This window comes from Jaculus jaculus, chromosome 10 (genome assembly GCF_020740685.1).
Source record: "Jaculus jaculus isolate mJacJac1 chromosome 10, mJacJac1.mat.Y.cur, whole genome shotgun sequence".
Classification (NCBI taxonomy): Eukaryota; Metazoa; Chordata; class Mammalia; order Rodentia; family Dipodidae; genus Jaculus; species Jaculus jaculus.
The window spans coordinates 84,438,178-84,498,118 of NC_059111.1; the positions used below are offsets into that span (position 1 = coordinate 84,438,178).

The window sequence follows — 59,941 nt, forward strand, 5'->3', positions numbered from 1 at the left end:
ATTCACTGATGAAGTTAGAACTCTCATGATCCAATTAAAGCTTCAGTACTTGAGCCTCTGAGGGTAATTCAGATCCCATAGCACATAACAGAGCCACTCCAGATTAAGAAGGAGGAGGACATGAAAACTGTCCAAGGAGGAAGAGAAATGAAGCCCAGCCTTTTGTACATAGTGGTCTTTGCTATTATATGGAATCAATCATTAAAATAAAAGAATCCTCTAACTTTTTTAAAAAAAAAAAGAAGCCAAACCCAACCAAAAAACATGGAGAAGAGCCTGCTCAATCCTCTGAAGGGGCATTGTAAAAGATTTTACGGAGTGGGTGCTAGGTGGGTAGAGCTCAGAAGAACATATGCAGACAGGGACATGGATCTTTACAAGCAGAGAACTATTTATACAGAGCAAAAACACCAGATACCACTCCACACAAGCTGTGCTCCATGCTGCTGGGGACAGTTAGTGAGAGACGGGAGCAAGTCAAAGTTTAGATCTATTTAGGAATCAATATAAAGACTTCTTGTTTTATTTTGAGATAGGGTCTTACTTTAGCCCAGGCTGACCTGAAAATCACTCTATAGCCTGGGACTGGCCTCAAACTAATAGTAATCCTCTGATTTCTTCAGTCAGCTGAGTATGAGTGCTGAAATTAAAAGTGTGTACCGCCACATTGGTCTATGACTCTGTTTTTTTTTTTTTTTTGTTCTTAAAACCCACCATTTTATAGCTGGGTGTTGTAGCATATGCCTTTAATTCCAGCACTTGGGAGGCAGAGGTAGGAGGATTGTCATGAGTTTGAGGCCACCCTGAGAATACATAGCGAATTCCAGGTCAGCCTGGGCTAGAATGAGACCTTACCTTGAACCTCCCCCACAAAAGTGTTATTGAAAATTGTATACATGTATTTAATGTACTTTGATCATGGTTTCCTCCCACCATTATCTCTGGCTCCACTCCCTGTACCCATTCCACTGAACCTCTTCCTCCCTGTAACTGGTTCCTCTACTATTTTGATGTCCTTGTTTTATTTTTACCTTCCTTCATCAGCCATGATGACATGTTGATGGGCTCACGAATGTTCCAGCAATGACAGCCATCTAGGTACAGGATACAATTTCCCAAAGTACTCTTCCCCATCCTCCTGCTCTTTTTTTTCTTTCTGCCACTTTTTCTAAATGTTCCCTGAGCCTTGGTAGATGTGAAGGAGACATGTCATTTAGTGTCACGGGTTTCACTCCTTCTCAGCACTTTGATAAGTTTGAGTCTCCCAAGATGTCACTGCCATCAGCAAAAAATAAGAAAAATAAAAAAAAAAATAATCTTACCGAAAGTGTTCTAACAGCACTGATGCACAGACATAAACACAAGTAGTTAGAGGGTAGTTTGGTGGGAATAGTATGTCCATTTACTTTAGTCAGAGAACAGCAGTAGTTTCCTACCCGGTGCTTAGGACCTTCCCAGCCATAGGCTTTTGATTCGATTTTCAGTATCAAGCATGATTTCCCTTCTGTGGAGTGTACCTCAAATCCTGTCTAAGAGCAGTTGTTCACCCCATAACAGTCTTGCCACAGTTGCACTACTGGGCTCATCTTGCTTGGCTGGTCACTTGTGTAGTTTGCAGGACTCACTGTGGGTGACTTTTCTCCCCCAGCTGCCTGCATAGGTCTTCTGGCACTATGGCATCTGGCCAGCAGGGGGTGGGGGGCTTCTCGTTCAGTGCCGGCTTGATTGCTGGGTCCAGCCACACAGCAGGGTCTTCCATTCTCGTTCTGGTAAGTAACCAAGAGCAATGGCGGAGAGCATGTATTGATTTGGAGCCTTAAGGACCTTCCTGACCAGCACGTAACTTCTGGGAGGTTTTCCACCTCTGGAACTGGGATTTTCTTATAACAATTTATGGTTTAAATTATGTTTTTGATTCTCTAACAAAGAAGTAGGTTTCCCTATGGTTCAGCTATGTTGTCTTTATTTTTGGATAAGCCTTCTCCAACCCTTCTTCTCTTCCACCCCCCTCACTGGATCCCCCTAGCACTTTCCACCCTCAGTTTACTCTCCCTCTATTTATATATTTGCTGTGCTTCCCCTTAAGGCTTCCCTTCTCCTCTCCCATTATAGCCTTTTTCTAGTTTTTTTTTTTTTTTTTTTAAATTTGGCTTCTAGTAGTGATTCTTTAAATATCAAAGAGATTGAAATATGACATGATTTTAACTACTATACATTATGACATGGGCCAGTAAATTTGAGACACTAAATCCTCTAAGAGTCTGAAAATTATCTTCCTTAGATGTGTTAAATAAGTACCAGAGAACTCAAATATACTGACTCACCACCATGAACAACAGCTCTCGGGCACTCCCTTTCAATAAAATGACTGTCATAAACTCTTAGCAGAAACTTCTGCCAGTAAATACTTGGATCATCTCTCTTTCTCTCTCTTCTTCCTCTCTTTGTCTGTATGTCTCTCTATGGTGGTGTTTGTGTGCATAAGATGTCAGAGGCATGAGTCCAAACTACCTCTAACCTACATACTAATTAGAATTTCAGCACAGACTTTTGGTGTTCAGCTCAATAACAATATCATAATTGTTAAAAACAAAAAACAAAACAAAAAATACCCACTCGGGCTGGAGAGATGGCTTAGCAGTTAAGGGCTTGCCTGTGAAGCCTAAGGACCCCAGTTCAAGGCTTGATTACCCAGGACCCACATTAGCCAGATGCACAAGGGGGCGCACGTGTCTGGAGTTCGTTTGCAGTGGCTGGAGGCCCTGGAGCAACCATTCTCTCTCTCTCTACCTCTTTCTCTCTGTTTATTGCTCTCAAATAAATAAAAAAAAATAAACAGAAACTCTTGACAGGAACTAATAGTTTTGTATTTTTAAATGTTTATCATAATCATCAATAAGATGTTTTGTATGGATACATCATGTGTTGGTACCCTTTTTTCCCTCGTCCCTGCCCCCACTCCACTGGGGACACTCCGCAGTAGGGTTGCAGGTACTCTCCATGGGTTTTCAGTTTATGTATTGTGGGAGCAGCAGTCAGTTATTTTTTGGGGGGAAGGGAATGCCTCTGGGCATGATGTCTCAACCCGTGGCTCTTACAATCTTTCAGCCCCTTCTTTTTTTTTTTTTTTAAATTAATTATTTATTTATTTGAGAGCGACAGACACAGAGAGAAAGACAGATAGAGGGAGAGAGAGAGAATGGGCGCGCCAGGGCTTCCAGCCTCTGCAAAGTAACTCCAGACGCGTGCGCCCCCTTGTGCATCTGGCTAACGTGGGACCTGGGGAACCGAGCCTCGAATTGGGGTTCTTAGGCTTCACAGGCAAGCGCTTAACCGCTAAGCCATCTCTCCAGCCCTCAGCCCCTTCTTGATAGGAACTAGTCTTGAACCTTACATTTTTTCAACACCTGGGAAGTTGCTCAATTCAAATACAAGGAGTGTCATGAGCTCTACACTGACTTCACTGAAAACTTGGCCCAATGCAAACAGAAGTTCAGAGGTTTCACAGCTGCTGATGGAGCCTCAGAAAGGATTATTTTGGAATATTCTGACTGTTGCTAAAGAAGGGAATTAGAAAGGTCGGAAATAGGAAACCGGGAAGAAAACAAACTCATCAGCACTCACAACTCATTACTAGGGAATTACTTTGTGGATAAAAATCTGCAGGGTTTTAGCAACATTTTGTTATGTTTATCCCAAAGGTCTTTCCTTGAGTTTTGTTTTTTACAAATAAATTTGCTTACCTTAACTCTGTGTAAAGCTTTTATGAGCCACATAAACTTTGGTCTGCATTTGCCAGTGTTCATGAAGGCCACCAACCCCAAGGAAAACATGGAATCTTCCAGGATGTGGGAAACTCTGGCAGTACCAGGCTTGGGTTATGTGGCCATTACTCTGAGTATTGTACATATTTAGAATAAGCCACATGGAGCTGTCACCTCCCTCATCGTCAGCTATAAGCCCGATGATTGTATCAGAATCTCTTTGTGAATATGACAAAAGAAAAGTGGTGTTTTCCTGTTATAAATCATTTGGATAATTACTTCTTTCATTTGCTTAAATACTTTTACCATAAACAATTGTTAAAAATTAAATATGTTGATTTCTTTGAACAAATAAGAAAAAACACTCACTGGGATTTGATAGCTTGCTACATAGAGTAGTAGGCAGGTTTTAGCTGTAACTGAGAGGGTGGTCACTCAGTCTTCTCCTGATTTAGTATTTGGTGAACCTTGTTTTACGACAGGTTAACCTCCTCAGCCTCAGTGTCTTGAAACTGGGGGAGATGATAACCTACGTCCCAAGGAAGTAAGGATCAAGAGAGACGGTGTATGCCAAAGGGCTTCACTGAAACAGTAATGCATCCTACTTTATTTCTCGTTCTTTCCACAGCTATATCTCTACTTTTCCTCTGCTTCTTGAAGGTCCTTGAACTCAGAGATAGATACAAGTATGGGTCCCATCCAGCCTTGGCTGGCTGCCAACTTATAAAGTGTTGCAAAGCCTGGAATACATTGATAATATGTTGCCAGAACATAGAGGCTTTGATCCACTATCATTGGCAAAATGTAAACTTTTCGTCTCATTCCTGTCAAAAGAATAAAGCTGTAAGTAGAAATAAAGACAAAACAATGTTCTCCTTGTTAGAATTACCTAGCTTTTCTGAATTTTTATTTTTTTTATTTTTTGTACACAGGCAGTTACAAACAGACAAAACCCCAAGACCAGAAATGCAGAGCATAAGAACTGCTTAATAGTGGTGTGATTCATCCTTGTATTCAGAATTTAGGTTTTACAGCAGCCTTCCCTTTAAGTGGTCCCCCTACCATTTGCACAAAGCTGACCATGCTTTGATCAATCAAAGTTAATCAGTAAAAGAATTTGCTTCTAAGCAAAGATTTTTTTTTTAAATCTCTCTCTCCCCCCCCCCCCCCCGCACACACACAGTAGGGTCTCACTGTAGTCCAGGCTGACCTGGAATTCACTGTGTAGTTAGTCTCAGGCTGGCCTCAAACTCACAGTGATCCTCCTACCTCTACCTCCTCAGTGCTGGGATTAAAGGCAGGTACCACCACACGCAGCAAAGTTTTTATTAATATAATTTTCATACTTGCGAAATAAATGCTTAGCAGCTAGTTTGGGCTCAAGGACATACTGACTGTTGCTTGCCAGTGATATTCAGGATTACTTGTACTCAGTCTGAATTTTTTCATGAATTTCCACTTCTTCACATGTCTTCACTGTTTGATTACTCCTCATCTTTTGTGTCAGTTAAGAAAAGATCAACTCTGATGATATGTTCCTTTTGTACTACTTCAGTACAAGGCATTATAATATTGTCTGATTTCAAAGCAAAACAAAATAAATAGAATATGAAAATTATGCATTGGTTTTAAGGCATGTTTCAATGAAGAAACACTAAAATGGTTGAATATGTCTTAATATGTCGGACATTTGTTTGTGGCTTTTCCTTTAAGAAACTCTAGCATGTAGTACTGTTTTCTATTTTCATATTTATCACAAGTATACATTTATGGATCAACATCCAGTTTTAGAATGTGAAGGTGGCATATGCGATGTGAATGAAACAAAAGTTTTGTCACTTTGTCTTGAAAAATCAAAACATGCCTTGCTCTGAATCTTCTTGTCAAGCAGCTTAATAAAACAGTGTTTAGCATTGTTTCCAAAGGCATTGTATAGTTCCTCCTGTACTGTCAAGGAAGAGAGGGCTCTTGAGGAATTTGTTCAAGCTGTTTAATTGTCATCCCAATTACTCAAGCCTATGTAACCTATTTTAAAGCAGGTTGCCTTATGGCTTATGTAGTACCCTTCCTGAATGCTTAGTTTAGTCCTGGGGGTTTTCTCCCAGGCTCAGATCAGAATAATAGGGATTGAGTCACTAGCCCCTTATTCCATGTCTTTTCATATGTTCTGCTATTGATTAGGATCTGGTGGGAATAAGACAGCCTTCTACCACCTCAGAAAACCATCTCTAGGAGCCAGTACCCCTCTCCAACTCTGAACTTCTTTCCATTTGGAGATATGAAAGCATAATCTCCAATTGGCCTGAACCCCAGCTTCTCTTTCTGAAGAATTTTGTGTTTGTTGATTGGGCATTAAGGAGAAATTGCCATACAATGAGAGAATAAACTCTATCTTTTTGGGTATGAGGCAGGAAAAGAGATCATATGTTGTACCACAGTGCGTCAACAATAAGCAAAATCAAAATCGCAACTGAATGACAACAAGGACTTACCAGTTGGTTCTCTGTGTATATCTACTTCCTTCAAACAGCTCTAATCATGAATATATATATATATATATATATATATATATATATAATTTATGTATATATAATTTGGTTTTTCAAGGTAGGGTCTCACTCTAGCTCAGGCTGACCTGGAATTCACTCCGTATTCTTAGGGTGGCCTCGAACTCATGGCGATCCTCCTACCTCTGCCTCCCCAAGTGCTGGGGTTAAAGGCATGCGCCACCATGCCCGGCTATAGGAGCTATGTTTTTTTCATGAATGAGTCCTCAACACGCAACACAACATACATCATTTCCAGTAAATATTGACTCAACAAACTGAATGCCCCGTAAAATCTTATCCTTTTCTTCTATAGTAAATTTAGTCACAGGAACTTTTAGATTAAATAAAATGTGTAACCAGTTGAACTGAGCGTCATACCATATCAGTTTCCAAACCATAGCATATTGGTGATATTTTCCCCAGACAAAGGAATCAGCTGTTAAGCATGCTAAATTGGAATTTTAAAATTCTTGGTTCCTGAAACAGATCTAGCTTTTGCTTTTTACCCCTCAGAAATTGTTCTTTCTTTTTGTGTCACATATTGTGAACTTAATGAAGTGTTCTGAGTTTAGATTAAAAGTACACACTGTTCATTCAGGGTACAGAAATATTAAAGTGAAATATTAGATGAGTACACAGATCCTTGTATTTTGCTTTAGTTACATATTTAGCAGTTAGTTTTTATCACAGACAAATATCAAGAACATTTCATGTTAGAACCAGGAAGTTCCCTAGTTACAGCAAAGTCGCCAAAATACATTTCAAAGCTTTTTTTTTTATTTAAAAAAAAACTACCTCTTTTCATAAATTTCCCTCATTTAAAATATCAATGTTGGGCTGGAGAGATGGCTTAGCAGTTAAATGCTTGCCTGTGAAACCTGAGGACCCCGGTTCGAGGCTCGATTCTCCAGGACTCACGGTAGCCAGATGCACAAGGGGGCGCACGGGGCTGGAGGCCCTGGCACGCCCATTCTCTCTCTTTCTATCTGCCTCTTTCTCTCTCTCTCTCTGTTGCTCTCAAATAAGTAAAAATAAACAAAAAAATTAAAAAACTATCAATGTTGAAGCTTATTCTTCAGACAGTTATTAATTTTCATCCCTGTAGTACCTCATAAGTATTCCCTACCAGGCCACTGTCATATAGAAAAGCTTACAGTCACTTGATACAACTTGTTTGTAGAAACTGTTATGGCACCAACTGAAGAGAAGAGCTATAACTACAGAGATGGAAATAATCCATAAATGTACTCTTATTCAGGACTTACTTATCTAGACATCTTCAATAAACAACAATATAGTGAAAATGATGATCTATCCGTAAATGCTACTCTCATGGGAATTGTTATTTCTAGGGGTGGAAAAAACACAAACACACAAACAACTATAATTCTAATTTAGGACAGGAAACGATTCACAGTATCAGAGAAACAGAACTCAGAAGAGGTAGGAAGCACATTCACCTAGGGAGACTTGGAATTTTAGCCTGGAAGGATCACTGAACTGTGCCTTAGAGAATGGGTTGCAGGCTGTTTAGACAAGAGGGTGACTAGGAAGGAAAGTATTATGATACAAGGAACACCTTGAGTAAACAGAAGAAAACAGGAAAATCAACCACCCACCAAAAGAGCAAAGAGCTTTGTGTCACTGTAGTTCCCACTTAGAGTACATTTGCATATTTCATTGTGCTAATGTAAGGTTTAGAAGATTTTTATTGAGAATTTTAATACATGAACATACTTGGGAAGTTTTTTTTTTGTTGTTTGCTTGTTTGGTTTTGGTTTTTTGAGATAGGGTCTCACTCTAGCTCTGGCTGACCTAGAATTTACTATGTAGTCTCAGGCTGGCCTTGAACTCACAGCAATCCTCCTACCTCTGCCTCCCGAGTGCTGAGAGTGCCCAGCTCTTTGGCAGGTTTTGTTATGACACATTTGCTTTATCATTTGCTGCTTTGTAAGTGTTCAAAATGGATTAAAAATATATTGACAATAAAATAGTTCATCTGGAAATCTCTTTGTTTTCCTCACTTTTGTATTCATATAACTTCTTCCTTTACATTAATCCTAAAACTGTTGCATTGGGATTTTCCAGAGAAACAGAACCACATATATGAATATACATACATATACATATACATACACACACACACACACACACACACATATATATACATATATATATATATAGGAATGATACTATTTATGTATATATACATATCATGAATTGTGAAGACATGATACCCATGAAGGGTGTGGGGCAAAAGATTTCATTTATTTGGATGGGTCATTATATTTCAGAAGCGTTTTGCACCTAATATTGAAGAGGGAACAGAATATTGGCAACAGTTTTAAAGGACTAAATCTGCAGACAGAGAAACTAGGAATCTTGAAATATGCTCAACGGGCACAACTTGTATCTGAATTAGAGCTGGTGTTTTCTTGTAATATTTTGTTGCATCACCCATTAGTTTCAACCCAAATTCTTGGAGCATTTATTGTCTGCCCCCTTTCTTTTTTCTGGACTCATTTTAAAGCCTTTTTTATGGATAATTTTCATACATGTACATTATGTAATTTGATCATGATCCTCTCCCATTAGTTTCTTTTGTTCCCCTTCTGTATATATCCCCCTTTTATTGAACCCCTTCTTTCCAACTAGTCCATCTTCTACTTTGATTTCTTTTTCATGCCTCCTCCATCATACATTATAGAACGTTGATGGCCTAATGTTGCCCAGGCCGTGTGCAGGCAATGACAGTTGCTGTGAGGGCAGGAATGCAATAGCCATTTCATGCCCATGTCTGGAAGACATCACTCCAAAGCACTCTTTCCCACTCTCTGCCTCTTACATTATTTCTGCCCTTCGACTCCAATGTTCTCTGAACCTTTCAGGGATAACACAGATATCTTATGCAATTCTGAACACTCAACAGTCTCTTATTCTCAAAACTTTGATGAGTTTTGAGTCTCCCCAGTAGCCATGCCAATTGCAAAAAGAAGCTTTTCTGACCAAAGAGAGTAGGACTAAGTTATGGGAATGAACAGAGCATATCTACTCGGTAGGAACATCTCCACTAGGGCCCATGACTTACCAGCCACATAGGCTTTTGTCTAGGTTTTCAGCACCAGACATGAATTCCCTTCTGTGGAGCAGGCCTCAAATCCAATCAGAGAGCAGTCATGTCACTATTGCACCAGTGGGCACATCTTGCCTGGCTTTGTTAGTTATGTCACTTACAGTGTCCACTGTTGGGTAAGACTGTTGATGACCTTTGTCTCCCAGCAGCCTGCATAGCACTTTGCAGCACTACAATAATGAACAGGCAAGAGGTTTTCCAGCTCAGTTCCAGATTGATTTTTTTCAGTGTTCTGCAACTGAAGCAGGTAGCATCATTAGCAATAGGGTCTTACATTGTAGTTCTGTTAAGCAACCAAAAGCATTAGCAATATCCTGTATTCTTTGTTGGACTCATGGGCCTCTCTGAGAAGAATCCTACCCTTCTGCCCACCTTTCTTGAAGGCACAGTTATTTGTGAACAACTCTATCAGGCTAATAAGTTTCCTTTAAAGAATGAACTATTTGGGAGGCAGAGGTAGGATGGTCACCATGAGTTTGAGGTCACCCTGAGATTACATAGTGAGTTCCAGGACAGCCTGAGCTAGAGAGACACACTACCTTGAAAAACCAAAACAAACAAACAAACAAAAAACAAAAAGCTGTGATATACATTCTAGTTATTCTGGTCAATAATTTATTCCTACAACTTGTGTTGACAGACTTTTTGAATTAATTTTCAAAGCATATTAATTTTCATGATGTTGACAAGTCTGAATGACCTACATTCTTCATATTTGGAAGTCATAAATTGTGTGAATGTAGGCAAATTGTTGTGTTGTAAATCGATTTTTTTTTTCTGTAAAGAGGAAGATAACAAAGCCTGGGTGATGTATGATGTGAGTTAGGATGTGTTACCATCTATATTAAGGTAGATAAAGGCTGTCAAGATGCAGGAGAGCTCCTGTGTCTGTTTTCTATTTTTTTTCTTTTTTTAAAAGTTTTTTTATTTATTTGAGAGTGACAGACACAGAGAGAAAGACAGATAGAGGGAGAGAGAGAGAGAGAATGGGCGCACCAGGGCTTCCAGCCTCTGCAAACGAACTCCAGACGCGTGCACCCCCTTGTGCATCTGGCTAAAGTGGGACCTGGGGAGCCAAGCCTCGAACCGGGGTCCTTAGGCTTCACAGGCAAGTGCTTAACCGCTAAGCCATCTCTCCAGCCCCTGTGTCTGTTTTCTAAAGGAAGCCATCTATAAAGCACAATGCACCAAGTTCAGTGGTTAAGTAGAAGCTATCAACTGGTGTTATTGTCTCTGGAATTTAAGGAGTCTCTGGGCTTACATTGCCCTGGGAAGAAGGGAGACATAGCCTTGTTCTTTGTTTATGGGAATGGACAATTCCTTTGGCTCCATTTGCTTGCTACTTGGTATGTGGCCTTTGCAAATAGAATGGTGGTTTACCCTTCTACGTGCCATTACTACTGGAACACTAGCTGCCTTTCTGCAATACACTGGAGATGGCCTCCTTGAACAGATGACACACTATCACTCCAGATGCTTTCTTTACTGACTGCTAAGTCACAAGCGGCTTATATAAGGTGCTCAAGACATAGATAGATGGCCAACTCTAATGTCTATTCAGGCATTCCTTTCAATACAAGGACCTTTCCTCTCCAGAACTCTGACTTTGAGTACCTGAGGAACCCACTCTCTCTCTATATTCTCATCAGTGAAATCAGTGCCATGGTTGGGCCACTTTATCCAAATCCCCATTTTCATTCCCTTTTCAAATATAATCTAGTCAATTCATTCATTGGCTGGTGGCTTTGAAATGAGTCTTTAAACACTTTTTGGGAAGTATCAGAGCAATTTAGATCTCTAGGGTGGAAACCCTCCCATTATTCTTTCTGATAAAAACACAATGGGAAAAATTATCAAAATGGGCAGGAGAGATGGCTTAGTGGTTAAGGCACTTTTCTGAAAAGCCGAAGGAACCAGTTTGGATTCTCTAGTATCCACTTAAGCCAGATGTACGTGCTTCTGGAATTTGTTTGCAGTAGCTATAGGCCCTGATATTCCCATTGTCCCCTCCCCATCTCTAGCTGCCTCTTTCTGTCTCTCAAATAAATAAATTATTAAAAAATATCAGCTTGTTGATAAATTCCTGAGTCAACCATACAATACATAGCAATTACTCAATGCATGTGCCTTCATCAACATTATTTGGAACAGAATGAAGTTACTGCTCATGTCCCCTTAAGTCTCCCATGTCTTGAGAAATCTTTGGGTGTGGAAGAAAGTTCCGGCCTTTTGGATTCTGACAACTCAAGTTTCCCTTCCTTTTTTTTTTTTTTTAATGTGTGTGTGTGTGTGTGTGTGTGTGTGTGTGTGTGTGTGTGTCAGTGAGAGAGAGAGAAAGAGAGAGAGAGGGAGAGAGAGAGAGAGAGAGGGAGAGAGGGAGAGAACTTGTGTGCCAGGGCCTCCAGCTACTGTAATAGAATTCCAGAACTTTGTGCCACCTTGTGTGCCTGTGCAACCTTGTGCACTTGTGTCTCCTTGTTCATCTGGCTTATGTGGGACCTGAAGAGTCAACCATGGGTCCTTAGGCTTCACAGGCAAACACCTTAACCACTAAGCAATCTCTCTAGCCCCTCAAATTTCCCTTCTTGACAATGCCTCTTGTTATCACTATGCATTTAAATTACCTAGCAGCTCTTCTGTAAAATTAATTGTGAAGTTTAATTGTAAGCTATTCATATTGCCTTGGGTTTACCTGTCACAACATGTAAATAGTTCACAGATACCATAATATCTTAAAGCCAGCACTAGCTTGACTAGGTTAAACTCAGTTCTGAGAGGTTGGCATGGAGGGTTATCAGTCTATGATCCAAGCATTTATGAAGCAGGAGGAATCATAAGTTTGAGATGAGCCTGGGCTATGAAGTGAGACCTCATCTAACAAACTGTTATTCAGACAGAAAGGAATGAGCATTGCATGGATGAATCTTATAATCATTGTGTTGAATGAAAACCACCAGTCATAAAAAGGAAATTATGCATGATTTTATTAATAGAAATTTCAAAAAAAGGGGGCAAATATATAGAAATAGCAAGCAGAGTTGTGGTTGGTTAGAATGGCAGGTATGGCATGGGGGAGGGGCATAATAGCTAAGTAACAGGAACTCATAATAACAATAAAAAAGACTGGAGAGATGGTTCAGTGGGGGCAAGGCACTAGCCATGGGTGATGACCTGAGTTATAATTCCCAGAACCCATGTAAAGCCAGGCACAGTGTTGTACCTGTAATTCCAGTGCCCTTTAGGTGAGATGGGATGTGGAGACAGGAGAATCCCCAGAGATTCACAGGCCAGCTATTCCCAGAAATGACCAATGAGAGACCCTACTTCAAACAAAGTGAAAGAAGAACTGACACCTGAAATTTTCCACTGACCTCCACATGCTGGAGAGCATGCATGCTCACCCAAACACACATATATATTCACACAGGAAATTAAAAATGAAGGTAACAGAACAGACACTAAATTAGAACCATACCATCTGGTTCAAGATTCTGGACTTTCAACCTCTGGGCTGTGCTTTTTTCTTGAGTACTGAAATCTGCTGACTAAGTCTATTTGCTAGCTATACTTCGATAATATTAAATACTATAGTTTTGATAATTGAATGGGGCATTAAGTATGGATGGCTGCCTTGAACTATTAGTATCTGTAACTACTCAGAGGAGACCCTCACAAGATTGGACCCATTAACTCCCCACCATGGAGGGGCTAAAGAGGCCACACCCTTCCCCACAGATCTGTAGAGTTAATAATTACTCAGAGAGTGAGGCCCCAATGGCCACAGCCCTCCTCAAGGATGGATAGATAGTTAACAGTTTTCTGAGGAGATGAGCTCATGAAACCATGTCTTCCCCCAAGGATGGGTCCATGGACAGTTAATGGTTACTAATAGATATCTCGCCATGGTTTATGTGCAACTAATGTTCAGAGGAGGAGGATCTCACAAGGGCCTTCCCTCCTCAAGGAAATATAGACAGTTAATAGATGCTGGAAGATAGATGTTTTCTTCAGTGGGTAGCCACCTCGTAAGTGGCCCATGCTTCTGTAAGCAACCTCCCACCCATGTTCCAGTCAGTAACTCCAGTTAAACCCACCGGTTCACCAAACTGCTCTTGCCTGGAGCTGTTTCCTTGTTTTTTTCCATTGTTGTTCTATCTGAGTAAGTAGATACCTGTTCCATATCCTCAGAGAAAACTTCACACAAAATACTTTGAAACTAAAATAGTTTGGCTTAATGAGGATCAATTACAAATGACTGGGAATCATGTGATAGGAGGTTTCAGTATTTCTTGCTCTGGTTATCCCATCATCTTCTCATCCTGTAGAAGAGGGCTTTGCTTTTCTGCTCACTGTGGAACACCACAGAGAAACCTGGGAGAAAGTGAAAGATTTCACAACCAGCCCATTGTGTTTCTTCTTCGAGCTTTCAAACGGCCACATTTCTATGCTTAATTTCTTAAGAAAGCAATGTTAAAGTACCGAAGAAAATATAAGTTAAATGAATGGAGGCACAGATAACTTTATTTTTATATTTATTTATTTATTCATTCATTGACAGCTTCCATGATTATAAACAACATCCCATGGTAATTCCCTCCCTGCCCCTACATTCTCCTTCGAAACTCTTCATATCCCCTTCCCCTCTCAATCAGTCTCTCTTTTATTTTATTTTATTTTATTTTATTTTATTTTATTTTATTTTTTTATTTTTTTTTAATTTTTCGAGGTAGGGTCTCATTTTAATCCAGGCTGACCTGGAACTCACTATGCAGTCTCACGGTGGCCTTGAACTCACAGAGATCCACCTACCTCTGCCTCCCGAGTGCTGGGATTAAAGGCGTGCGCCACCACGCCCGGCTTCTCTCTTTTATTTTGATGTCATGATCTTTTCCTCCTATTATGATGGTCTTGTGTAGGTAGTGTCAGGCACTGTGAGGTCATGGATATCCAGGCCACTTTATGTCTGGGGGGAGCACGTTGTAAGGAGTCCTACCCTTCCTTTGGCTCTTACATTCTTTGTGTCACCTCTTCAGCAATGGACCCTGAGCCTTGGAAGGTGTGATAGAGATATTTCAGTGCTGAGCACTCCTCTGTCACTTCTTCTCAGCCCCATGGTGACTTCTGAGTCATCCCAAGGTCACTACCATCTGGAGAGAGAAGCTTCTCTAACTAAAAGTGAGAGTAGCATTAATATATGGGTATGAACATTAAGAGAAGTGTTTACTGGGCAGGTTTGTGAGCATAGTATATACATTTAGCCTGGCAGCAGCAGATGTTACAGCCCTAGGACTCATGACTACCCCTTTTGTAGATTTCCAGTGTCAGGGATGTATTCCCTCCCATGGAGTGGGCCTCCAGTCAAATTAGAGGGCAGTTGTTTTCCCCATAGCAGACATGCCACTGTTACACTCACTGGCTCATTTAGCCTGGCTGGCCAAATACAAGGCTTGCAGTGTCCACTGATAAGTATCTTCACTGGTGATTTCTCTCTCTCCCATGGAACTCCATGCAGTATGGCTTTTTTCCAGCTTTCTGCCAGCTGGTCTACTTGGAAGAGGTTTTCAGCTCACTTCCAGCAGGATCTCTCAGTGACCTTTCAGCCCAAGTATATGGACTCTTCAGCAATAGGGTGTTACCATCTATTCCTGGTGGGAAACCAAGGGCCTTGGCAATGGCCTGTAATGTTGTGGGTCATCAGGGACCCCCTGGCCAACAACTCACTGGAAGGTATCCCATTTCTGGCACTGAAAGTTTTCTAGTAACAATATATGGCTCCTGAGTGTTCCACTGTCCAAAAAGGTAGGTTTCCATATGACTTATTTATATCCTCTTAGATTTTGATTAGCCCTCGCTCTACCTTTCCTTTACTCAGTCTCTTCCCCTGACCTCACTTAGGCCTTTTCATCCCCATTAATCTGTTCTTCTACTTACACATATACAATACCATCTTATTAAGCACCCCCACCCCTCCCTTTCTATTCCTTTTGTATTTCCTTTCATACATCTGTTCATAATTCACCGTTAATTTCTGACCTTAGCCAACAAGCTGGTGTGACGGGTCCCTACTTGCCACTTCCTTGCATGAAGTAGTGAATCTAAGAATAAATTCCCCAAGGAAGTTGGCAGTGCAAATGTAAACTTTCTAAAATGATTAAGGCAAGTGACTCTTCTTTGAGAAACATCAAAGGTTTCACATAAACATCTCATTAGCAGAGCCTGTTGTATTATCTGAGTTTCATTTGAGGAACAACCAGTTACATGTGATAATTCAAAAAGTCATCTACCTTCTTGCTCCCTTCCTGGAAAGAGGACTGTGTCTCTTATGTCTCAAAAGCTCTTAAACAGCTTATATTTGGAAAGTTAATTTTATCAATGACAATACTACCAATTTTAACAAGTTACAGGTTTCTCAGTGATTCCCCTCAGTCTTTCATTCTCACCACCAGATGGTGCTACATCCTCACCTTTCTTTAAGACAGCGCCGGTTTTGAAGAGACCTTTGACAGGAAGTTTTAATTACCTGGTGTTAAGAATATTCAGTTTTGTAACTGCACCTGTCAGTTGGAGTTGGCAAGCCATTTGGAACACATTGAGAACTTTCATCTGTATTTAACCCCGAAGGCCTGGCGATTTGCAGGCAGGCCAAAAAAATTGGAGAAACTGCAATTACCAGTGCTTTCACCTTGCTAGTTGCTTGGTCTTTATTCTTTTTTGTTGATCTTTAACATGTTTTGATAATTTCATACAGGGTATATAATGCATTTTAAATGGATATTTAAAATGAATGAGGGCACAGATAACTTCATTTTTCTTACTTCTGTCCATAATTCACCATTCATTTCTGACCCTATAAACTATAACCTTGATTGCCCTCTTGTATATTATTCCCAATCCTGCTATACCAGAACCACTCTTTTTCCCACTTTCATGTCGTGTGTGTGTGTGTGTGTGTGTGTACGAATTGAATCATGGAGTTTTCATGAACATGAGGGGGGTGGGTAATCTACCGGAGCACGTGCAACTCAACTATGGCTACACCACCAGATAGTCCCTCCCCCTCCCTCAGCAATCGTCAATCGTCAATAGCTCCTCAGCGAAGGGTGGGCTTCCGTGAGCCCCTCTCCTATTCCTAAGGGATACTGACAGGACCAATCTTGCTCCTGAAACCGCATATGCCCCGAGTTCGTGAGTGCGGTGGCGTGCCATGTCTAGGAAGTCAGCATTGCACAGCATTCCTCCCCATCCTCCAGCTCTTCACAGGTTTTCCATTCCTTCTTCCTCCATGTTCCCAAGCCTTAGATGGAGTGATATAGCTGTCCCACTTAGGGCTAAGCCCCAAATAGTCACTTATTCTCAGCCCACAGACCAGTTACAGGTTTCTTTATTAACCACCCCTCACTATGGGGAAAAAAAAATACAAAACAACACTCTGAGCAAGGCTGAGAGCAGCACTAATCAATAGGTATAAATACAAATATTTAGGAAGTAGTTTGGCAATGTGACTATTTAGCAAAATCACAGTAGTAGGTTACCACAGCCATGGACTTTTAACAAGGTTTACAGCACCAGCCATAAATTCCTTCCTGTGGAACTGGCCTTATCCAATCAGAAGGTGGTTGGTTACCTCTCCTAACAGTCATACCTTATTGTTCCACTAGACACATCTTGCTTGGTAGGTCAGTTGTGTAGCATGTAAGGTCTACTTCAGGACAAGATGGTTGATGACTTTTATCCTCCAGGAGTCTACATAGCAACTTTTAGCACCATGACAGCGAGCCAGTGGGAGAAAGCTTCTGTCTGAGTTCCAGCTTGATTTCTCTGTCCTGTAACCAGTATGTGGTATGCTCAGCAATAGGAATCTACTACCTAGGTGTGGGAAACCAGGAGGTATGGCAATAGTCTATATTGTTTTGGGGATCCTTTGGAATCTTGACCAGCATCTCCTGGGGAGGCATCCTGTACCTGGCACTAGGAATTCGTGTCATAACACTTGTCTTCTGAGAGTAGCATTATCCACCTATATAAGGTAGCTTTGTTTTGATTGGGATTGTATTGAATCTGTATATTGCTTTTGGTTATCAATTCTTCTGATTCCCGAACATCAAAGGTCTTTCCCTCAATTGTCCTCAATTCCTTTCTTTAGTGCTTTGAAATTTTCATTACATAGGTCTTTTACTTCTTTGTTTAGGTTTATTTTGTGAATTGTTTTTGATGCTATTGTGAATGGGATGTTTCCTAGGTTTCTTTCAGTGTGTTCATCATTGGCACTCAAGAAGTTACTTATCAGCTCTTAGGGTTTTCTGGTGGAGTCTCTAGTGAATAGAATCATATCATCTGTTAACAAAGATGCTTTGACTTCTTTCTTATTTTTGTCCCTTTTATTTCCATCTCTTGTCCTATTGCTGTTGCTAAGATGCCAAGCACTATATTGGAAAGGGGTAGAATGGACATCCCTGTCTTATTTCTGATTTTGGTGGGAATGTTCCAAAATTTTTTCCATTTAGCATAATGTTTGGCTAAAGGCTTGCTCTCTATTACCTTGATTACATTATGATATGTGCCTCCCATCCTAGACTCTCCAGGTCTTTTATTATGAAGGTATGCCAAAGATCTTTATAGCATCTATTGAGATCATGTGTTTTTTGTCCTGGATGAAATACACATTGATATTTTTCTGTGTATGTGTTCAACACATCCTTGTATCTCTGGAATGAAGCCAATTTGATCATGGTACATGATTTTTTTTGATAGATTCTTGAATTTGGTTTGCAAATATTTTATTGAGAATTTTCGCATCTGTAATTTTTTTGTTGTGTCTTTCTCTGTTTTTTTTTTCTATCAGTGTAATGTTGACTTCGTAAAAAAAGTTTGGAAGCATCCTTTCCTTTTCTATGTGATGGAATCTGAGAAGCACTGGTTTTAGTTCTTTTCTGAAGGTCTGTTGAATCTGTCTGGATCAGGGCTTTTTGTTTTGTTGTGGTTAGAAAAATTTTGATGACTAGTCCAATGTTACTGCTTATTATAGATCTGTTTAAATGATTTATTTTTATCTTTGTTTAACTTTGGTAGGTTATCTGCATCCAGAAATGTGTCCATCTCTTTTTGGTTTTCACATTTGGTGGGATATACATTTTTAAGGTATGTTCTTATGATTTTTTTTGATTTCATTGATATTTCATGTAATGTCCTTTTGTTTCTAATCTTATTATAAATTGAGTCTTCTTTCTCTTTCTTTTGGGTAAAGTCATGCCAATCTTACTTATTTTTTCAAGAACCAACTCTGTACCTTAGTTTTTTGTTTGTATTTCATTAGTTTCTGCCTTGATATTAATTTTTTTTATTTTTGGCATTGTTTGCTCTTGTTTTTCTAAGGCCTTAAGGTACATCATTAAGATATTTATATGTGATCTCTCTGATTTTGTAGCATAGGCACTTAGAACTGTCTACATTGTATCCCATAGGTTCTGATGTGTGATATTTTTATTTTCATTTGGTTCTATAAACCTTTTTATTTCCTTCTTGATTTATTCAATGTGACTCTATCCTCTCTTACAGCTTCCAGCATGTTTTTTTTTTTTTTGTATTTAGTATGTTAACTACAATATGATGTGGAGGGATCATTTCTTATCCTCTTATTTAGCATTCTATATGCTTCTTGTACCAGGCCCTATCTTTCCCTAGATTTAGAAAAGTTTCTTCTATGATTTTTTAAGGAAGGTATTTTCTATGCCTTTGGCATGGACTTTCTATCCTTCTATGTCTATAATTCATAAGTTTGGTCCTTTTGTGGTGTCCTGAAATTCTCATATATTCCATTTATACACTTTAACAATATTGTAATTGTCCTTGACTGAATGATCCATTTTCTCTACTTTGACTTCAAGTCCTGATATTCTGTTCTCCAAAATATCCAATCTACTGGTAAGGTTTTCCACTGAGCTTTCTATGTGGCTTATTGACATTTTTGTTTCCAGAGTCCTCACAACAAGCTGGTCTTGGTTTAGTTAGGTGTTCCCTGATGTTCAGTCATGAAGACATTTGGTACTGAATTGTAGGTAGGATAGCTGATGTAAATTTGGCTTGGCTGATGGGAACAGCTTCTGAAATCTGTCGTTGGTGGTGGTGGGGGATCAATGAAACAAGGGAGCACTGGGGTGTGGGTTTCTAGAGGCAAATTTTGTATTGGCTGTGACATCAAGGCCCAGGGTCTGTCAGATGCATATCTGTGCTAGGGTACTAGGTACTGGGCTGGATGTTTTGTGTGAGTGTCTGACCTCATGACTCAGGTTTCATGTAATTTGCACAGGCACCAGGGGGCCCATTGCCAGGGCATCTCTCTTCACTTGAGTATATGATATCAGAGTCCAGGATCGTCCTACTACACAGTGGGGTGTTGGTGTACAGGAGTTTTTACATTGCCTGACTTCAAACCTTGGGGTCCATGTACTTCAGGTGAACTCTGGGTTTCTGAGTGGTGACAGGTAGGGAAATGAAGGTGAGGTAAGGGGTTTTTATGGCATCTGATCTTAGGGGTTGGGGTTCACATGCTGCATATGGGTGTTGGGATGCTCCATGTTTTGGGGCAGGGTTTTGCATAGGTATCTGACATCAACACCAGGGGTCTGTGTTGCACCCATAGGCACAAGGATGCTAGGGTTGTGTGGTTGGGTTTTGCATGGTTATTTGATCTCAGGGTTATCAGGTGAGGGTACTTACTGGGCTTTGCATAGCATCTCACTTCAAGATCCAGGGTCCATATGGTATGCAGAGACTCCAGGAGGCTGGGAGCATTGTTCCTCTCAGTCATCAGACCTCAGGGCCAAAGGTCCATGTGGTGTGTGTGGATACCAAGGTTCTGAGCACTGGTGTTTATTCTTTTATTTATTTATTTATTTGAAAGTGACAGACAAAGAGAGAAAGAGGCAGATAAAGAGAGAGAGACAGAGAGAGAATGGGTGCACCAAGGCCTCCAGCCACTGCAAATGAACTCCAGACGCCTGTGCCCCCTTGTGCATCTGGCTAACGTGGGTCCTGGGGAATCGAGCCTCGAACCGGGGTCCTTAGGCTTCACAGGCAAGCGCTTAACTGCTAAGCCATCTCTCCAGCCCTGGTGTTTATTCTTAACTGGTGTAAGGGTATGTGTGCTTCATCATATCATCCCATATACATTCCTCATTAAAAAAAATAGCCACAAAATTGTGAAAAAAAATAGCCACAGTGATTGCAATTTAGTCTTTAATAGAAATTTATAATGAAGCAGTGTAGTCAAAGGTCAGCGTTGAGTGTCAGTCCTCTTATCCCCCCTTGTTTTGAGACAGTCTCTTGTACACTGCTCTGAGTGCCAGGCTCGCTGGCCTGTGAGCTTCCAGGGTTTCTGCTTCCTCCACCTCCTTTTTGGTTATAGGCTTGATACGATTACAGATGTTAGTGCTACTGTGTCCATATTTATATGTATTCTGGACATTTGAATTTAGGTCGTCATTCTTATCCAGTGCGTGCTTTTTACCCACTTTTACCATCTCCCCGGCTCTGTCAATAGTCCTTTGAAGCCACGAAAGTAAAGCTGTCTTCACACAAGGATAATATTTATCTTGAACTTAAAAGTAACCTTGCAAAAGAAAGCTGAAATTAGGAAGGGGCAGGTGGCTGGGTGTGTGAATCATGTTCTTGGTTCTGTGACAGACATAGATCAAACATTCCATTTACGTTCTTGCTTTGTTTGCCCCCTTGTAATTAGATGGGTTTGAAGGATAAGTTCTTACCAGTGAATATAAAGGTGACTTTTTCAGGCTGAGATAATGAGAACCTTATGCAAATTTCTCCTTTGTCTTCCCGACAGAATACCTGGGGGGCTGGATGAAGCAACATTGTTGTGCCAGCTTCATTGGCTTGGGTTTCTGAGTGAATTCATATGAACAAAAAGCATATTTACCATCTATTAAGCTACTTGGATCTTAGGGTTGGTGGGTAAAGCCAATTTTCTAGTTATATTGATTGCCCACACCAATGCTAAGGAGAGGATTACTTAATTTTGTTTCAGATTATTGTCCTTGGAGCTTTTGGCAGTTTATAGATTCTAACTCACTTCATATCCACTTGTACTATGTATTGTTTTAAAATCCTGAATCTTATTTTCCCACTCTTTATAAGGTTCAGCCACAAAATTTGATATTTTCTCTATGGTTTGAAGGGAATTTTTATTTTATTGTATTATTTTACTTTAGTTTGAGGCAGGGTCTCACTCTAGCACATTTTGACCTGGAATTTACTCTATAGGCCAGGCTAGATTAAAAGGTGGATGCTGGGATTGTAGGTGTGAGCCACCATGTCAGTAGTAAGCTTTTCATCTAAGTATGATGAATTTAAAATATGGTAATTTGAGGAATTCAAGTAGAATAAATTCAAGCTTTTTTTAAAAAAACATATAAATTTGGATTTTATGTGAAGAAAATAGCCTAATGAGCTTGTAGAACTCAGGTAGAGAACATAGCTCTCCAAGGACAGAAGGATGTCACCTTTTTTGTCTGTGGTCATTGTGCTCTGTCTAGAATAAAATCCACTTCTTTTTATGTTAAGGGGAATTATGGGACAAAATGAAGAGTAAGAAAGTGAGCCAGTGAGAGTGGAGGAAGGAGATCTGTGACTCTTAGGAGGTTTTTGTTCCACTTAGAACAAGACTGTGTGTGTGTTCACGGTGTGCACATATTCTGCAGTGGTGACTATGTGCTTACATTGGAGGCTAGAGGTTGACATCAATGGTCTTTCTTTATCACTTTCTGTCTTAATTTTTGAGACAGGGTTTCTCAATGACTCTGGAGTTCACCCATTTGACCCTCCTGTCTCCACTTCCCTAGTGCTGTAATTATAGATGTGAGCTGTTATGCCTGGCTTTTTACATGGGTGCTAGGGATTTAAACTTAGGTCTCATGCTTATACAGAACAAGCACTTTATAAACTGAACCATCTCCACAGCTCTGAGCTAGATGTTCTTGAAACAAGGGGACATGGAAAGCAGTCACATTTTCACTCAATATTTGAAACCTGGCAAGGAAGCAAGCATGATTTTATAATATTCTTGGGGCATAGTCAACAAAATCACAGTCAACAAAAATCAACTACAGTCTGGGCGAGGAAAGTTTGGAAATCTCACTTTCCTTGGCAGCCTTTACTACCACGTTGTATAGCCTGATCACAGGTTATTAAATATCAAGCTGGAGAGCTTGGCAGAGGGAGTCATCACAGCAGAGCAAGGAGCCTAGGTATATTTTAGAAGAGATTTTCACCACCTGGGAAGCCCAGACTCATGTCAACAAGTTAGCTATGGTCTGTAGTTCACTAAGAAATCAATCTGGAGCTGAGCTGGAACCTTTGTTATTGTTGAGTAGTTGCAAGGATTCTGGAAAGAGACTGGTGGGGGAGAAAAGTCATCAATGGTCTTAACCAACAGTGGACCCTGCAAGTTCTATGGCTGAACAGCCAGGCCAAATGTGCCAACTGGTACAATGGTGGCACGTCTATTATGGAGGAAACCAATTGCTCTCTGATTGGACTTGTGGATCACTCCAGGAAAGGGAATTCCTGCCTGGTACTGAAAACCTAATCAAAAGCCTATGGCTAGGAAGGTCATAATCCCTAGGGGAGAAACTAAAACTACTGTTTTTTGGATAAATGGATATATTATGTCTACCACACTGCCTTTAAAATACTTACATTTATACCCATATATTAATGTTACTCACACTATTGGTTAGAGAAGCTGCTTTTTTTTTTTTTTTCCACATTCTGGTGACCACTGGGGAGATTTGGAACTCACCAGCATGCTGAGAAGAAATGATAGTATTGTGTTCAGCACTCAGTGAGGCATCTCTTTCACACCCTCCAAGGCTCAGGGAGCATTGTGGAAGAGGTGACAGAAAGAATGGAAGAGACAAAGGAAGGGGAGCAATGCTTTACAAAACTGTCTTCCAGACACAAAGTGACCATCGTATTGATGACTTCACAGTGGCCGATGCGACCTACACAAGACCTGCATAGCAGGAAGGGGAAAATGACATCAACATAGAAGAGAGACTAGTTGGAAAGAAGGAATTCAGTGAAGGGGAGACTCAGGAGGGGGGACGGGAAGGGTGATGGGAGGGGATTATGATCATGTTATATTGTCTATATGTATGAAAATTGTCAATAAAAAGTTAAAAAAGACAAGTTAGGTAGACCAGCATGGGGTCTACATAGCAAGATAGCATGACCAGGCCATGGCTGAAGCAAGAAAAATGAATCAAAGTTACATCAGGCTTAAACTTTTTCTGACATATGACTGAGGTAAGTAAAACATGGGGTGGATAAAGAGAATTACATTATGAACAGGAAGAGGTTAAGGATATTGCACTCAACTCCTGCCTCTGCTGCCAGGAGGTCAAGTAAGCTCCTTCCACTGACTCTACATGAAAGGACACCATTCGTGGGAATGGTAGAGGATAATGGGGTCATATGAGATTGAACATTTTTATGACATAAAAAGGTGCATTACATTCTTCCAAATGTTTTGTTAGGGTAACTTTAAATGGCATTGGATATTCAATTCATTTTTTCCTACTCGGATATAGGATATTCAAACCAAAAAACAGAATCTATGAAGATAAAACAGAGCCACATGAGTAAACAGAGGATCCTACAGGCTACAAAATGCACCAGCCAGACAAGAAGTACACACTTGTGCAACTGTGGCATGCATCATCTGCATGTTCTCAGATTGGACATGAGGTATACTCAGTGGGAGATAACTCATATCTGGTATTGGAAGTCAGGCAGAATCCAATGGTCAGTAAACTCAGACCTCAAAAAGAAGCCCCCGCCCCCCACTGCTCTCTGGAGAAGAAGAGTGGGCTTGTGCACCACAAAATTTCTAAAATAACTTTGCATACCTCCTGTAATCCAAGCTGTTTTCACACTTATTTGGAGAATCTGATTTATTTTACAGATGCCAGAGGAAACAGAGAAGAAACAAGATCCATCAATAAGACAAGAAGATACTTGACTGTCAACCATGAGACATGCCGCCTCTCCCAGGGCCTGGGAGAAATTGTAAAGGAAGTGGGGACATGAATACTGCTCTTATTGCTCACCTGACAACCAGCTCAAGGAGAAATGTTGACAGACATAGTGATCAATCAAAATCCATCAGAGCCAAAATCCAGAGGCTGCAGAGCCCTCAACACTAAATCAGACTGCCAACAGGCCTGCCATGACTCAGAGAACATTGAGGAAGAGGGGGTGGAAAGATTGTAAGAGCCACAGAGAGGGTAGGGATAGCATGAGGCATGGTTCTCTCCCCCTGCTGCAATCCCACAGGAAATGACTGAAGCCTTCATGACCCCACATAACTCCACTGAGGATGGCCCCCAGGATAATGGGAACAGGGGTGAGGTGATAAAAAGAGTATGACTCATGCTGGGCGTGGTGGTGCACACCTTTAATCCCAGTACTTGGGGAGGCAGATATAGGAAGATCACTGTGAGTTAGAGGCCACCCTGAGACTATATGGTGAACTCCAGGTCAGCCTGAGCTAGAGTGAGACCCTACCTCAAAAAACAAAACAAAACAAAAAAAAGAGTATGACCCATTATAAGATAATGAAATAAAATATTTTTAAAAGTTAAAAAAACTTAAACAACCTCCCCCAAAGAAACAAAAAATACCCCTAAAACAAAGTGACTATATTTTATGCATATATGTGAATTATAATCGTAGTTAATTTTATGATCCTGGTACATGTATGTAAGTGCTTAATAAATGTTAAAAATTACCAGAATACATAACATTTCATCTTAGATATTTAGGAAGCATATCAGATATATTATATTAAGTAAAGAACTCTCAATTACCTACAATTCTAATGCATTGTTTCACTCTCTTCATTTCAATAAATGGCCTCACTATTTAGTCATTGCCTACTGTCTTTGAGTTCGCTATTTCCTTTTATTTCTGATTTTTTCTTTTTTTTTTTTTCCTTTTTTTTTTTCTTTTCTTTTTTTTTTCAAGGTAGGGTTTTACTCTAGTCACTGACCTGTAATTCACTATGTAGTCTCAGACTGGCCTCGAACTGACAGTGACTCTTCTACCTCTGCTTCCCAAGTGCTGGGATTAAAGTTTTGTGCCACCACACCTGATTTATCTCTATTTCTAAGTCAGCAGGAAATCTTGTTGGCTTTCTTAACATATAGGCCTGTGCCTTTCTCTCTATCTGAATCTTAAAAATTTTATTTTATTTATTTATTTGAGAGAGAAAGAAAGAAGCAGATAGAGAAAGAGAGAGAGAGAGAAAGGATGTTCCAGGGCCTCTACTAGCTGCTGAAAATGAACTCTAGATTTATGCGCCATTCTGTGCATTTGGCTCACTTGGGTACTGGGGAATTGAACCTGGGTTCTTAGGCTTTACAGACAAGTGCCTATTTTAAACTTAATGAAAACCAATTGAATTTCTGTATTTGTCACCTTGACTTTCATGAATTCTTTTTCACCAAGAAGCCAATGTGGTCTTTGAAAACATGAAAGAAATCTAATCTACCTTCTTCTGAAAACTCATATGTGAGTTTATATTGCTTCTCGATTAAATTTCTATGGCTGGGAAGGTGTCTTCATGGTAGATCACTTGCCCAAGTCTCTTGCACAAGTTTCTGAGTTCTGGACTCAATTGCTAGTGCAGGAAATAAAGAAAGAAAGAAAGAAAGAAAGAAAGAAAGAAAGAAAGAAAGAAAGAAAGAAAGAAAGAAAGAAAGAGAGGGGCTAGAGAGGTGTCTCAGCAGTTATGGTGCTTGCCTGCACAGCATAAGGACTTGAGTTTGATTTCTCAGTACCCATGTAAAGCCAAACGCACAGTGGTGCATGCATTTGGAGTTCATTTGCAGTGGCTGGAGACCTTGGCATGCCTATTCACACTCTCTCTCTCTCTCTCTCTCTCCCTGTCTGTCTTCTATCTCTCTCTGCTAGCAAATAAATGAATAAAAATGCTTTAAAACGAAAGATATTCTATAACTTCTATCATCAGAGCCCTATGAGCTTCGCTGTCTGATTGCCTCCCTTGCCTCATCTCCCACAGCTTTCTTCCTTCTTCCCACATCTGACTCCACCAGGCCTCTTCAATACTCTGTCATGCTGGGGCTTTTGCACACAGTCTGTGTGCCCGGAGTTCTCTTCCTCTAGGTCTTTGCAAAACTAGCACCTTTACAGTTTACAAATCTCAATTCAGATATAACCATAGGTGTTTTGTCCATCCCAATAAGCTTACCTGAAGAGTGAGGAAAGTGTCTCAAGCTAGAGTAGATTTGGTAGACCAGTGGTTCTTAATATTTTGGTTTCAGGACACTTCTCAACTCTTACAATTTCAAAAACGGGATGAGAGAGAGAAAGAGAGTGAGAGCGAGAGCAAGAGAGAGAGAGAGAGAGAGAGAGAGAGAGAAAGAAAGAGAAAGAGAGAGCCTTGTGATCATTTGTAGGGCTCCCAGGGCAATAGTTTGACTAGCAGGTGGTCTAGGAGAGAGAGAAAAGGAAGTCAGAGAGGCAACTGTGTCCAATCATGTGAACCCTTGGGGAAGTAGGCAGTTATAAAAGAGCTTTGAGCAGAGAACTGTTGTGAACTGACCTAAGATTTTAAGAGAACATGGTGGTCTGCTTTTGGAAACTAGACTCCTGGACCCAAGAATACGAATGAGGTCTGGATACTCAGAGGCTGCAAATAACTCATGTGAGAACATGCACATTTTTCAGAGTTAACCCTAACTCTATTAGCAGTGCTATTACAAATCCTCTTAGCTTTGCTAAGGTAATGCCACTTCCTGTTGCATACCTTCAAGATATTTCTTCACTTTCCTCCCTCATAGCTTTATATAAAGACATAATTTATTCTCAATTATGTATTTCTATTTAATTTTCTTGTTAAGTGGCAATACACAAAAAATTGTATTCATTGTTCCTGTTAAGCCAATAATTTTGATTTTGTATTCTCTTGTCAGAAGTCTTCTTTTTATAGATCTTGAGAAACAGGATAATTTGAAAGGCAATTATGTATCCTTCTGTTAACATTTTGTTGTTTTGCATTTATTTATTTTGGATCTGTAATTTTGTTCTTTTTTTCTTTTAACAGATATGTTTTGTACAAAAGAATGTCTTACATTTAAAACCATATCTCTCTTTGACGTCAATACTCATAAGTTTTTTTTTCTAAGTACATTTTTGGTACATGAATTCATTATAAAATAAAAATAGAGGTTTCTCTTCTTTGAGTGCTCAAAAAAATCAAACGAGAATGTCATTGGCTATAAGATATAATGCAATGACTCCCATTCTCTTCCTCTTTAACACTTCCTGCTAGTGTTAATATTCATTTGAAATCTCCATTTTGAAGTACAACCTTGCCACCTGTGTCTTTTACCCAGTAGTGGAAAATTCCTTGAAGAATAGGTTTCATAAGCTTTCACTAATTTCCTTAACACTCATTGGCTGATGAGAATATGATTAACTTATGACTTAGAATATGATAAGCAGTACTTCCCATATTGTTATTCACTTATGGTTACCTTACTGAAATACCTAAGAAATTATAATTAAATCTAATAAAAGAAAATAAGAACCATTGCTTTCTATATTTAAGTGGAATTTCATGGCAGGGAGGGTAGTATTAACAGTCATTAATCCAGGAAAGGAAATTTGAGTTTTTTCCTATCTATTTGTCTTAATACAGTTGGGTATGGTGGCTCATACCTTTAACCCCAGCACCTGAGAAACAGAGCTAAGAGGATCACCATGAGTTTGAGGCCAGCCTGGGACTACAGATTGAGTTCATTACTCAATCAGTACTCATCAGGTTGAAATAAAGATTATCTGAATCATTTATTCTCATAAGGAAAAGGGAGAAAAGGTAATACCTTAGTTTATTGATGGTAACTAATAACTCTATGTTAAAATTTGAAAACAAAAATCCATTCTTATTTCTAAGTGATTTAGACTTATCTGTTTAAAAAAATAAAGCTAACAAATCAATGCATCATATCTGCTTAATATGTCACCACTTTTATTTCCCATTTGATTACATAATATTTTCTTTTTCCTTTAAAAATATTTTCTTTTTATTTATTTATTTGGCAGCAAGAAAAAGGAAAAGACAAAGAGCTACAGAGAAAATGGGTATGCTAGGGCCTCCAGCTGCTGCAAAGAAACTCCAGGTGCATGTGCCACTTTGGGCATCTGGCTTATGTGCATCATGGGGAATCAAACCTGGGTTCTTTGGCTTTGCAGGCAAGTGCCTTAACGAATAATCCATCATTCTAGCCTTTCTTTCTCCTTTAAGCCTCCTATTCTCCTATTCATCCATTTTGTAGACACATTAGAAAGAACCTTAATTCTAAGTTTAAGAATCTCATTAAACATTTCTCCTTTCAGTATCACATATCTCCTGAACATTCATAGGGCAATTGCTACACATAAGAGTGACCACATAACTTAATACAGAAACTAGGTCAGTTTTCAGAATTTAGTGTTGAGCTGATAATTATCACACTAGGACAATGGGAAGAAACTGTGACTGTTCCCACCAAGCAAGAATGTCTAGTCATTTTATACAGAGGTGTAAGGGGAGCATTTCCTCCAGTCTTATAGGGAGGACATTTCCGAATAGAATGTGTTCTGGTTTGAGTATAAAATATCTTTCATAAGCTGATGTGTTTGAACTACTGGGTCCTAGCTGGTGGTGCTGTTGGGAAGGTTGTGAAATGTTGCTGGAAGAAGTGGGTCTCAGGGTCAACCCTGAGGTGTTTATAGGCCAGCTCTACTTCCTGTTCCCTGTCTGCTTCCTAACTGTGGTGCAACGTGAACAGCTTTGTTCCTTAACATGACCAGATCTGTTCCTGCTCTAGCCTACCATGTCTTGTCATAATGAACTCTACCTTCTGGAACCAGAAACCCAAACAAACCTTTCACTTCTCTAAGTTGCTTCTTGTCATGGATTTGTTCATAACAATGAAAAGTAACAGTTACAGTATGGAAGAAAACATTTATTTTATTGCCTCTTCCATTATTCATTTCCAGGGGAGGGGAGTGACTTGGCTATACAATGAATTTGGGAAAAGAGACCAAGAAGCATGTGATCTTCAAGAATAACCATTGCCAAAGCAACCAGTGAAATCCTTGATACTTCTGAAAAGATATACTTAGGTGCTTGCTGTAAAAGTTCCTGATATTATATAAAAATGATAGCATTTGATTCAGATTTATGCACCTATGTGGGTTTTTAGAGTTAAACTTAAATAGGTCCTTTTCCTCATATCTTCCCTTACTGTAAATCTTTTCACAAAGTTCACAGTGGTATTCTTTTTAATTTTTTTTTGTTTATTTTTTATTTCTTTGAGAGTGACAGAGAGAAAGAGGTAAATAGATAGAGAATGGGTGTGCCAGGGCCTCCAGCCACTGCAAATGAACTCCAGATGCATGCACCAACTTGTACATCTGGCTTACATGGGTCCTAGGGAATCTAGGCTCAAACTGGGGTGCTTAGTCTTCATAAGCAAGTGCTTAACCACTAAGCCATCTCTCCAGCCTCCTGGTATTCTTTTTATAGGAGAGCTTTCTCTTGGCTACATATCTAATAATTCCTGAGAATCTTATGTTCAATTTTAAAGTAATTCAATTTAAATTGAGCACATAACTTTCGACATATATGAGTAATGATTTTATTAGATAATCAGGTTTACATTTACTATACTGTGTATATTTCTAAGGTATTTTTACTAACTGTAATTCCAACCAAATTAAAAGTATCCAACCAAATTGTAAGCCCAAAATTTAGATTTCTTCCTTCCCTTCTTCTTATATTACCTCATCATTTTCTCTTCTTATTCTTTTAAAATATTTTTTTATATTTACTTTTTATTTGACAGAGAGAGGGAGCGAGAGAGAGAATGGGTGTGCCACAGCTCCAGCCACTGCAAATGAACTCCAAATGCATATGCCCCCTTGCTCATCTGGCTTACATGGGTTCTGGGGAACCAAACCTGGGTCCTTTGGCTTTGCAGACAAAGGCCTTACCTGCTAAGCCATTTCTCCAGCCCTTCTTATTCTTTTTTAATGGGAACAAATTGTATTTTACACAACTGTGAAAAAGCATGAAGTCATGATACTTTCAGAAAAATGGATGCAACCCTAAATCATAATATTAAGCCAGCAAGCCAGGCCCAGAAAGACAAAAACTGAATGCTTTCACTCATCTGTGGAGTCTAGATTTAACATGATGTGTGTGCATGTGTACACCTGTGTTCATAGGTCTTGAAAGTAGAAAGAGGATCATGAGCGAGGAGGAGAAGATTATAAGGGAGGCAGGGAATAGAGAGCATAAGGGCCATGAAAAAAAAGTATAATTATATTATGGCCATGATGGATCTATTCCTGTGTATTAATGAAAAACCCTATTTCTTTAGCAAAAACATTAGGACAGAGGTAGCATTTCCATTCAATACCCTTTATTATTATTTATTTATTTGCAAGCACAGAATGAGAAAGGAAGAGAGAGAGGGAGAGAGAGAGAGAGAGAGAGAGAGAGAGAGAGAGAGAGAGAGAGGGAGAAAGGGCATGACAGGGCCTCCAGCTACTGCAAATGAACTCCACACACATGTGCTACTGTGCATATGGCTTTATATGTGTACTGGAGAATTGAACCTGGGTTGTTAGTCTTTGAAGGCAAGTGCCTGAACTGCTCAGCCATCTCTCCAGTTTTTATTACTATTATTATTATGATTTTGGTTTTTGAGGTAGGATCTTACTTTTTCCCAGGCTGACCTGGAATTAACTGCGCAGTGTCAGGGTAGCCTTGAACTGACAGTGATCCTCCGGCCTCGGCTTTCTGTGTGATGAGATTAAAGGTGTACTCCACCACAGTGGGCTCCATTTCTTCTTACAACAGGAAAACATACATAATAGTAGCTTGTGTTCCTTACAGATATCTATGTTCATTCTTGGAGAAATGAAGAGGATTTCAGCATTTGGAGTAGGAAGGGGAAGTGCAGGATTTCAGGAAGAGGGAGCAAACAGCATAAGCAGTGACATCTATTGCCAGATCTTTGCCATCTCTGGTATGTGGGCTGTTTAGAATTATCAAGAATCTTAGAGGCAAGGCCCTTAGGAACTGGGTTTTCTTTCATACTGACTGCTGACAATTTATCTTTATTGGGTCAAATGACTTCGTAATTTTTTCTGGTTCCATACTATATACTAAATTGAGTTACTAATTAGGTGAAAATTAAAAACAAATAAAAACAAAAGCAACAAAATACCACAGTGCTATGTTACAGAATAAATGCAAATATTAACAGCTCATTTTCAAAGGTATCTAGAAATAAAGTCAAATGATATAGAGAAAGAAAAGTAAATGGGCAGACAAGTGATCTAATAAAACATTCACAGCAGAATTTAACAATTGTGTATCATATTATTCTCTGCCAAAATCTTTCTAACTTTGCCATGTGTTTGAATTTTTAAACAATAAGGTGTGTGTAAACCTTCCATAGGTACTATGATCCTGAGTGAGTTTCTACTTAGCATGTCTGGACTTGGCCTACTCAGCTACTAAGAGAGTTGAATGAATTAATCACCAAGGTGCCTTCTGATACCCAAATTATCTCATTCCTCAGTAACAAGGAACACAAGGGTGACCATCCCAGAGAGCACACACCTAAACCACCATGATGATGGCCCTATCAGATTTAATGTTAAAACAGTGCCATGAGTGTGGTGAACTCTGTTAGTGCTTATTGAGTTGAGGTGAATCCAAGTGTTAATATCTCTGTAAATCTCTTGTTCTTAAAGAGCAGATTAAAACTATTTTATTTTCAGAAATCCAAGCTTATCCAATATTTATTTCATGGATTATATCTGTCATATTGCACCTAAAAGGTCATCTCCATGACTTGGTTAACTTACAAGAGTTTCACAGCTATGTGTTTCACATCTAAGAAAATATATCTTTTTACAATGTGTAGAGTTATGTTGGTTTAACCATGACATCCCTTGATCCAATTCACTACCTGAAACATATAGGTTGTCAATATATTCAAGAATATATATATATATATATATATATATATATATACATATATATATATGAAAACTTAGATTGAGTTTTATAGTTTAAATTACAAACTCTAAGGTATCATAAGAAATTCATTATATATAAAATATGAATGTCATAATACATAATTTTAATACTATAGTAGAAGTTTGTTAGAAAAATACATGCTGAGGGTGAAGAAAATGCTAAGATAATAATTTTCTGTAAGCTAGTAACAAAGATAGATGGAATACATGTTATGCACATGAAAAGATAATTAATGGGCTGGGGTGATGGCTTAGTGGTTGAGGCTTGCAATTACTGGGTACTCAGGTTTGATACCCTAGTATCCATGTAAGCTAGATTCACAAGGTGGTTCATGCATATGGAGTTCATTTACAATGTCTAGAGGCCATGGTATGCACATTCTCTCAATCTCTCTTCTTTCTATCTCTCTGTACTTGAAAGTAAATAAATAAACTATTTTGAAATATATTTAAAAATAAAATAAAAGATGATTAAGATCTCCTAGAAAGGAAATATGAGATTGGTATTTTACTAAAGTACATATTTTAGAGTTTTAGCTTCTTTATCTCTAGAACAGTTAATGGAATATGACATGCAACCAATTTTTTTCCCCCAAGGGCATTGCAGTTAATTACCTAAATTTACCCATTATGTGCAGTCATAACTAAAAGGAAGCTTTATTTATGGAAGATGAGCACTCTCACATTACCCTGAGCTGCAAAGAATTAAGTTTCATCTTTCTTTTTCTGTTGAGTGGGCTGATTAATGGTAGGGGAGCCATCTTTGGTGACAGACATTTATCTGATGTCATAAAAAAAATTCCACATACAGTCAATTATCTCAGAAAAATCCACCTTATTCAAGAGTAAATCATCAACATTTGTTGAATTGGACAGTCAATAGAAAAATCTATGACTTTCTCAAGCTTCTTTCTAAACTTTGGTGCTCTCATGACAACTTACACATGGTTTTGATTGGTGTCTTTCCTACATTTAATAGATTAAGTAAAGACTGCAAGAATTACATAGTTAAAAATGTAGTACTCTTTAAAACACAGTGAATTGAATTATATCAAAGAAAAAGTCTATAATATCATGATTTTAAAGATGGGTATCACATGACAAAATAACATTGACACATAACTTTGGCCATATTGCTTTCAGGGTAAGATCTTATGAGCTGGAACATATCACCAATATATTTAGAGAGTCCTTATGGGCTGGGAACATTCTTTGGCAGTTTTTTTTTTTTTTTCCAACTGACTACTTGTGACTAAAGAGCCAAGTTTCATTTACAATTTATGCTGCTGAAATTTAAACTGTTGAAAAGATAATCCAGTTTCTTCATGGGATAATAATGATCTTAAAGAACTCACAGGTTTTATTTTTAAATGTTTATTTACATGCTTAAGCAAAGATGACACACCTAAATCCATAACCAACAGATAATTGACATCTCTGGCATCTTTGTACATCTATGCTATTCCAGTGGTAACTTTGCTGTGTTTTGAAAACAAATAAATCTTCAAGGTCAGTGAATATCAAATGGCATTTAGGGATTACTCAGTTAATATCTTTTCTTGTTTGCTTTTGTCATATAAAATATTTGTTAAAATGCCAGTATTGGTTAATTTCCTAGGCATGTTCTTAGAGTTACTTTTCTAGTAATTAATGAGAAGGTATAGTGGTTCACAGAGATATTGTTTTCTACTTTGCCTTATAGCAAAAGGCTTGTTATCACTTGGTAGAGTTTAGGTAATACACTCAGGGTTATAGGAAATTGAAATCAGGACAAATAGCAAGCTCACATACATGAGGATAGTGTGTGCATAGAAGAGGGTTTGTATGAAATACTTTGTAGTTTTTATTGACTATATCTTTCCCTTGCATTTCAAGGGGTAACAAAAGTTCTCATTTTTTCTTTCCTTGCTCAGATGGACTCACAAATAAGGATATTCACAAACCTCATATATTGCTGAAAATATCCAGTTTATTTATTGTACTATAACATAGAAGGGGTGTTAGAGTCCATCATGTAAATATGTTTTTCTTGATTCCAGTGGACTTCTGTAATGCTGAAAACGACCGGCCTGGTGTGCCTGTGGGTGACACGGTTAGGTGGGATGCTGGTCTTTGTCACAGCCACTCAACCAGCCCTCAAACCAGCGATGCCTCCAGTGATCAAGGACCAACCTTTCAACATCTTTTGGGCTGCCCCAACAGTGTATTGTAAGGATTTCTTCAACGTGAACCTGAATCTTCAAGTATTTAACATCATATCTAATCCCTTAGGGACTCAGAGCGGATCTACCATTACCATATTTCATCCAAATGAGCTGGGATATTACCCATATTTTTCCCAGGATGGAAAATCCTTTCATGGAGGGATACCACAGAATGCAAGCCTTTCTGAACATCTGAAGAAAACTGCTGTGGACATTGTGGAAGCTGTTCCTTGGTGGAGATCAGAAGGACTTGTTATTATTAACTGGGAAAGTTGGAAACCCCAGTGGGATAGGAATTGGGGCAGCAGAATAATATATAAAAATTATTCTTTAGCTTTCACTAGACACCATCATCCAGGTTGGTCAGAAACAAAAGTGAAAATGACTGCCCAACAGGAATTTGAAAATGCTGGAAGGAGTTTTATGAATGTTACTCTCACACTTGCTTTAGAACTGAGACCAAAACGTTTATGGGGCTTCTATCTCTACCCAGATTGCTATAATTATGACTACCGGATAAATCCAGACTTCTACACTGGGAGCTGTCCAGATGATGAAAGTTTCCATAATGACCAACTCCTCTGGCTGTGGGAAAAATCTACAGCACTTTATCCTTCAATATATTTGAACAAAGTACTTAAATCAAGTTTAAATGCATTAAAATTTGTTCATTATAGAGTCAGAGAAGCCATGAGAATTGCAGAAATGGCTAGACCTGACTATGTTTTGCCAGTTTTTATTTTTTCCAGGCCATTTTATTTGCATAGTATAGAGGATCTATCAGAGGTAAGAAAATAATATAGTCACTTCCATAGCAAAGGAAAGTTAGAATTATATATAAAATCTAGGAAGAAATGCTTTGGATTATTTATTTCCTTTGTATGTGTAGAATGATATACCATTATTAAGAGTGCATATTTCTTCAACTGCCAACTTCACTGAAATTCTGAATCACTGTTATTTATACATATTTTGGATCAAGAATCTTTCCTGTGTAGCATTCACAAGAATTTTCTACATCAGAAAAACAAAATAGAGCCTTTTGGGGGTAAATTATTAAACAATTATATTTTCATCGCATTTTAATTTTTAATGTTTCCCTTTTTATGTTATGATTATTAACAAGATGTTTTATATGGATACATCATGTGTTGATACTCTCTTTTCCCTCATCCTTGCCCCCATTCTGTTGGGATGCTCCTCAGCAGGGTTGCAGGTATTCCCCATGGGGTTATGGTTTATGTGTGGTGGGAGCAGCAGTCAGTTATTTTCTGGGGGAGAGAATGCCTCTGGGCATGATGTCTCAACCTGTGGCTCTTACAATCTTTCTGCCCCCTCTTCCATTAAATTTCCTTAGCCATGGTGGGTGGCTTTTAAGTTTACTTCAGTGTGGAGCTCTTAGGAGCCTCTGGATCTCTGCTTTGGAAGGTGTTGAGCATCCTCAGGGTCTGTCTCCTTCACCCTGGGGCTGGTTGTCATGGAAGCGGCACTCTTACTCGTCTCCCCAGTTACTCAATGCATTCAGCTGTGGCTTGACTAAAGTGCAAGGGGTAGTTTATCTTCTCCAGTCTCACTACTTTCTGAAAAAGAAGATTTTCCAGTGGAGACTGAAGTCAGCATAGTTTACATGCGATAAGCATTATTAATCTAGGGAGAATTTGATGTATTTAACCCTTCTTTTAGCCAAAGACTAGTGAGTGCTTGACACTGAAGAACATAGTGTTTGCCTTCCTATGATTCTGATCTGGTTTCCAATTCCAGATATCAAACAGAAAGCTATTAGTTACCCACTGAGGCTGTGTACCACTATTGCACTAGTGTGTACATCTTGTCAGGGTGTTTGCTTTTGGGTAGCTTAGACCTCTGGTTGCTCAGACAGTTGTTGGTCATTTACCCTCAATAGCACATGGAGTGCTTTCCAGCAGTAGACAGACTAACGTCTGGGGACGGCTTTCTTCTGAATTCCAGCCAGGTCTCTCCATGCTCTGTGTCAGCAGCATATGGGTCTTAGCTTTGGACTCAAGCAGATAACAAAGTGCTTTGACAAAGTTGTCTTGATTTGGGGACCTCATAGGTCTCTCTGATCAACAGCTCAATGTGGGTAGCAACCAATATTTGGTACATGGAGTTAGAGGTCAGAGACAGGAAAAAAATTCCTTTTAAGCTTAGGCTTCATCCCACCCTCACCAGAGTCCTACTTTTCAGGAGCTCCCCTCTTATTCCTATTGTGGGTTTATCTTTTAGACTATCTCCAAGGATATAGGTTTCTATGGTATCAGCTCATTTTGGATTTAATTTAGTATTTGTTTTTTTTTTCCTTCCACCCCTTGCCCTCCCCCCAAGTCCTTCCATCTCTATTGTCTGGGCTTTGAGTTGCCTATCAGGTACGACAGCAACTCGAGCAGGTCCAGGTTAGGAACAGCAGGTAAGTGACACTGTGTGGTGTTTGTCTTTCTGTGATTGTGTGAGTTTGCTTAGTATAATCTGTCCATTTTTCTACAAATTTCATTGTGTTATTTTTTCTCACTGCTGAATAAAATCCCATTGTCTAAATGTACCACAACTTCATTCTCCATTTATCCAGTGATAGGTATCTGGGTTGATTCCAGTTCTTAGCTATAATGAATTGAACAGCTATAAACATGGTTGAGCAAATGTCTCTGTATTGATGCATGGAGCAGTTGGGGTACATGCACAGTAAGGCAACAACTGGGTCTATTGGTAGCTCTGCATTCATCCTTTTCAGGAATCTCCAAATTGATTTCCATAATGGTTGAACAAGTTTACATTTCCACCAACAGTGGATGAGGGTTCCTCTTTCCCCATGACCTTGCCAATATTTGTTGTTGTTAGATTTTTTTAATGATTGCCACCCTTACTAGAGTAAGGTGGAATCTCATAGTTGTTTTAATTTGCTTTTCCCTAATGGTTAGGAATGTTGAATATTTTCTTAAGTGTGTGTTAGCCACTTGTAATCTTCTTCTGAGAACTCCCTATTCAGTTCTCTGCCTCACTTTTGAAGTGGGTTGTTTGATTTTTTATTGTTTAGTTTTTTGAGTTCTTAGTAGATTCTAGATATTAGGCTTTTGTCAGTGGTATAGGTGGTGAAGATTTTCTCCCATTTAGTGAGTAATCAATTGACTCTGCTTACAGTGTTTTTGTCTGTGAAAAAGCTTTTTGGCTTCATGAGATCCCATTGGTTGAGTGATTGTTTAGTTTCCTTTAATTAAATGGAGTTTTGTTTAGAAAGTCTCTCCATACTCCTATATCATGGACAGTGCCTCCTATTTTTTCTTCCAGTAGAAGAGTTTCAGGTTTTATATTGAGGTCTTTAATCCATTTGAACTTGCTTTTTGTGTATGGAGAGATGAGTGGGTCTAGTTTCATTTTTCTAAATACGATCATCCAATTTGTCCAACATCATTTGTTGAACATGCTGTCTTTTCTCCAGCCTATAGTATTGGCACCCTTGTCAAAGTTTGAGTAGCTGTAGTAACTTGACCTAACGTCTGGGTCTTCAGTTCTGTTAAATTGGTCTGTTTCTATTCTTATGCCAGTACCACACTGTTTTTGTTACTATGACTGTGTAATACAGCTTTAGATTGTGTATGACAGGTATGATGATACCTCCAGATGTTTTTTTTTTTTTCCTGAGGATATGTTTGGATATCTGAGGCTAGCTGCCATTCCATATGAATTTTGAGATAATTTTTTCAATCTCTGTAAAGAATAGTGCTAGTTTTTTTTATTGGTATTGTATTAAATCTGTATATTGCTTTTGGTAAAATTTCAATTTTCACAGTTCTACCTATCCAGAAACATGGGAGGTCTTTCCATCTTCTCAAGTCCTTCTTGATTTCTTTCTTGGGTTTTTAATGTTTTTACTTTATAGGTCTTTCACATACTTGCTTAGTGTTATTCCAAAGTATTTAATTTCTTTTTTGTTGCTATTGAAAATGGGACAGTTTCACTGATTTCTTTCTCTGTGTATTTCTCCTTTGCATATAGAAAGACTACTTATTTTTGTGCATTGATTTTGCATTCTGCAACTTTGCTGAAGGAATTAATCACCTTTATAAGTTTCATGATGGACTCCTTTGGGTCACTTATATATAGCATCATGTTATCTGAAAATAGGGCTAATTTGACTTCTTCTTTTCCATTTTGAATCCATTTTATGTCTTTTTCTTGTCTTATTGCTTGGGCTAGGACTTCTAGTACTGTGTTGAAGAGCAGCAGTAATAATGGGCAGCCCTGTCTTGTTCCCATATTCAATGGGAACTCCTTAAGTCTTTCCCAATTAAGTATCATTTGGCTTTGTGTTGAGATATTAGCCCTCCATGCCTATTCTTTCCAATGTTTTGATCATGAAGTGATGTTGTACTATGTCAAAGGCTTTCTCTGCATTAATTGGGATGATCATGTGGTTCTTATTGCTAAGTTTATTTATGTACTGTGTTACACTGACTGATTTCTGTATTTTGAACCATCCCTGCATCCCTGGGATGAAGCCTACATGATCAAGGTGGATAATGCTTTTGATGTGATGCAGCCCTTAACTTTTCTTGTCTTGTCGCATCTCTGTCTGGAGTAGGTATTAGTGTGATGCTAGCTTCATAAAAGGAGTTGGGGAGGATTCCCTGGTCTCCAATTATCTGTAACAGAGAAAAATTGGTTTCATTTCTTCAATGAAGGTTTGGTAGAATTTGGCTGAGGAGGTTTTTTTGCTTACCTTTTCAATCTCCATGGATGTGATAGGTTTGTTTAGAAGATTAATGTATTCTGAGTGTAGTTATGGTAGGTTGTATGTGGCTAGGAATTCATCCATTTCTTCCAGATTATCAAGTTTTGTGGAGTAGCAGTTTTGGAAGTATGCCCTGATGATTCTTCCAATTTCACTTATGTCTGTTGTGACCTTTCCTTTTTCATTTCTGATTTTGTTAATTTGAGACTTCTCCTTTTCTTGCTTGATAAAATTGGCCAGGGGTTTATCTATCTTGTTTATTTTTTCAAAGAAACTGCTCTTCATTTCATTGATCTTTTAAAATTGTTTTCTTAGTTTACAATTCACTAATTTCTGCTCTGATCTTGATTACTTTTTTCTATCTAGAGCTCTTAGGGTTGAATTTTTCTTGTTTTTCCAGTGCCTTTAGGTAGACAGTTAGGTTATTAGTTTAGGATCTCTCCGTCTCTGTTATGAAGGCATTTAGTGCTATGAATTTTCCCGTTATGGCTTCCTTCATTGTGTCCCATAAGTTTTGGTAGGTTGTGTTTTCATTGTCATTCAGTTCTAGTAATTTTACAATTTCTTTTTTGATTTCTCCCACAATGCATTCAGTTTTTAAGTCTGTTGTTTAGTCCAGTAGCTTGTGGAGTTCTTGATGTATCTCTTGTTGTTAATTTCTAGTTTTAAAGCATTGTGATATGAAATGATACAGGAAGTTACTTCAATTTTCCTGAATATGTTGAGTCATATAAAACATATACATGTATGTATATATTCATACATATAAATATATGTAGGCCTAACATATGGTCTATTTTGGAGGAGATTCTGTGGTCTGCTGAGAAGAATGTGCATTCTGTAGAGCTGGGGTAGAAAGTTCTGTAGATGTCCATTCAGTCTAGTTGACCTATAGTGTTATTGAGCTCTTAAATCCCTGTATATTTTCTGCTTGGATGATCTATTAATAATAGTATAATATTGAAGTCTCTGACTATGATGGTGTGGTTGTTTGAATCATGTGTCTCCTATGAACTTAGGTGTTCTGAATATTAGGTCCTAGCTAATGGAGATTTGGGAATTAACGTCTCCTGGAGGGAGTGTATTTTGGGGGGCAGGCATATGGCAGCCCATTTCCCCTGGCCATTGTTTGGCACACTCTCCTGTTGTGGTTGTCCACCTGATATTGGCCAGGAAGTGATGTTCACCCTCTTCTCATGCCATTGTCCCCTGCCATGGTAGAGCTTCCCCTTAAGTCTGTGAGCCAAAATAAACCTTTTTTTTTTCCCACCAGCTGCTCTTGGTCACGTGATTTCTGCCAGCAATGCAAACTTGACTGCAACAGATAGTGTTGGTGTTTATTTCTGTTTTGTTTTCAAGTAGGTTTTGTTGAATAAACTGAGGTGTACCTGTGTTTGGCACATATAGATTTATGGTTGTGATGTTCTCATGTTGGATCATTTCCTTGATGAGTAAGAAGTGGCTCTCTTTGTCCTTTGTGATTACTTTTTACAAGAAGTATTTTATCAGATAGTAATATAGCAATATGTACCTGTTTTTTTATTTCCATTTGCTTTGAATATCATTTTTATCCTTTCACCCTTAGGAGGTATCTACCTTTAGTGGCTACATGGGTTTCTTAATGGCAGCAAATAAAAGAGTCCATTTTTTTGATCTACCCTGGTAATTTGTGTCTTTTGATGGGTGAGTTAAAATCATTAATATTTTAGTTTATTACTGTGAGTTTTGAAATATCCCTGCCATGATGAGGGTTTTTTTTTTTTTTTAATGGGGTTTGGAGCTTTCTTGTGTTTTGTACTTTTTTGAGCCTGGTATATTTTTGGTTATTGTGACCTTCATGTTGGCTCTTGAGATTGGTTGTTTGACTCTTCTGTGTGAAGTATTCTCAGAAGTATTCTCTGTAGGTTTGGATTTGTGTTCATATAATAATAGGGTTGACTTTTTTCATGGAAAGTTTTCCTTTCATCATCTATTATTAGGGATACTTTTGCTGGGTAGAGTATCTTGGGTTGAAACTCATAGTTTTTTAGACTTTGAAGTGTTCTGTTCATGGGCTTTCTGGCTTTCAGGGTTTTCATTTGAAAATATGAGGTAATTCTGATGGAATTGCCTTTGTATGTAGTGAGTTGTTTCTCTCTTGCTGCTTTTAACACACACTCTCTCTTTCTCATTGTTAAGAGTTTTTAACTATGATGTGACTTGGAAAGTTTCTTCTTTGGTCCTGTCTAGTGTTCTGTGCACTTCTTGTATCTGGATGGTACTCTCTTTTGAGAGATTGGGAAAATTTCCTTCAGTAATTTTGTTGAATATGTTCTCTATGCATCTGGACTGGATTTTCCTTCCTGTTATGCCCATGATCTGGATGTTTGGCCATTTTAGGGTTTCTCATAGTTCCTTCATATTCTGTTCACTTGATTTTTTTTTTTTTATGGTTTTGCAAGGTAGGGTCTCACTCTAGCTCAGGCTGAGCTGGAATTCACTCTGTAATCACAGGGTGGCCTTGAAATCATGGCAATCCTCCTACCTCTGCCTCCCAAGTGCTGGGATTAAAGGCGTGCACCATCATGCCTGGCTTAACTTTTTTTTTTTTTTTTTTGAATTTAGCAAAGTTTTTGTCCTCCTGATCAATTTCTTCTGTCTTGTCTTCCAGGTCAGAGGTTCTGTCTTCCACATGAATAACTGTGTTACTGAGGGGTTCTAGAAAAGTTTTTATAAGCTCCATTTGATTTTTGTGTTTTTTTTTGTTGTGTTATTTTGAATCATGCCTATCTCTTTTTTGAGGTATGATTTCAGTTTGTGTTCTAATTTTCTTGATGCTTCTTGGAATTCATTTTACATTGGATCAAGTCTTCATGAAGCTTAATTAATCAGTTATTGAGATCTTCCACTTCCTTTTTCAAGAATATTTTTATTTTATTTAATTATGAGAGAGAGAGAGAGAGAGAGAGAGAGACAGAGAGAGAAAGCAAGCATGGGCATGCCAGGCCCTCCAGCCACTAAAAATGAACTCCAGACACATGCACCTTCTGTATTAAATGGTTTATTGAACTTAGGTCCTTTGGCTTTGCAGACAAGCTGCTAGGACATCTCTCCAGCCCAAGATCTTCCATATTTTGACTCACCTTAAATTCATTCATATCTCTTTTGAAGGTTCTAACCTTTTTGTTAATCAAGTTAAGCCTACTTTCAAAAGTTGAATGTTCTAAGAGATGAATCTGTTCAATTTTACTGATATGATTGTTGGTTTTTTGATGGTTTATTTCCAGTTCCCCAATTCAAATCAAGTTAAGCCTACTGTCAAAAGCTGAATGTTCTAAGAGATGAATCTGTTCAATTTTATTGATACGATTATTTGTTTTTTGATGGTTTACTTCCAGCTTAGTCTATTCAGGAGGAAGCAAGATTTTTGTCCTTGTAGGATCTTCAGAGGGTGTTATGTTTTAAATGTGAATCAAATTGGTGTACTGGTGTACAATGGGACTATAACTACAGATGTGAGATTGTGTAGATTGCAGGTAAGTGAAAGGTATCTGGTGAACTGTGAGCTGTGGATGACTCACTCCACTTGCACATACTGTTTAGCACACAGGAATCATGGGTTGAGGAACCAGGAGCTAGTAATCTACAAAGCCAGAGGCAAGAGGCCAGCTTCTACAGTGGCTCATGTACCCTCTGACTCAGGGAAATAGGAATGTTGATACCCAGAGGCCAGTCCGCATACCAGAGCAAAAGGCCTGCTCCTGAAGCCCCCACATGGATCAGGCCTCCCTAAGGGGGACCTACTGGGACCAGGGAACTAAGAGGAGCCTGGGAAGAGGCCTACTCATTCCATACTGTGTGCACCCTCTAGCCCAGGGTATTCAGGGATGCCGGGGCACTTCTATCATGAAGGTGGAGCAAAGGGCCTGCTTCTGCAACAAGTTTCAGTGTCAAAACATCCCCAAGCCAACCCCCTAAGCCAGCCACAGGGGGACTTACTGGGACTAGGGAACTGAGAGAATCCAGGGAACAGGGATCCGGCTTACTCACTTGGCACCACGTGCCTATAATTTTTGTTTTAATGTCTTAGGTAAATGGTGAACATGGTATAGATTCTATTGCTCATATCCTCAGGGTCCACAATATTAGTGTGAATGGATTTAAGGTGTTTTATATGAATAGATTTTGACTTTAGCTTTAATGAAAAGTAGGAAGCACAGAAATGTTCAATGAACTTGTCTGGGAAACAATGACATTGCAGACACTGGGAGTGTTCAAATGTCATCTTACTTAAGACATTTTTGTAAGGATGCAAAAATAAAAAAAAGGGTGGGTATGTACACATAAAAATCCTTACATCTCTATCCATACCTGCTAACTACTCCATTGTTTCAGTTTCTACTACAGAAATAGGACTGTTGAATAGACAATTCATGTTTGCTTCTTAGACCACTTATATTAGAGATGAGGCGTTTAAAAACAGTATCAATTCTTCCTAAAATATTTCAAAATGAAATCTACTCACCCAAATATTATCAACTTGACTAGATATTTTTTTTATAATTGCAAGATTGCTAAATGTTATTCAAAACCACATATTCATTCAATAAGCTTAAGAGGAAAACAATTAGAGCATCATGGAGAAATGGAGGAATATTAGTAAAATCAAATATTCCTTCTACTCAAACAGTACTCTCCCCCCACCACAAATGTGGCCTCTGTTTTAGCACTTTCTTGTGGGACACTTTCTTTTTTAAAATAGTTTTATTTTATTTATTGATTCATGAGGGAGAGAGAGGGAGAATGGGCATGTCTGGGCCTCTTTCTACTACAAATGAACTCCAGACACATATGCCACTGTGGGCATCTGGCTTATGTGGGTACTGAGGAGTTGAACCTGGATCCATAGGCTTTGTAGTCAAGCACCTTAATCGCTAAGTCACCTCCCCAGAGTATGGGACACTTTCTTTATTAGAAGGAAAATGCATTTGGGAGAATACTAATTCTTAGAAAGTTCATGAGTATGTTGAATGTTCTTTGCTTTTGGATAACATCATGCCAGTATTTCTAATTCTACTTTCTGGTGCCACAGAGACCATTATCTTTATCTGAAAATTCAACACTCTGCATAATTGAAGATCACAATCAGCCTTATCAAAGCATTCTCACTAAGGTATTCCTTTAGTGACAGACCTTTCAACCACCACTTTATCAAGCTCTTTTAACGAAAAAAGACCAGGTTATATGTATTCATTCAAAATTAATTATTGAGTTTCTACAATGTGTTGGGGATAATGTTTTAATAGCGGAAAATAATCCAAGCAGTTAGATGGCTTCTTGGTAGAGAATGGATGAAGTGAGCAAATGTACATTTTAATGACAGTGGAATTTGTACATTTTTGACTTTTCTAGTATTAGACTTTTGAAGCAAATTTTAGGGTATCACCTCTGAACTGTACTTTGCAAAACAAAAAAAAAAACATAAACCATATTAATCAAAAAGTATACAATTCCCTAAACATTCTGTCAACATGTTTTTTGAACTATTATTATTTTTTATTTTTAATTCCTTTTTATGTTTATTATTGTTGTTGTTGTTATTAACAGCATATTTTGTATGGATACATCATGTGTTGGTACCATAATTTTCCTCCTCTCTGCCCCTATTCCACTTAGTGCCCTCCTCAAATGGGGTTGCTGGTATTAACTGAGAGGTTGTGGGTTAGGAGTTGTGAGAAAATCAGTCAATCATTGTGTGTGTGTGTGTGTGTGTGTGTGTGTGTGTGTGTGATAGCCTCTGAATATTCCCTCCCACTCTGTAGCTTTTACAATATTTCAGCCTTCTATTCTGTAAAATTCCCTGAGCAGTCATTGGTGTGTTTTAAGTCTACTTTAGTGTTGTGCTCTCAGTAGCTTCTGGATTTTTGCTTTGGTGTGGTTTGAGTATCTAAGTGTCTGTCTCCATCACCCTGGGTCAAGTTGTCAGGCTCACCATGCAAGTGGCACTCTTACTCATCTCCCCAATTCCTCTGTGGTTTTGCTTCACCCTGCCTGATTTGCAAGGGGTGGTTCATCTCCTGACAGGGAGTCACCTATCTTTGCTTGTCTTCTTGATAGATTTTGGTTGTCTTCAGCTCTAGCTGCCTTTTGAAAAAGAAAAACAGACTCTCCAATGCAGAATGAGATCAGCAAACATTAAAGGGGATAAATATTGTTAATTTAGAGATATTTTGAGGGGTGTAGCCTCTCTTTTGGCCAAAACCTGGTGAGGGCTTTGTGTTGGAATCCATAATCTTGGTCTCCATAGGATTCTAACTCTTCCCAGTTCCAGCTGTGGGTTGCTTTCCAGTGAGTGGATCTCTTAGCCCATCAGTAGCCTTTGGTTATCCACCTTGGCTGGGTGCCACCATTGCACATGTGTGTATGCCTTGTCAGATTGGTTGATTTTGTATGGCAATGTCTGTTGCTTGGTCACAATGTTGTTGGCCATTTTATCCCCCAGCAGGTCTTGTAGCTCCTTCTAGCATTATAAGGGCTAACCATCTGGGGCACATTTTAATGATTTTCTGTTGACTTTCATGTTTAACATATCAAAGAACAGCATAAATTTTTCACCTGTTTTTTAAGTAATTAGACAATTCAATGCAAGTTTTTTTTTTTAACCAACTCTGTTTTGTTCCTTCAAAAGTGTTTCACTAGTATACTTGGTTTATGTTTAAAGAATGTGTGCCAGTCTTGTAAAGGAAGAATGATTGCTTTTCTTGCATTTTACTTAAAGTAATTGCACACAATTAAGACTAACACACGTTAGCCTCCCTAATCAGAAAGTACAAATCTAAAATGGTTTAAAATCTGAAACATTTGAGCATTGGTATGATTCTATACCTGGTCCCGGGAGGCAGATCATGCTGAAAATTTAAACACATTCAAGTACTATGTAAAATTACCTTCAGATTATGTATATGAGGAGTATATGAAACAGAAAATGGATTTTGTGTTTGGATTTGGCTGTCATCCTACAATATATTGTTTAGTATAGGAAGATATTCAAAAATTTGCAAAAGGTAACATAAATTGTATAGTTCTGGCCCAAAGCATTTTGGATAAGACATACTCATCTTGTGCAAAGACAACAAAATCCCTCTGATGCAGGAAAGCTTGGATGTGGCATAGCTACTCTCTCATTTGGTCTTTGAGTCCTCCATCTCTCCAAGGAACTTCTAATTCCTCCTAAAGGAGGAAAGAATTCAGAATAGTTCTTTAGTCCTTACTTCTCCCTTTCCTCTCACCCTGTTTCACAGGTCTTAATCTTTAACATAACTTCATAAGTATTTAATTTACACAGTTACCCAACTCAAGAATCATTTGAATGCAACCTTTCTCCTCTTCCCATTAACCAATAGGCAATGAAGAATTTTCTGTCTGAATCCCATATCACTCTTAATATGACCACTGTTCATTGAATGGGCTACTACTGCAGTTGTTGGGATTTTGTTATTTCTCATGAAACAATACCCCTCATCCCATTGACATCTCTAGCCAATCATTTTTTACAATACTGCCAAAAATGTCTTTTAAAATCACAAATTTGCATCTTTCCAGTACTCATTTGCTGTAGCTGTATTAATATGTGAAAATTACATTTTCCTTGTATTTAGATTCTTCTCCTACCCAAGGAGTCACTTGTGTTTTCTCTTCCCAAGATTTCATGTGCATTACTAGAAGGAGTGACTTTCAGATGTCTAGGTTCTGTGCTCCTTCCTGTATAAGGCTCTGACTTTCATTTTCTTTCTGGGTGTGAAGCGAAACCCGCTCCCTCTAGCAGGTTTTGTGAACATCTTCTTATTCTTGAAGGCTCACCTGAAATATTACCTACTGAAGCCATTCTGTCTGGACTCTTTTCAGACCCTATTAAGCATTCATCTTATCTATCGATAATTTATGAGGGGCACTAATACAGACATTAGTGCATTGTCACTATTTGTCTATAAGTTTATCTTAAGTATGATGTTAAAGAACTCCCTCAAGAAGAGGAACTGGGATATGTTTTATTTTTAATATCCTCATTGTTTAGAAGGCTGGCTGAAGCATCATAAGTAGTTATTAAATAAATTAGCTATGCAAGGTGGGGCAACTTTTTTTTTCAGTTCTGCTACAGCCATTTGCTCTAGAAAGAGAGGTCACATTATCAGTGTATTCATGATCACAACTGGCGGGCCGAGTCATCTCATGAGTGATCCCACCATGCTTCTCTCTCCTAGGAGGACTTAGTGCACACAATTGGTGAGAGCGCTGCGCTGGGGGCGGCAGGCGTGGTACTGTGGGGAGGACCTGAGTATTCCGCGTCAAAGGTAAGCAGCGGTTTCCCCTCCCGCATTGCAACCCAGTTGGCGATTTGTAACACCATTTCTAGCACTAGAGCCAAATTGGTTGCCATTATCTGCTCACCTGACTTGAATGAAGTTCAAAGCAGAGCTGAACACTGAACACCTGCTCCATACTAGCCTTTGCAGTTAGTAGAAGGGCGGGGGGGGGGGGGGAACAACACAATCTTCAATGGGTAGTGCAAAGTTAAAAACTTATTATTATATTCTAAGGGTGTAATTTGGGACATTCTAATTAACCTCTCCTAGTCTCACCTCTTCCATTTAAAAAAATGTACCAGAAGTAAACTTACCTGCAGGAATTTTAGTAGAATAAATGCTGTAATGTTTATGTGACATAAGTAAACATGAAAATCAAAAAAAAAAACAACAAACAAACAATTATTTCATCTACATTGAGAAGGATGAAGAATGAATCCAAATTATTTATTTATTTTTTGCATGTGTCCACGTGCACACATATGTGTGTTGGGTCTCTTGAGGATGCAATTGAATGCTCGTCTGGTTTATGTGAGTGGATGGGGAATTGAACCTGGACCAGCAGGCTTTGCAAGGAAGTCTTTTAATGGCTGAACCATCTCCCTAAGCCTTCCCATTTTTAGTTTGATGATTGTTTATAATGGAAATATACAGCAGAGGATAATATTTCTATGCAAAGGTTCATTGATAATATGTGTTAATTTTATATGAAGAATATGTAATATGAGATTGATCCTCTTGAATTTTGAAGAACATAATATTGCATTGCTAATTATAGATACTATTTTATGCAAGGGAATCTCTGCTACCTATGTCATTAACTGTCCATTTTCCTCACCTCTAGCCTGTCACAACTACTATTGTATTTTCTATGGATTTGACATTTTAGATACCTTAGGTCATTAAAATCATGTGATGTTTTTTCCTGTTTTGATTACTTTATTACACTTACAATGTCTTCCTAACTTACAAGTGTTGTCCTACATGGAAGAATTTCCTCATTTTATTAAACAATTGAATTATATTTCATTGGACATGTATACTTCATGATCATTATCTACTCATCTGTTGATGAGTACTTGGATTGTTTACATTTCATGGCTTGTAGAAATAGCTCTGTATTGAATATGGAAGTATAAATTTCAAGAACATAGTTTTAACTCTCAGATACATATTTTTAATTGTATGAGTTTATACTTACATGTTTGTATATGTACAAATATATACATATACATATATGATTTACTTATGTGATAGCTCTATTTTTTTAATATTTTATTTATTTACTTGAGAAAGATAGAGAGATAGAGAGAGAAAGAGAGAGAGAGAAAGATTATGGGCATGCCAGGCCTCTTGCCATTACATCTGGCTTTATGTGAGTACTGGGGAATTAAACTTATGCTGTTAGTCCTTGCAAGCAGGCACATTTAACTACTAAGCCATCTCTTTAGCAGATGGCTCTATTTTTAATATAATAATTTTCATATTGTGTTCTATAGCATTTGTACCTTTTCATGTTTCCACTGACAGGCTGAAAAGGCTTCCAAGTAGCCTTACTTATAATTATCTTTTATTCTGAACACTAGCCATCCTGACAGGTATGTGGCAATATCTTGTAGTTTTGATACACATTTCTCTAATAATTAATGATGGTATGGATTATTCCATACATTTTTTAGCATTTCTTTGTCTCATTTGAGAAAATGTTTGTTCATGTCCTTAGGTTGCATTTTCCTTCTTCTTCTTTTTTGCAGTACTAGTTTCAGTAACCTTGGGCCTCATGCATACTTGGAAAGGGCTCTAGCACAGATCTATATCCTCTATATCCCAGACTTCTACTTACTTTTTGAAAAAAAAAATATTGGTAATATAAGAGAGAGAGAGAGAGAGAGAGAGAGAGAGAGGGAGAGAGGGAGAATAGGAGAAGATTAAGGTTAGTCTTCATCATACCTTTCCAGGACCCTGTGATTCAGGTGTTCCCTCTAAGGACCTGATGAAAGATCAACCATTTAGTTTGTCTTTTAGGGTATAGAATTTTATGGTACCATTGCCATTTGGGTCCAGTTTTGTGTCCTCCCTCCACCCTTACCCACCCCTCCCATCTCACCCTCCCTATTGTCTGGTCCTTGAAAGATGCTTATTAGGTATGTCAGTATATCATGCAGATTCAGGTTAGGACCCGCAGATGAGTGAGGCCATGCTCTGATTATCTTTTTGTGATTGGGTGAGTTCACTGGGAATGATCTCTTCCAAGTTTGAGCATTTTTCTTCAAATTTCATTGTGTCATTTTTCCTTACTGCTGTGTAGAATTCCATCGTGTAGATATACCACATCTTGGTTATCCTTTCATCGAATGATGGACATCTGGATTGATTCTAGCTCTAAGCTATTACGAATTGAGCAGCTATAAACATGGTTGAGCAAATCTCTCTGAACTGAGGCATGGAGCTTTTGGGGTAAATATCCAGTAAGGGAATAACTGGATCTGTTGGTAGCTCTATAGTCAACCTTTTTAGGAGTCTCCATATTGTTTTCCATAGTGATTGAACCATTTTACATCCCCACGAGCAGTGAATGAGGGTTCCTATTTCTCCACATCCTTGCCAGCATTTGTTTTCATTTGATTCTCTTTTTCAGATGGATGCAGAACCTCAGGAGGGAATCAGCCCATCACACCTCACCAGGGCCCCAGCTGAAACCATAGTGTAATTGGGGAAATAAGCAAGAGTGCTGCTTTCTTGATAAACCTGGTACCAGCACAAGGTGAAGGAGATAGACACAGAGATCACTCAAGTCCTACCAAATCAGATATCCAGAAACACAGAGGCTTCCAAGACCTCATCACTGAAATAGACTTACAATGAACTCAACATGGTTCAGGGGAATTCATGGAAGAGGGGGCAGACCGATTGTTAGAACCACATGTTGGGACATTATGCACAGAGACATTGCCTCCTCCCCATAATGGATGGCTAGACCCACAATGCACGACCCACATTCCCCATTGAGGAGGCTCCCTTCAGAGGGGGGAGGGCAGGGAGGACAGGCTAACAATGGTACCAATGTGGCTGTATACACAGTGCATACATAAATAATAAAAATTGATTGGGCACTTTCATATATGAACATACTGCAAATTGGTTATAGTTTCCATCTTTTCCCTTCTTCCCTTTCCTCCCCTCCCTTGTTTGGGCTGCTTGTTTATTTTATTTCATTTCATCTTTCGTGAAAACCTCAAGCATCTTACTAAAAATAGAAATATTTCTTAAATATCAATAGTAAGGGTGCAGAGAGAGTAATCACTCACAGCATTTTAAGGACTTTCCATTACTCTAAGTGCTACTTGCCCTTAAAATCTTTATGCTGCCTTAGAAATGTTCTGTTTGAATTTCTCAAACTGTCCATTGATGAAGTCACAGTTCTTACGCTTTCTCTCACTGGGAAAATGCCCCACTGTTCAAATCAAATGACTTTTAGTCATGTTACTAGTATGAGCATTGATAGAAATATTGAAATGCTAATAAAAACTCATGTTTCAAATAGAATCTTGAGCTGGAGAGATGGCTTAGCATTTAAGGAACTTGCCTGCAAAGACAAAGGACCTAGGTTTGATTCCTCAGGACCCATGTAAGTCAGATGGACAAGGTGGCACATGCATCTAGAGTTCATTTGCAGCAGATAAGGTCCTGGTGTGCCCATTCTCTCTTTCTATCTGCCCACCCTCTTTCTTTTTCACTCTACCTCTTTCTCTCTGAAATAAAAAAAAATAAAAAATAAATAGAATCTTATATACTTTTCCCATTGTGTGTGTGTGTGTGTGTGTGTGTGTGTATATATATATATATATATATACACACACACACACACACACACACACATACATACATGCATACATATATATGGAGAGAGAGAGAGAATCAGAACAGACATTTTTAACAATTCCACAATTCCAGCCAGATTCTTCTGGACTAACTGATCATGGGTCATAGTGTTAGAGTTGATGTAGATGCATCTGTGAAACACCTAATGGCAGACTTCTCAAAATACATTTTGCATATTAGGATCATTGTGTCTTATATCATAGTACCAGTGATTTGGTTATAAATGATGATCACTTATATTCTACCTCCTACATATTGATGGATAAATAATGCATGGTAGACTCATAAAATACTAAACACCAGCTAAAATAAAAGCAACAGAGATACTTGTATTAATATTAAAAAACTTAGCCAGGCGTGATGGTCCACCCCTTTAATCCCAGCACTTGGGAGGCAAAGGTAGGAGGATTGCTGTGAGTTCAAGGCCAGTCTGAGACTACATACTGAATTCCAGGTCAGCCTGAACTATAGTGAGACTCTACCTTGAAAAGACAAAAAAAAAAAAAAAATTATGTTTAAAAAGTTAGTTTCAGCCAGGTGTGGTGGTACATGCCTTTAATCCCAGTGCCCAGGAGGCAGAGGTAGGAGGATCATAGTGAGCTCAAGGCCACCCTGAGAATACATAGTGAGTTCCAGGTCAGTCTGGGCTAGAGTGAGACCCTACTTCAGAAAAAAACCAAAAAACTTTTAGTTTGTGTAAAAATATATCCCATACAATATATATTTACATAAATGATTTAAAGGCACACATACAGATGCACATACAAACCCAGCAAAGGAATGAAGGATGAATAGAAATCTATCCACTAACTGGGGCATAGGTAGGTAGGAGAGTGGGATGATTTCCCAGTGCCAGGCCAATGCAACAGACTGAGAAAAAAAAATGCATATTATCATTGAAAATATTTTACAACTAAAGTTAAAATTTTAAAAATCATTCCCACATTAATGATTAATTTTGAAGTGTTACTACAGACTTTTGTTTACATTAGGGGCTAGTCTCTGGTTGGGAAATGATCCAATTTTTATTGGGTCGTAGATATTCTCATTAAAAGTATGGCTCACCACTGTGCGAAAATATAAAGTGTTGTCTTCCTTTCAATGGTTCATGCTTCCCCCCTCCTAGCCTTACCATGTTACAACTTTGAGCACTGACAATGGGCAATAAGATTGCATTTTGAGAATGCCTTGAAAAGATCTGTCTTTCCTACAGGAGACCTGCTTATCTGTGCAGAAATCTATTAATGGCTCACTGGGCCCCTATGTTGTGAACGTGACTTCTGCAGCGAAGCTCTGCAGTCGAAGCCTGTGTAACAGTCATGGGAGATGTGTTCGGAAGACACCAGCAGCCTCCTCTTACCTACATCTGCCTGAAAACAGCCGCAAGAAATATGTCGCAGGCAAGAGCTTCCAATTTGTCCTCTCTCAGAAGAGTAAACTGAAGATGGTAGCGGAGATGAAGGAGGAGTTCAGGTGTCACTGTTATGATGGCTGGCAGGGACAGTCTTGCCACTTTCTCTCCCCAGATCTCTTGGGTCGGAAGAACATGGCTTCTGTGACTAGACTTAATTCATCACTTCTCCTTGACATAACCTTGTCTGTAATTCTGCTGGCTTTTTTCATGCCCTACCTGTAAAATCAGTTTCTTCTTGTAGTACTGATTTCAAGCCTCTTGTAAAGAATTTACTGCTTTTAAAGTTGATGTAACAATTATTGATTGGATATTCACTTCATGCTATGCAAAAGGGATGAAGGAATATACCTGTTTTCAGGGAACTTACATTCTTATGAAAAATAAACAAAAATAAATTATTGATAAGTATGCACATGTATCTGATGGTGATATGTGCTGTAGAGTTAAAAAGGAAGACTTAAGGAACTAGAGAGTAGGAGAAAGCATCAGAAATTTTATGTAAGGTAGCAGGTAAGGCTTTTCTAGTAAGATGACCACTATAGGAAGAGCAGGTTAGTACATAACTAGGAGGTGGGTATGGTACTTTAATCTTGTAATCCCCATACCTGGAAGGCAGAGATAGGAAGGCTGCAAGTTCAAGCACTCTAGTATACAGAGTGAGTACAAAGCCATCCAGGGCAACATAATGAGACCCTATCACAAAATATTGATAAATCAAAATTTTAAAAGGAAAGAAAGATAAAAATATGAAAGGATATATCTGAGGAAAGTGTTTTTGAAGTAGAGGGCAAACCAAGGAAAAATAGCTGTTTGCCTCCCAGGCATTGATGACCCTTAAATCATGAATTATACAATAATAAGAGTATCTTCAGCACATCAAGTTACAGAGGTAAAACTGAGATGGTTAAGTTCTCCTGTCAACTTGATCAGATTAGGAACCCATAGACATTCCCCTTGGGCAAGTCTCTGAAGTTGCTTCCAGGAAGGACTGGCTAAAGGAGAAGTCCTTGCTTCAGAGTTGGCTGCCCTTTTGGTGGTGGGCTGCATATAAGGAATCTCTGCGATTACCCAACTGGCTGCCTGTGCTACTTGCTGGTGAGTGTCTATCTTGTTGGTCTATCCTTAGTCAGCATTTGAACCAAGTTTCCTTAGTCTTCCAACATGTACTGAAGACCAGTGGTTCTCCAGGAAGCCTTCAGGCCTTCATTGCTGGATTGGGACTGCTGAAGCATCAAGCCATGTGGACTGAGCAGCTACGGTGTTCATTGACTCTCAAGTCAACAAGCAGCTATTGCTGGATTGCCATAACCTAATCCAGTAAATTCCTTCTTTTTCAATTAGAAAGAGGGACACACAGAGAGAATTGGTGTACCAGGCTCTCAGCCACAGCAATGGAACTCCAGATGCTTGGGCCACCTAGTGGGCAAGTGTGACCTTTTGCTTGCCTTACTTTTATGCATCTGGCTTACATAGGATCTAGAGAGTAGAATTTGGGTCCTTAGACTTTGTAGTCTAGCGCTCCAACCACTAAGCAATCTCTCTAGCCCAGTAAATTCCCTTTTTAATACCACTTCATTCTAATGGTTCTGTTCTTCTAATGAACCCTGACTAATACAGATTGTGATACCATGAGTGGTTCTAGAGAAACAGAACTGCGGGATGTCTCTGGTGGGCTTGGTGCTATCTAGAGTTGACTCTCCGACCTCAGTGCTACTAATGGCTTTTCTGGTAGCAAGGAGAACATGCAGATATGTGCTGTAGGTTTTGACTGCATCCCATGTACCAAGGATGCTCAGAGGGCTCATTAACACAAGAAGATAAACCCTGCCAGGGACTCATAGGATGGGATTAATGGGGGAGATGCTTTAATTTGTACTTGCTGTTTTATTGAAAAATAGCATGCCTGAGTAGGTCTTCAGTACTCAACAGATGGTAATGTGTTTAAAATTTTCATGTGGTGGCCTAGAGATATGGCTTATCACTTAAGGCGTTTGCTGGCAAAGTCAAAAGATTCAGGTTTGATTCCCCAGTACTCACATAATGCCAGATGCCCAAGGTGGCACAAGCTCCTGGAGTTCATTTGCAATGGCCTGGGGTCCTGGCATGCCCATTGTCTCTCTGTCTCTACCTATATTTCTCTCTGAATAAATAAATAAAATATAAAAAAATTCATGTGGTGATTTCATCTGGGTATATTCCAAATTTTTAGAATATTTGTTTATTTTTTAAGAGAGAGACAGAGAGGGAGGGAGAAATAATGAACACACCAGGGCCTTCAGCCACTGTGAATGCACTACAGATGCATGTGACAACTAGTGAATCTGGCTTTATGTGAGTACTGGGGAATCAAAACTGGGTCTTTAGGCAAGTGCCTTAACTGCTGAACCATCTCTGCAGCCCCCAAATAATTTTATTTTACAAAGACTCAAAATGGATTATAATGCCATAAATATTATTTCCTTAGGAAAGTTATTTTCCTATTTGACACTTCCCAAATATTGCCATTTCATGTGTAGCCCAGCCTAGTCCATGCAAACATAGGTGTAAAGTCTTTGTAAGAGATTGCATTCAGATTCACATTTCAATTCATTAATTTGTCCATTAGTTATGTCTTCATTTGTTTTGGGAAAATGTAAAAGCTAAAGAAATCAAATTTAGTAAGCTAAATTTAAGGCTACCTATAATTCTGGGTATTTTATTGGTCTTTCTCCAAGACTGTTCTTATTGGAATCAATTTTTTTTTTTCATTTATGTTCTCATGCATGTATCTGTGTGCATGTGAGTGTGGAGGCCAGAAGACAATCTTGGATATGATTTTTTAGGAATGCTCTCCACCTTTTCATGACAGAATTTTTCACTAGACTGGAGCTTGCCAAATAGTCTGGACTAACCAGTAACTCTCAGGGATCCCCTATTCCTACCTCTGTAGCATTTGGTTTACAGGCACACACCACTATGCCTGACATTTTAACATGGATTTGGGATTGAGCTCAGGTCCACATTCTTGCAAAGCAAACATTTTTACAAACTAAGCCCAGCCCATTAGGAATTAATTTCTTAAGCTCAAGCATGATTTTTTAAAATAACTATTAAAGTGGCTATTATGTGTCAGTAAAAAGAAGTGGCTTCTCCTATCCTTACAGTTATTTAACAATTATTAAGTTATGGTTCAAATACTGAACATCCTTCAATATAGGAGGAAGGGTACATATTAAGTATCACTATCATTTTGACTGATGAAAATGAAGAAACCAAAATATGGAGAAAGTAAGAGACACATGCCAAATTTTGTCCAACCACCAATTAATACATCAAAGACAGGCTATGCATAAATCTTTTGTGTAAAGTTACAATGCCTCCAAAATATCCAGGGCTTCAAATAATAATTGGGATTTAATTATGTGATAGAAAAAGTAAATATATAAAAATTAGAAAAAAATAGGAGCCATCCTTTTCCTAGTACTAATAAATAGTCATTTAACATTTATTTAAAAAATTTTATTGTCAATTTTCATACACATGCATAATGTATTTTGATAACAATCCTCTCCTATTCCCTTCTTTTGTCCTCTGTCCCCTTTCATTGCATCCTTTACTTTTCCAATAATGCCTCTTCTACTTTGATGTCTTTCTTTCCTTCTCCTCTACTATCCATGACAGAATGTTGATGTGCCCAGTATTGTGCTGGTCTTGTATAATAATGACAGTCCTTGTTAGGTCAGAACTGTAATGGTCACTTTGTGTCTGGAAAACAGCATTCCAAAGCACTCCTCCCCATCCTCTCTCTGGCTCTTATTGCCTCCTCTTCCACATTGAGAAGAGACACTTGAACCTTCGGAGGCATGATAGAGATGTCTCAATGCTGAGCATGCAACAACAGACTTCTCAGCTCTTTGATAAGTTGTGATTCTCCATCTGCAAAAGAAAAAGTGTCTCTGGCAAAAGATGAGAGCAGTGCTAATTTGCCCATGCAAAAGCATATCATTAATATCTTCTAAATATGATTATTATTAAATTTTATTTCACCTACAATAGGAAGTAAAAGCAAATAAGATGAAACTAATGGCCACATTCCTAACAGCAATTCTTCAGGTAATAGTTTGTAAAATCAACTGAGATAAAAACAGAACATTCAGTGTTTGTTTATTGCCATTTGTTCTGGTTTGCACAGGTGTGGGCTTCCAGACTACACACCTAATCAATGGCTTCCTAAAAAAGAGACATCTAACTCAAAGACAAAGACAAGCACACAATCTGAAGGATCAAAATTTAAATGCCTACATTTAAAATTATTTTCTAAGGGAAACGAGTGAAGAGCTTATCTGTGAGTCATGTGTCTAGTAAGTACTATGAATGACTTTTGTAAACATAACTCATAAGATGACAAACACTGCCGGCCTCTGTCCTGAATCACTGAGCAGTGACAGTCTGCTGATTTTCCAGGGCCTCATTCTTTCTAACCTCCCATTCACCATGCAAAACTCACTGTACCCTTTGTGAAATGAAAAACCTCTTGACTGTTTTTCTCAATCTCTAATTATTCCGCACCACCAATCTTTTTACATCAGCAGAAATGTACATGGTCAGCTCATAAACAATGTTTCTTCTCAGTCTTTTTTGCTCTCAGTAAATTTTGTATGTTTATTTTTATATGGCAGATATTCTTTTTTCTCTTTAGTTTTTTGAGGTAGGGTCTTGCTCTAGCTCAGGCTGACCTGGAATTCACCATGTAGTCTCAGGGTGGCCTTGAACTCATGACAGTCCTCCTACCTCTGCCTCCTAAATTGTGGGATTAAAGGTATGCACCATGACACACAGCTTGGGAAGATATTCTTTTTTTTTAGATTACAAAATATTTCTATTTATCTATTTGAAAGAGAGAGAAAGAGAGAGAGAAAAAAAGAGGGGGGGGGGAAATGGGCTTACCATGTTCCCCAGCCACCACAAACAAACTCTAGATGCATGCGCCACCTTGTGCATCTGACTTATGTGGGTCCTGGCAAACTGAACCTGGGTCCTATGGCTTTGCAGGTAAGTGCCTTAACAACTAAGCCATCTATCCAGCCCTGGAAGACATTCTTATAAAATATTTCCAGTGTTCTGTTCAAATGCACTCTCATCTATAGTTCAAGATAATTTTATTCTGATATGTTCAAGTGAATGCCCTCAATTTTCTCTGTTCATTTGTAGTTTTTCTGTGAGAAACGGCTCTGCTATGTCATTCCTCTATGTTGCTTTCCTCTCAGACAGTCCAAGCTGCTTTAAAAATTTTTAATTAGTATTGTAAATTTGCTCACTTTTTTTTCCTACAGTAATAGCTTAATTTCCACCATATTTTGACCTCCATATACTTTAAAGAACTTTTTTTGGGAGTAATGTGAACTCTCCTTTTTCATAGTTGTACAAGTCAATCCCTTGTTGCTGGGACAAAATATCTGACAAAATCAATTTAAGGGAGGAAGGGTTTATTTCAGCTTATAGTTCCAGGTTACAGTCCATGATGGCTGAGAAGGCATGGCAATAGGAGGCAGTGAGGAAGCGGAGGGTGATGAAAGCTGCTTCTCAGCAAGCTCACCCCCTTTCATACAGCCCAGCTCACAGAAGGGTGCTGCCCACGGAAAGTAGGTTTCTAACCTTAGTTAACCCAACCATGAGAATCCCTCACAGATGTGCCCAGAGTCTAATTTAGTGTACATAAGCCCTAATCCAGGTGATCGAGGCCCTGTCAAGTTAACAGTCAACATAAACATAAACTTCATGCTCTTCTTTTGCGCTGTAGATTCAGTTGCATTTTAAAGCTCTCCAAAATTAAGGGATTTTTGCTTTTATTTGCTTACAGAGCATTTTGATGCAGTCCAGTGTGACCTTGAACTTAAGATCCTTCTGTTCAATATTCTCTAGGATCTGTTGCTCCCTTTGTTAGTTCTTTCTCTCTTACGTATCAAATGTCTGCAATCTGTGTCCATCATTTATTAGCTATGAAGGACAGATGGAATGAACAGAGGTTTCCCTACTTGCTTGAGTATGTTTACACCACAGAATTCTCATTTTGCTCAGGAGGATGGACTCTGAAAGGGGTGAGGACAACCGGTAACACTCCATGTGGTGCACATGGAATGGAAACAGGTAGGTTGGTAGGAACACCCATAATTATCAAAGCAAGGAGAAAATGATCATGGGACAGGATTGCAATTCCCAGAAGAATCAAACAGCCTTTTCTTACTTCTCCTTTATTTGCTCACTAGGGAGTCCAGCTTTCTTATCCTTTTAATTCTGCTTTTGTATTTGGTCCACAATATAAGTAGAGTTTTGTGAAGGAAGAGGTATGTACATATTACAAGGTCAGATCTCTGTCCTACTTGCCATTCCACATACTTTGAGGAAGTTGAATGGTCTACCAGGTTCTGCAATCTTTAAACTATGTTAAAATTGACTGACTGCTTCAATCTTTCATCTCCTATCCACTTCCTTATTCCTTGGATCTTCTGATTTCTCTTTGTAATAGAAGGAACAGCTCAGACTTCTGAAGTAACTTTTTATATTGCAGCTCTTATTGTTGTCATTTACTTTCCAAATTTCTCTGGCTTACTCAATTATTTAATTCCATCAGTTTTCAGTGTATAAGACAGCTGGTCACCCCTTCATGCCATCCCTTTGTATTTTCAGCTGTATATAGCATTTTGTCTAATGGCATGTGTTGAAAACAACACATTAAATAAATGCCTGTGTTCAGTGCATTATCAGTTCTTGTAAATACATGTAGTTTCTCAGTT

At 38.7% G+C, this 59,941-nt stretch overlaps 1 protein-coding gene across 1 annotated transcript; it reads left to right on the forward strand.

Annotated features, from left to right (window-relative positions):
* The first annotated feature begins 1,673 nt into the window (after positions 1-1,673).
* LOC101616317 (hyaluronidase-4-like) lies at positions 1,674-53,390 on the forward strand. The gene is made up of 4 exons (XM_004658649.1): positions 1,674-1,769; positions 34,622-35,572; positions 47,771-47,860; positions 52,968-53,390. The coding sequence occupies exons 1-4, from the start codon at positions 1,674-1,676 to the stop codon at positions 53,388-53,390; spliced, it is 1,560 nt and encodes a 519-aa protein (XP_004658706.1).
* Positions 53,391-59,941: the final 6,551 nt, after the last annotated feature.

Excerpts from the sequence above, each read along its gene's own strand:
- LOC101616317 (XM_004658649.1), top strand. The coding sequence starts at position 1,674 with ATGGCATCTGGCCAGCAGGGGGTGGGGGGCTTCTCGTTCAGTGCCGGC. Across the intron at positions 1,770-34,621 it reads GGTCTTCCATTCTCGTTCTG|TGGACTTCTGTAATGCTGAA; the intron begins GTAAGTAACCAA and ends TCTTGATTCCAG. Across the intron at positions 47,861-52,967 it reads CTGAGTATTCCGCGTCAAAG|GAGACCTGCTTATCTGTGCA; the intron begins GTAAGCAGCGGT and ends TCTTTCCTACAG.